General features: G+C 42.6%; 3 protein-coding genes across 4 annotated transcripts; 1 reads left to right on the forward strand and 2 right to left on the reverse strand.

Annotated features, from left to right (window-relative positions):
* Positions 1–12,410: 12,410 nt before the first annotated feature.
* LOC118841107 (60S ribosomal protein L12-like) lies at positions 12,411–25,338 on the reverse strand. Its single transcript, XM_036748521.1, has 2 exons — positions 25,280–25,338; positions 12,411–13,002 (listed from the first exon to the last, which is right to left on the reverse strand). The coding sequence occupies exons 1-2, from the start codon at positions 25,336–25,338 to the stop codon at positions 12,411–12,413; spliced, it is 651 nt and encodes a 216-aa protein (XP_036604416.1).
* Positions 25,339–31,898: 6,560 nt separating this feature from the next.
* LOC118831501 (60S ribosomal protein L17-like) lies at positions 31,899–32,428 on the forward strand. The gene has a single exon (XM_036738875.1). The coding sequence runs from the start codon at positions 31,947–31,949 to the stop codon at positions 32,409–32,411; it is 465 nt and encodes a 154-aa protein (XP_036594770.1). The 5' UTR covers positions 31,899–31,946; the 3' UTR covers positions 32,412–32,428.
* Positions 32,429–45,502: 13,074 nt separating this feature from the next.
* FUS (FUS RNA binding protein) lies at positions 45,503–55,491 on the reverse strand. 2 transcript variants are annotated; one of them, XM_036741056.1, is made up of 15 exons: positions 55,406–55,491; positions 53,294–53,318; positions 53,043–53,197; positions 52,263–52,404; positions 51,948–52,132; positions 51,480–51,744; positions 49,761–49,795; positions 48,260–48,292; positions 47,682–47,785; positions 47,431–47,560; positions 47,090–47,191; positions 46,719–46,842; positions 46,307–46,407; positions 46,036–46,183; positions 45,503–45,704 (listed from the first exon to the last, which is right to left on the reverse strand). In XM_036741056.1, exons 1-15 carry the CDS (start codon positions 55,416–55,418, stop codon positions 45,665–45,667), a joined length of 1,602 nt encoding a protein of 533 aa, XP_036596951.1. In that variant the 5' UTR covers positions 55,419–55,491; the 3' UTR covers positions 45,503–45,664. The 2 variants fall into 2 exon arrangements, with proteins under 2 accessions (XP_036596951.1, XP_036596950.1); XM_036741055.1 differs by having other exon boundaries at positions 52,263–52,407; positions 55,406–55,482.
* Between the last annotated feature and the right edge of the window lie 16,289 nt (positions 55,492–71,780).

A 71,780-nucleotide genomic window follows, 5' to 3' on the forward strand; every position in this document is an offset into this window, starting at 1 on the left:
TTAGGAGAGAAAAAAACCAACAAACCAAGTACATCACAGGTTAGAGTGGAGACCATTACTCTGTTTTCAGCACTCAAGACTGATGTCGTCACTCACTGTGTGTTTCCAGTATTGAATTGCTTTCTTGATCCCACCAAGACCAGATTTAATTTAAAGGACCATGTTAATTTTTTCAAAGGGAACAGGACAATTGTACATAATGTATACACACATGCAAAAAAAAAAAATCTCTGTAGACATATTATTCCAGCATAGCAGGACAAAACCAATCCAAAGTGTTGGACCGTCGGAGGTGAGTGTGTCTGTCTGTACTTCTTTGTGAATACTGACTGTGTGCAGTCTATTAGGTTTAAACCATGCAGTACATTCTCTGTCCTAACGATAGTAGTTCCTCCCATTAAAAAAAAAACCTGCAAATAACAAGACCCACAGAAGTGACTCTAGCTATCTAATTGTTCTGTTCTTTTATACAGCAGCAAAAACGAAACTGTCCATTTATCACGCGGCTGTGCTCCAATGGCATTTCCCAATGATGTTAGTGCACAAATGCTTTCAATTAGAATGGAACTGCCAGGATCCAGTGTAAATGAAGAATTTCTTGTATCCTTACTGCATGAGGTCGATTTTTAATAAATTGTTGCAAAATTTGTTTTTATGAATAAAATATTAAAATCAGACTCTCTTTCTTAGCCTCCAGCTCGCCTCCCTTTCCTCCCTGCACTCACACAGACCCACTAGATGACAGTGTGGTCTAATGTAAGAAGCCCAGACCAAAGAATCAGAAGACCTAGGTTGGAGAGTCCCTGTTTTGCCATTTTCTACCTGTCTGATAATGGGCGTGTCACTTAGTCATAATAATGGTTGCTGTTTAGTCGTGTCAGATTCTTCATGACCCCATTTGGGGTTTTCTTAACAAAGATACTGGAACAGTTTGCCATTTCATTCTCTAGCTCATTTTTACAGATGAGGAAACTGAGGCAAATGGGGCTAAGTAACTATCACCAGCTAGTAAGAGCCCAGATTTGAACTGAGTAAAATGTCTTCCCTGACTCCAGGCTCAGCCCTCTATCCACGGAGCCACCTAGCTACTCCCAGAAGCACACCATTAGTGTCCTGACTTGTGTCCTATTTTGGGTCCTGACTTGTGATTTCATTGGCGAAGTGAATTCTCAATGAGGAAATTCTCCCAACTACTGAAGATTTGCAACTGTCATGCACGCACCTTTGAGAGTATGGATTCTTTCATTGTACTTGTGTCCCCAGTGCCAAGGACAGTGCCTGAAAAATAGAAGCCTAAGCAGTGCTTGCTGGTTGATTGATTAAAGTTGCCTGGGCCATAAAGAAGTTAAGTAACTTGCCCAAAGTCACCCATCCAGTAAGTGTCAGAAACAGAACTCAAATCCAGGCCTTCTGGACTCCAAGAGTCTCTATTAATGTTGCCTCTGATGTGTCATTCATTTATTCAATAAGCATCTATTAAGTGCCTACTGTGTGGAGAGCAAGCAGCTGGGTGGCAAAGTAGATAGAGCGCTGGGCCTGAAGTCAGGAGGACTTACTTTCCTGAGTTCAAATCTATCCTCAGACTTACTTGCTATGTGACCCTGGGCAAGTCCCTTAACCCCATTTGCCTCAGTTTCCTCATCTGTAAAATGATCTGGAAAAGGAAATAGCAAACCTCGCCAGTCTCTTTGCCAAGAAAACCCCAAGTGGGATCACAAAGAGTTGGACACAGCTGAAAATATGCAGAGAATTGTCCTAGGTGCTGGGGGAACTATAAAACTTAGATAAGACATGATCTCTGCTCTGATACAGCTCATAGTCCAGTAGAAAAGTTGAGAATTAAATATATTTAATTAATTTAATTTAATTTATTTATTTAATATAATTAATTAATTGAATTAAATAAACAAATATATTCAATATATTGAGTAAGTTTCAGTGTTTACATCTTCTAAACATACAAATCCAATTTGAAATGAATTGGCTGATTCTGATCAGGTGCAGGCCCACAGCTGTGATCCTCAATAAATGTGGTTTTTTTTCACCCCAAAGGAAAGAAACCCTCCAATGACAAAGATCCACCGAAACCTCAATCCCATGCATGGATGGCGCTGATGCCCTCAGCAAAGACGTTACAGTTCTGTTGCTCGATTCCCAAACTCGGCATGAATTGGTGTCAATCCTGTGGAATGTCCCAAGAAGCCACTTTTCTATTGTTTGGGCTAAATCAAACGCTTACTGTTCCACTATTGCATTCAATACGATAATAGGTCACATTTATACAGTTCTTTCTTGTGTGTGAGGGCATTTTTCTCACAACAAGATAAGGAGGGGGTATCATTACACCCCTTTAACAATTAAAGGAACCAAGAGGGGTTAAGCAACTTCCTCGTGGTCACACAACTCATTAGTATTAGAATCAGAACTCAAAATTGAGGTCCTGTTACAGTTCTTTGAATCTTGTGTTCTTTCCACCAAGTGATGGCCACTAGGTGGTCCAGTGGTTAGAGCCCAGGGTCTGGAGTTCAAATTTGACCTCAGATATTTACTCACTACGTGACTCTAAGCAAGTCACTTCACTTCTTTTTGCCTCAGTTTTCTCATCTGCCAAATGGGGATAATCATAGCACCTACCTCCCAGAGCTGTTGTGAGGATCAAATGAGATGATAGTAAAGCACTTTAGCACAGTGCCTGGCACATAGTAGGTGTACATAAAGGTTGGCTGTTATTAGTATTTGCTACTCCATGCAGCCAATGAGACCAAAAACAGAAACAAAAATCAACCAGTCAGATCAATACTGCCAATCCCGTACGTGTATATGGCACTTTATAGCTTTCAAATCCCTTTCATGTGCGTTAGTCCATGTGGTCCTCCTAACAACGCTGTAAAGTGGGCAAGGCCAATATTATCCCCATTTTACAGGTGAAAAAGCTGATGTTCATGGGGGTGAATGTGATTTGCCTAATGTCACACAGCAGGTCTCCAAAGGTCTCCAACCTTTGTTTCTAAACTTCTAATCCAGTGCTCTTTTCATTAAAGTGTTGGCTAGAAATACTTCATAAGCACAGCCTGAGTGCCATTTGGGCTTTGTACACACTCATCTATCGGCTTACCGTACAGGTAGAGGACCCTGGGCTTAGAGTCTCATCTCAGGTCTCTGGTCTCTCTAGACAGCTCAGAATATGTGAAGGGGGAGGAGGGAGATGAGGGGCCAACTGTTCCAGGAAGGCTCCAATCCCAAGCAGTCAAACAAAATCATCCTCAAACACTGGTTACCCGTCCATTCAAAATGAGGCTCCAAGGACATACAGGAATGGATGTCTGCCAATCCTCTTAATGAATTAGTCAGTAGGCATCTCAACATGTACGTCAGCAGGCAGTCTGATAGGTATGTCAATGGGCATTCAAGCGCCACCCGCCTCCCTAAGCAAGATGCAGTCAAGGTCCTAAACACAAGCTCACTACCCTCTGTGCTCACAAACTGATGGGAGGAAAGGGAACAGGAGAAACCCCACACACACATACAAGTAATAAAGCCTGAAGATCTTTTTGTGTGAGGACCCCTTAAGCAGTCTGGTAAAGCCTTTGAACCCCTCTTCAGAATATTAAATGTTTAAAATAAACTACACAGGATTACAAAAGAAACCAATCCTACTAAAATATAGTTATCAAAATATTTTCACGAAACAAATTCAGACCCCAGGTTAAGAAACTCTAATCTAAAGCAACCTGTGGTGTGCCTACCTTCCCAGCCTCTCTTCACATTCTTCATGGAATCTACTTTCTGGCCAGACCAAGTTACTCAAACCCAACAAACCCTCTCCTGCTGTGATGCATTCTCAAGGATGAACTGCCATGTCTGGACTATTCTAGCTTGTCCTTTTCACCTTCCGAATTCCTCCTCTTCTTTCAAGGCTCATCTCAGGTGCCACTTTCTCTACCAATCAGCTTGTTGATACAGTAAAAGTCATTTTACTTCTGCATGCCTCAGTCTCCTCAACTATGAAATGGGGATAATAAAAGCACAGACTCCCAGGGGTGTTGTGAGGATCAAATAAGATAATATTTGTAAAGCGCTTAACATGGTGCCTGGCAATTAGGAACTTAATAAATGCTTGTTTCCTTCCTTCCTTCTCTTATTCTGTGAGCAGAAAGTGATCTTCCCCCCTCCGACATTCTTAGAGTACTCTCTCCAGATCTCTCCTTTGCCCTCAGAACTACCCAATTTGTATTATAGTTATCTGTGTATATACATCCTATGGGGCAGGCAGTGTGTCCTATAGTCTTTGTATTAGCTCTAAAGCTGCAAGGGACCTCAGAGGCCATCTAGTCCACCCCCTCATTTTACAGATGAAGAAACTGAGACACGGGGGGGGGGGTCTTAGTGACAGTGGCAAATATTAGGTGGGATTTGAACCCAGGTTCTTTCTAAAGAGGAAGTACTGTATTAAAATGCCTGCTATATCACCATCTGGCAAGGTGCTTTCAGTGATTTCCAATTCTCTATGACACCATTTGGGATTTTCTTGGCAGAGATACTGGAGTGGTTTACCATTTCCTTCTCCAGCTCATTTTATAGATGAGGAAACTGAGGCAAACAGGGTGAAGTGACTTGCCCAGGGTCACACAGCTAGTGAGTGCCTGAGGCTGGATTTGAACTCATGAACTCCTGGTTCCAAACCCAGGGCTCTATCCACTGCACCACCTGGCTGCCCCTCCTTGAGCATAGTAAGCACTTGATAGATGTCTCATGGAATTGAATTCAACCAACTATAAGATCAGGATTAACTCATAAGACATCAGCTCTGAAATTATCTCTTTCCACTGTGTTTTACACCTCCTCACCACACCCCTCACACCACAATCTTCTGCTATATTTCCCCATAGTGCGTAGTAGCAAACCTCAAAAGAAGGCTGCTCTCAGGGAGCAAGGGAGGGGAAATGTCCCCTCCTATGTCCAATCCAACTATCTGGGTGCAAAGTGAAGCCCCACTCCAAGAACATAGGTGGTAAGAGTGAGACATTCACAAAGCAAGTTCTGGAATTTACTGATCAAACACAAGAGTTATAGATCCCTGATAGCAGCCAATGATTCCTCCCTTCTCCTCCCTCCCCCCCAAAAAAGCCTAACCTAAGGTCAATAGAGATTTTGTCCAAACCTCCACACTATTCCTATATAAAAACTGATGATCAGATAAAACAGCCAGGTAGTAAATGTATACAGTCTTGGAGTTGAAGTGAAGAAGACCTGAGTTCAAATCCAGCCTCAGACACTCTCCAGCTATGTGACCTTGAACAAATCACTTAACCCCAATAGCCTAAAAAAAGAAGAGTCTATGTACCACCTCAGCACATACACTACCTTTGGACTGAGAGAGATACAGAGATAGCATAAGACACTTTCATGGAGCTTTCAGCCTAGGAGGGAGGTAAGATATGTGCATTAATAACTATAACACAATTAAGAATGTTTTAAGAACAGTGGAGAGACCCAAACACACTGGAATAAGAAATTTAAGGACAGTAGAATCTAGGGTTGTCCTGGTAAATTTTCAACCAGCTCTCCAAGAGAAAAAATAGGCCATATTGGTAATGAAGGAGGGTGGGATTCGTGCTGGACCCCTAAAAGGAAAAGATCATGTCTTTGGAAGCTGGGACCCCAAAGCCCCTGAACCCGAATCTCTGGTGTTTTCCTGAGGCACCTGGCTCCTTCCTTTTAACTGCCCTTTCATTGTGGGCCTCATTGTCTGCACCTGGCCCACCTGGCCCACTGGCCCAACCCAGGCTACTTGCCACTCCTTAATCCCATCCAGATCTTCCCACAGTCCTTCTGTATTAAAAAAAAAAAAAAGTATCCATCTTGCCCCCACTAAATTGCTCAGATTTTTAAAATACCTCCTCCCCTCCCCTACCCCACAAATGCACAGATTCTTAAAATCCAGCCTGCTTCTATTGGCAACACAATAAACCTTATGTCTTACTGAAAGAAGGCTTGAGTGATTGAATTCTTTCGAGGCAGACCCTCGCCCTCTGCCCTTGCATTTCAGAGTTCCCAAGCACCCCTAGGCCAAAACAATAAGACTGTCTCCACTGCTTTCATAAATCTAGACAATGAACAAAACAATAAATCAAGCCCTTATTTATAGCTTTTGTTGATTTCTAAGGTGTAAACAATCACAATGAAAATTTTACAATCTACTCTCTGAGCCAATACCAGCTGACTCCTGCATAGCCCTTAATGGAATCCCTTACACTTGAGGTAGAGGATGACAAGGTTGAGAGGCATAGGGGGATCAGAAAATAATGAGGACTTCAATTATGTTGGTATTTACTAAGGCAGGAAGATTTCCAACCAACAAGAAAAATTAAAATAAAAAACAATTTCTAGCCATGTAGTCCAACTCCCTCATTTGAGAGAGGAAAATGAAGCTCAAAGACCCAATAGAATGTAATCTCCTGGAGGCAGAGGCTATTTTAGTTTTGTCTTTTTGTACCCAGCACTTAATGCACCTCATGGCACATTGTGGTCCTACAATAAATGCTTGGTTGGTTGATTGACTGATTGGCTTACCCAACGTTATACATAGAGCTAGCATCAGACTTCTGACTCTCAGGCCAGTGTTCTTTCTACACCACCTGGTTAGCTTTTATTCTCTATAAACTAGAAAATTCAATTAACTAAAATACTGCCACACACCCTCCACCCCCTCACCCCAACAAGCATTCAGGTTATATTCAGTAAATCAATAATCCGTGAAAGGCTGAGATCCAGGATGAGCCCATCCCAGGCCTTGCATATATGTGAACGCCCAAAGGCAAGAGATGGAATGTCAAGTTCAAGGAACAGCTAGTCCTCCCATCCTGCTGGAACACAGAGTTCTTGAACAGGAGGAATGTGAAATAAGGCTAGGAAGGTCTATTGGAGTCTGGTTAAGTAGGATTTCTAGTTGACAAGAATTGGCCGATTCAAAGCCTCAAGTCAAATTTGCCCAGGTAATGGGCAGTGAACACCAAAACTCTGCCACACACATCTTAAGTTTACTTTATACTTGTACAAAAACGTCTGTGGGCACCTATGAAGAATCCTGTGAAACGTTGTTTCTTCCAAATACCAGAAAGTTGATAAGTAACAGCAAGATTTCCTGTGTATTCTGATACTATGTATTACACTCCTTGGGAAAATGAATTTTTCGTTTTTAACAGTTTCTTTTACAGTGTCTGGAATATAGCAGATCCTAAATAAAGAGATTGTGTTCCCTCTAAGAGAAATAATTTATCTGTAAAATTAACAAATCACAGCTAGGTTACAATACACACTAAGGGGACCTTCTGCTCTGGACTAAGGATTGCAGTGTGTACTGGGTTCAATCCTAGGGGAGCCGGGCCTCTAATGGGGGGAGAGGGGATTAGGTTCCCTTTTCTCACATTCTTTAACTTGTTGCACGCATGTGCACGCTCGCACACACACACAAGCACACACACACAACACACACACCAGGTGAAATTGCTTAAGTTTTAGATTTTTTGGTTCATGTCTAGCTTCTCCCAAAATAAAAAGAAGGGAGTAGAAAGAGAGTATACAATGTAAATCAGTCATGGAACGTGATGTCTTTACATCAGGCATTTATTTCCTATACACAAAAGAAATACCAAAGGACACAAAAGATTTATAGCACATATTAATAGAAAGACATAAAGCAGAATTAAGTAACAAATAAAAACTACTGTTCCATTGCAATCTTCTGGGATGCTAATAATAATGAGTTTGCATTTTGCCTTTCACCTCAGTTCTCCACTGTCTCTCTCAAACAAAGTCCCTGTCTTCTGACAAGTCTGCAATGCAGAAACTTCCTTTACAGCCAATGAGATCTACTAATTTGATCCAGGACCCCCTGACCTCTTGAACTCCCAAGGTCACCTCCAAGCTTAGACATGTCCACCTTAAGAACAATATTCAGTAATCTATTAAGGAAAGGAACCTCAAAACAGAAAAGATAGTCAAGGGCTCAGGTGTAAGTTGAACTAGATAAGTCCATCCTAGCTAAGCCCCATCCACACAGGAGTATCCTCAAGGGAGGTGGAAAGAACAATCCTCTTACAGGAAGACTAGAAACAGAGACCATTACTTGCCACATAAGAGAATTGAAGGAAGTTGTCTCTTCCTAACTGATGGAGCACTTCTCCCTCCTGCCTCTGTCACAGGGCAGGGAGATGACCAAGGGACCACCATATCACCAAGTTCTTTTAACACAGGGGTCTAGAAGCAGCGTGGGAGTACTTCATCTCCGATGTATCCAAACAATGAGTCACACGTGTTATTGGCCAAAAGCAGAAAATGCTCTCATTACGTATTAAAAAATGCAACTATTCTCATTGCTCATGCTGGCCCTGGGAGGTGATGAATCCACTGTATTCACCACTTTCAAAACTCCATCTGTCCTATTGTGTCTAGTCCTGGGCACTGCATTTGAGGAAAAACATGGATAAGCTACAGTACGTCCAAAGAAAAGCTGCCAGAGCTGCCAGCATGGCAAAGGGATTGGACAATGTGCCAGAGAGACATGGGCTCCAAGTATTTTAAGGTGAAAGAGAGATTACACTTGTTTTGCTTGGACTCAGAGGGTAGAGCTAGGAAAGACGAGCAGGAGTTGCAGAGAGGCTAATTTAGATTGTGCTGAAGGAAAAGCTTCCTGGCATTTGGAGCTATACCAAAGGGAACTAAACTACCTCAGAACTGGGTGTCAGCAGGTGCAAGCTGAATAAGCAATTGTTGAGAATGTTAGAGAAGGGATTCTTGCCTGGGCTATAGGTTGGTTGAGATTGTCTCTGAGACCCCTCTCAGATCTATAATTCTCTTGTCCAAATTCTTAGATTCCTTTACTATCAGAACCTAGTTTGATACCTACAGAATTGGTGACTTTTAACTAAACCTATAGAACTAGGAGAAAGGGTGGGTAGTGCATAGAGGGCTGCCTGGGAGTCTGCAAGACCTCGAGTAAAGTTCTGCTTCTTACATATACTAGGTGGGTGACCATGAGCAAAATCACTTAATTTATCTGTGTACCACAGGTGTCTCTCTAATATTACAAATTAGGGACCAGTTGCCCTTCTGCATGGGGAAGGAGTCTCTCTATTAGGAGTACCCCATACCAGTGAAGCCACAGGTCAGTTCATTAACTTCTCAAAGTGAAGAACTCTGGTTTACCGTCTGTGTGACCTTCACCTTCAGGACCCTAGTTATAGTGCTGCACCCATTCAACCCCTACACCATGCTCAACCAGGTCATATCCTAAAACTACCCCATGCCCATCTGAGAAGATGACAACAAACTGATATCCCCAAAACATATTTAATATGATTGCACATGTATAGCCTATATCAGATTGCTTACCGTCTTGGGGAGTTGGGAGGGGAGTGGGGAGGGACAAAGAAAATTTGGAACTCAAAATCTTACAAAAGTGAATGTTGAAAAATGAATAAATAAAAAGGAAAAAAAAAAGATATCTCCAGTTACCTGTTGTTGTTTTTGGTTGTGTTTGTCCTTCATTTTCGAAGAGGACCATGACATCAGGAAAATTATCACATGACTTGCAGTTGACTTTGATTTGAGTGAGGGAGGGTTGTGCAAAGTCATCAGCCTCACTTTCTGCTCCAGAGTCATCTGGGTCCAGTGGCCAGATATTCATCAGGATGACTGGAGATGACCCAGGATGCAATGGGAGACCTTGGCCCTTTTAGGCTAAGGCCTTTTCAGGTTCTCACTTTGAGTGAGGTAATGCCCATTCGGTGAATAGGCATCTTTAAGAAGTGAGTCAAGGGATGGCCCCTATAATTAGAAAAAAGAAAAAACATCAAACTGGGAGGGGAAGTCCCTCAGAGTTGCTACTGAAAAGAGTTACCACTGACATTCACTCTGAGCTAGGAGGGCCTAAAACATAGCCATTAAGTGCAGCTTGGGCAGGGACCTATTGTGGTCCAATCTATGAGCTTGCAGCAGCTGAGCTTCAGCCTTCAGGAGCTAATGAACATGTGAGGAAATAGTTCTTAAAAGAAGTTCAAACGATCTATGACCATCTTTTTAAAAAGTGCATCCGACCTCTATTAATCAGAGAAATGCAAATTAAAACCCCTCTGAAATATCCCTCCTAACCTATCCAAAATACGGAAAGATCCCTTATTGGTAGAGATGCAGGAAAATAGGCACGCTGATTGCTGGTAGAGTTGTGAATCAGTCCAACTGTCCTAGAAAACAATTCAGAATTGTGCAAGAAGAACTGCAATATTATTTATACCCTCTGCCCCAGAAATCTTGCCATTGTTTTTATATACCCCTAAGGAGGTTACAATGAGGTCAGCAAGAAAAATGGTCTGTCCTTGAAAAAATTGAGGGGTTTGTCTTTTTGGAGGAGGCAATTGGGTTTAAGTGACTTGCCTAGGGTCACACAGCCAATAAGTGTCTGAGGGTAGATTTGAATTCAGAAAGATGGGTCTTCCTGACTCCAGAACTCTATCCACTGGGCCACCTAGTAAATTTGAACTCAGATGATCCTGACTCCAAGGCGGGTGGTCTATCCACTGTACCATGTAGCTGCCTCCATGAGGATATTCATAGCATTATCTATCATAGAGGGCAAGTGGTAGCAGTGGATAGAAAACTGCCTTCTGAGCCAGGAAGATGGTACCTAGCTGCCCATCACATGGCGCTTAGGTATCTCTTTTCAGCTTTGTTTTTCTTAGGATAGCAGTCTGGCTGTTCTTTCCACATTTCTACTATGTTGCTAATTATCAGATCACCTGTAGGGTAAGGGGTGTAAGACCACACCTGCCAACCCTATTGATGTCCACCAAATAGGTCATATACCTGGTGGCAAATGCTTTCCCAGTTTCGGACTTTCAGAGTCAGTTAATAAACATGGATTAAGTGCCTATTCTGTGCCATGCCAGGCACTGTGCTAAGCACTGGAGATAGGCAAAATACAGTCCTTGTTGTCAAGGAGCTCATAGTCCAGTGGGGGTTCAGGCCCTGACCTTGAGGAAGCTTGCACGTGTTTCAAGGAGGCTTGCCATGGCAAGGCAAATAAGGATATCTCACCAACCTGGTAATGCTAGATTTCTAAATTATTTTAAGGAATGTTTGCTTTAGAATCCAAGCCCATGCTTACTATTCCTGTCATCATTAATGTATTGTATCGTGGGCCCCAAATTGGATGTAATAAAAATCAAAGGAACTTATATTCGGCATCTGAATGAAGTCACAGGACAATGCCAATTGTTCGGCGTCTCTAGGGCATCTGAGAATTTTAGACTGAACAGGTGAAGGTGGTGAAGGAGACTTTTGATAGGAAATGTCAGATTGGCTAGAAACAGGGACAGGTAAAAAATATAATTCTATTAATAATTCACATTTATATGTGCAGTGGATAGAGTGCTGGGTCTGGACTCAGGAAGACAACTTCAAATCCTGCCTCAGATACTTAGTAATTGTGTAACCCTAGACAAGTCACTTAACCCCATTTGCCTCAGTTTCCTCATCTGTACAAATGAGCTGGAGAAGGAAATGGCAAACCACTCCAGGATCTTTGCCAAGAAAACTCCAAATGGAATCACAAAGAGTCAAACACGACTGAAAAAATGACTGAAAAGCACCATGGAAACACAAAAACACCAAGAGAATTCAAAACAGTTGTACCTTGCACAGGCTCACTGGGAAGTCTCAGGAACACACAATGAGAATGCAGATAACTGGTATCTTTCTCCCCAAACCCATTTTCCTCTCAAGAGCACCACCACTCTTTCAGTAACCTAGATTTACAACCTAGGAGTCCTCCTTAATTCTTGGTTGAGGACCTATTAAACTATTCCTGCCAGAATTCATTTCATAATGTCTATTCTGTAGCCTTTCTGTATGATGTATATACGGATATGTTTAATTCTTAGGATGTTGCCATCCTTCCTCGGAGAGACGCAAATGGACTAACAGTGTTGGCTAGAGTTAAATACTTGGGTCTATTGAAGTTATGCTGATTCAGTGACCCTTTATTCCCAGCCCTGCTTGCTAATCAATGTTGGGAGAGGCGTCACCCAGTTCCCTGATATTCAGCATGTAGCCAAGTCAGCCCCCTACCTGTGACCTTTGTACCCCTCCCTGCAAATTGTCATGTTCTTGCTACGTCGAGGAGGAAATGAGATGAAAGAGTCCAACCTCTTTCGCTGATGTTGACCTATCTGAATTATTTTAAAATTACCCATAAAAGCTAGTCCCACGTTGAAGCTATTACTGATCTCCAGTGACTAGCCCTTCAACGTGTTACTCTCTTGATCTCTCTTGATGTACTTTTTTTGTTTGTTTGGTTTTTGGTTTTTGGTTATCAAATGTTAAATTTATTGCAATAGTCTCTTTTGTAGCTTTTAACTTGCTGGGCACTCAACAGCACCACTATTGACGTCATCAAAGACATCATGAGGGTGTTTGCCGTCAATGCTGCAGCACAAAGACTGGGCTGTTCCGAGTATCTCTTTAATGGTTCCACAGAGATCTCTTGACAAAGATCGGTGCCTCATCTGTTGAGCGATGCTGACAATCTCATCGAGACTGATGTTTCCACTGTGTTTAATATTTTTCTGCTTCTTCCTGTCCCAAGGAGCTTCCTTTAGGGCTTTGATGATCAAGGCTGAGGCAGAAAGCACAACCTCAATCTGGGCCTGTCTGTTCTGAATGGTAAATTTCACTGTGATCCTTAGCCCTTTCCAGTCACCAGTTGCCTTGGCAACGTCATCACCACCCTTCTTGGGAGACAAACCCAAGGGACCAATTTTGGGGGCCAGAGCTGATGTGGCACCAACTTCACCACCAGTACACCTTAAAAACACGACTTTAATTTCATTAGGGTCAAACTCGGGCAGGATGGCAGCCACAAAGGTGGAGGCTTGGCCTGGATGCTGCGGGGTGGCTGCCAGTTTCAGATGAACCCAGATTTGGGACGATCGATAGAAGTTGCACCTTCACCACCATGAGCTGGGAGCCAAAAAGCTTGATGTACTTATAATGAACTCCTTTTACTTCTCTTTGTCCTGAGTTTTGCCTCATTAATCAGGGTGAAAGCCCAAATGAGGAATTTTCCTTTCAACAACTAACACCCCAAATCAGCCAGGACTGGAGACCTCATTTGGAGAAATGTCTTGAATGAAAGGCGAGCATCTTGGGAATTATAGTTCCCCTCTTCTCTCCACCTCCACCCCTACCCCCTAAGCACTAAAAGAAGAAAAAGGAAGACCAGGATTCCAGAAGACTAAGGATAAAGCATTCCACACATCTCCTCACAAAGAGACGATATGCAGAATGAGACATCCAGGGGAGGGAGGAGGAGAGGAGGGGGAGAAAATTTGAAACTCAAAAACTTGAGAAACTGAATGTTGTAAACTAAAACTAAAAATAAATTCATTAATTAAAAAAAAAGAATGAGACATCTATTTTGAGAGGACGTGAGCAACATGGGAATTTATTTTGCTTAACTCTGCATCTTTGTTACAAGGGTTTTGTTTCTCTTTCTTTTCTTTTTCCACTGGGGAAGAAGAGAGGTTATAGTTAGGTTCCTCTCCATAAAAAAAGAAAAAAGAACAGAAGGAAGGCCAGAAGGGATGACAGACAAACTGGATGTCTTTGAAAGTTACATGTCAAATTTATTCTATATGCCAAATAAATAAAGCAAGCTGTACATAATAGAGATTTGCAGTTTCACATGCAACCCTCTTGTTCTGAGCTACAGATCAGAAACAGATGGGTATGTTCATTTTATCTGGTGTTTATTAGCATCAGAATAAAAACTAAAATGAAATGAAAGGGGGGAAAAGGCAGAGAAAATATTGTAGGGGATTGGAGATTGAGGAGAAGGAATATAATGCTAGTAGCCCATGGGGAGCCTGGGTGCTTTCCAGCCCAGTGAAGAGTCTCTCCCCTGCTTTCCATTCTCCAGGGACAGCTTCTCCTCCCTGCTCAAGCTCCTTCACAGATCTCATATCCCTTATCCCAAATCCTTGCAATGTTCCTCTGTTTTCTCCTGGGCTAAGGAGCAGGAAATGGGGGACAATCCCCAAGATGTCCTTCTGTCATTCCAAAATGTTCGTCCCAGTGAATGTATTACACATGCATACACACGTCTATGCATTATTAAGAACTGAGACCATGGGGGCAGCTAGGTGGCGCAGTGAGTAGAGCACCGGCCCTGGAGTCAGGAGGACCTGAGTTCAAATGCAGCCTCAGACACCTGACACACTTACTAGCTGTGTGACCTTGGGCAAGTCACTTAACCTCAATTGTCTTGCCTTCCCCCCTCCAAAAAAAAAAAAAAAAAGAAAGAAAAGAAAAAACCCAACACCATCTTCCTGGCAGTGGTCAGGCAGTTTATAAAGAGGCAGAACTCCCTGAGAAGTCTCATACAAATATAGATTGGCTATTAGCCTGTATACCCAGTCAATTTTAATTGCTTGTCTCTTTGTTTTGTTTTTAGCCCTAAACTCAGCTGAGGTCTCTCATCCCAATCATAACTCCATAGATAAGTGTTCACATGGGCCCCAACAGATCCATAGTCATGTTAGTAATGTCAGCTCCATTCTGCTTGTTAGCTGAACTCAAGAAGAAGGAAGAACATTAACAACCAGTTCTGTGACTCCCATCCCCTTAACCAATTATAGTATCCAAGGATACTGAAATGGACATTTGGAGGAGGTAGCAGATTAAAACTTATTCCCCATCAATCACTGATCTGGAACCAAGAAAAAGAGGGAGTATCCCTTTGTACGTCATAGTTGAGACTTTTCTGTACAAGAGGGATATGATGGGCAGTCATCCTGGAGCTGCTATACCATGAGTCCAATCTGGATACAGATCTTGAGGACTGCACTACCTCCTCCAATCTCCGGCCTTCCTGAGGTCTTAGTCAGCTGTATAGAATATCCCTTCACCAATATCTCTAGGTCAGGTAAGTAGTACATGGGTTTCCACTTTTTTTTCCTTTCCTTGTGCTGGTGCTCAGTTAGCACATAATCATTCATCAGGATAGGCCTTTGCCACCAAATTTGGGAATTGAAATGGATAGGAGAAAGTGAGCATCTCCTTTTCAAGCCAAAACTCATAGAAATCAAGCAGAGGGCCCACTTCAAATTGCTGAGATGAGTGACTTTCATTCAACTCTTCATTGTTCTTCAATCCCAACGTCCAATCAATTATCAAATCTTACCAATTCTACCTCTATAGCATCTCTCCTGTGAGTCCCTTTTTCACCATTCATGGGACCTATTTCAGGCCCTCAAGGCCCTCACTTGGCCTACTACAATAGTCCTCCAGTTAGTCTCCCTCCCTCAGGTCTCACCCCTCTCCAATTTCATATGCACAAAGTCCCTGAAGCACTGCTCCCAAGGCGTCATTCTCCTCCTCAAGAAACTCCAGTGGCTCCCTACTACCACCTCAAATATAAAATACAAACTAATTTGTTTGGCATTTAATACCCTTCACAATCCAGCCCCAATCTACCTTTCCAGATAGGTTACACATTACTCCTGGTCTCCTGTTGCATCCTGGGCCATCTCTGGTTGTCCTGATGAATATCTGGCCGCTGGACCCAGATGGCTCTGGAGGAGAAAGTGAGGCTGGCGACCTTGCACAGCCCTCCCTCACTCAAATCAAAGTCAACTACAAGTCATGACATCATTTCCCTGATGTCACGGTCCTCTTCGAGAACGAAGGACAAACACAATGTATTACTCCCCTTCAAATATTTCTGGTCTAGCCAAAATGGCCTTTTTTTTATTTCTCATACACGACATACCAACCCCCTGCTTTTATAAAAGGACCCCCATTCCTTGAATGCCCTTCCTCCTTACCTTTATGTCTCAGAAATCCTAGCTTCCTCCAAGGCTCACCTCAACTACCACCTGTTACATGAAGCTTTTCCTGACCCCTCCAAGTGTTAATGACTCTATTCTCCCCCCAAAAAATAATTACCTGAAATTTATTTTGCATATGTTTGTGTATTCTTATATGTGTACATGTCGTTTCTCCTCACAGAATGTAAGTTTCTTGAGGGCAAGGATTGCTTCATTTTTGTCTTTTTACCCCCGCCCCACCCCCTTCCCAGCACAGTGCCTGGCACATAATAGGTTCTTGAGAAATACTTGTTGGTCAATTGATGGATTCATTAGTATAAAAAAAATTGCTTCCAGAGAGTCTTGTTTTATTGCTAAGACCCCAGAGCTGAGCTTGCTCAAATGCCCTCAAATAACAAAAATCTTTGGTGGCTCTCTCTTGCCTGCTATCCAGTTGAGTGAGAACTCTCCTCCCTGACATTCAAGGCCCCCCACAGCCTGCCCCCACCCTAACTTTCCAGATTTCACTCGCACCACTCTCTTCCACGTGTCCTTTGCTCCAACCAAACTGAATATTCTGCCCCACAATGGGCCCTGGGATTTCCTGCTTCAGTACCACTGTTTACACTGTTTTGTCGAATACCTATCACTTATACAGTGCTTTTAGGCTTGCAAAGGGCTTTACAAATACAATCTCATTTTATCCTTGCAACAGCAATGGGAGGTAGATGCTACTATTATCCCATTTTATAAAGGAGGAAACTGAGGCAGACAGAAGTTAAGTGACTTAGCCAGGGTCACACAGCCAGATTATGAACTCATCTTCCTGAGTTCAGCCTGCTTTCCCCTCTTCCACTGTTGAATGCCTTCTCATCCTTTAAAAGCTAACCCAAATAGCAGGGAAGCAATCCCTGGTATCCCCAAGCAGTGATGACTTTTTCCTCCTTGCACCCAACATGCTCTGTGGATGTACCCCTGAGACGAATATGTCTGTTTTCTATGAGTTACCTCACCACGCAGGTGCACTGGACACAACGTAAGCCTGTTTGCTGAAAGGAACCAATCAGCACCCTGCAGAGAGCCAGAGTCTTGCTTACTCCCAGATGCCTTTGCTGGTGTTTGCTGGCTGAACTTGCTGAGCCATAGCCCCGCCTCCCACCCCCACACTGGCCCAAACCAGCCTTGCAGTCAACTGTTCCTGCAAAAAACATCCTGTTTCTGTGTCCACCTGTTCTGGGAAAGATCTTCCATTCTTTTTCTCCACCTCTCCCTGAACTAGCCTTTGTGGTTTTCAAGCATAAATCTCCCCTGCGTCTCTCAGGCTATAGACTCCTTTGTACCTTGTATTGGGGGTGCTGGCACTAGTGTCTGATTTTCCTCCTAAAAAAACTCCTGCTTTCAATTCAGCTTGGACTCCTCTGCATTTCGAGGGGTGGCCTTCACCAGGCTGACAACTCTCACTTCTCTGACTCATTTCTTCAATATTTCAGTGGACTATTAATGATCTGTTCAATACAAGTCCTCTCTCCAGTGGATCACAACCCACCTACACCTTCTCTTCCTAGCTGATCTTTAAATCCTCCACAGGGAGACTGCCATCATGCTGGGTGCCTTCTCCTAGATCTAGATAATGTGCTTAATCGTGGGCCCCAGCTCCGTGTTGAGGTACTTGATGAGTCAGTATCTGTTCAAAAATATAGCTCGTAAGTCCCATCCCAAAGTGGCCCATGGCTCAGAACCCTAGGCTCTGGGCTTACATATGGAGCAGTGCCCTCAAAGTTGGGGGGGGGGTAGTGGCAGAGAAAAGAACACATCCTACCTCCCCTACAGGAGAAGTTGCTGAGACTTGCATAGAATTCTGGGAACTTTGAGTTTTTGCTTATCTTTTGAGCCAAGGATATAATAGCACAGTTTTGAGATTGGAGAGGGACCTGGAGAGACAGAAAACTCCGATTCGGATCCTTATTCCACTATTTATCACCTGTGTGGCCTTAAGCAAGTTGCTTAACCTCTCTGGGCTTCAGTTTCATCCTCTGTAAAATGAGAAAGTTGGATTGGAAATTCACTAGTGTTAAACTCGAATAGAAACACATCCCTGCCGGCCACGTACTGACTTAGAAAACTGAACATTAACATCCTCTGTGTTGTATTTTTATTTGTTTTGTTAAACATTTCCCAATTACATTTTAATCTGCTTTGGGCCGCACTCCAGAGTTTTGGGGCTGCTTTGTGGCTGTGAGTTCGACACCCCTAAACTGGAAGATCACCAAGGTACTTTTCCTGCTTTAATTCTATGAAGAGCTAATGAGCAGAGGTGTAGGGGGAAAGATGCTGTTTCCTTTTGGACGTGTCGGCACTAGAGGGAGCTCATAAGCTAGACTCAAAATACCTGGATGAACTGCCAGGAATCCAAAATCGGTGTGTCTAAAACCCAATTTTTCACACCAAACCATTTCCCTCTCCAACTGCCCAACTTTTTTTGTTTGTATGGTTTGAGAGGCAGTCAGGGTTAAGTGACTTGCCCAGGATCACGCAGCCAGTAAGTGTCAAGTGTGTCAGGCTACATTTGAAGGTCCTCCTGACTCCAGAGCTGGTGCTCTAACCATTGCACCACCTAGCTGCCCCCGGCCAAATTTTAACGGACCACCTATTCTCCCAGTTACCAAGGCTTTGGACTCATCTTTGGCCACCATCACAGCCTCCCCCTCCCAAAAAAAACAAAGAAAGAAAGAAAATATCCAATTACTCAAATCTGGGTCCTTCTTTCCCAATCCGTCCTCTTTTCTCCAACTCACCCTGATCCAGACACTCATTACCACCCATCTCAACTATTATAGTAGCCTTCTAATTTATCTCCCTGACCTGAGTCTCTCCCCATCTAATTACTGCTGCCAGATTGTTTTCCTAAAATTCCCCGTTTTTGTCGTTTCCCATAAAATGTGATGATGTCTTCTATCTTTTTTACAACAGTCTCCTCCCCAATAAATCTTTTTTTTTAACAAAAACAAACAACCAGAAATATCTGATTTAATGACTATCTAGCAACATATACAGCATTCTACCCTAGTAGTTTCGCTCGTTTCCTGCTGTTGGAGAGAGGTACACTTCATTAACTGTTCTTTAGGTCTCCTTCCTGTCCCCAGTTCCACCCTAGTCTTACTCCACTGCCACATCTATTTGTCCACTGTCATAAACCATCTACCTTCCCCTCAATACTTTGAGATGTGAGGGAGAAACCTGTTGATCAAAAGTCAGGCTACATCAGTCACAGGGTCAAGGCAAGCTCCCTAGAGGGGAATGCTTGGGGATTTCCATCCCTCTGTGAGCCATCATCTCCAGCATCCCGTTACATGTATTTGACCTTCATTTCTAGCCTTGACTTCCCTAGGCTATATGCTCGGTGGATCAATGAGTCAAAGAATATGGATGGTTTCGTCACTTTTTTGCATAATTCTAAATGCCAAATGAATATCCAGACCAATTTCCAGCTCTACCAATGATATTTTCACATACTCATCATTCCACAGACTCTCCATCACTTACTACTGCCATTTTTGTCACCTTTGATAGTTCATAGGATATGAAACGAAACTTCAGATTGTTTTCATTTGCATTTTTCTGTCAGTGAGACGAAGCATGTTTTCATGTAGTCATTTATAATGGGCGATTCTTTTGAAGATTGTTAATATCCTTTGGCCCCAAGGATCTGCTAGGGAATGTGGTATCATTTTTGTATCACTTCCCTCCCTGTATGTCTTGAGTAGCAGATTTTTAATAGTGATATTTGATACAAATATTTTTCCACTCTGTTGTTTCTCTTCTTATTCTAGCTTCATTTATTTTATTCATGCAAAAGCTTTTAAAATTTTTATAATGAAAACCCACTTTAAATCTGTAGTCTGTGATCTCTTTATATCAGAAAGCTATTTATCATGTGTGTTTATACTTTCTCTTCATAACTAGATTTTGAGCTCCCTGAGGAGAAAAAACATATCTTATTTATCTCCATATCCTCCACTGCACCTAGAACAGCTCTAAGCACATAGTAAGAGATTAATAAATGTTTGTTGACTAGCCTTTTCGTACTTTTTTTCATTAAATTTTTTGTCTTGGGAAAATCACTCATCTCATAGGGTCAGTCATTCTCCAGCCTGATGTCACCCAAACTCCAGTCCAAAAAGTTGCCGGGGATGAATGAAATGAGCTTATAACAGATAGAGAAAAGGTAGAATTGTTCAGTTTCTATGCATTTCTGTTTGCTCATCCAAGGAGAATGATTTTCAGACAGGAAAAGACAGAGGGAAAATAGTCATCGGGAAATTGAAAACCAAAATAAGTGAGAATATAGCATTTATTATTATAGACTTGTTCTACTTGGTCTCAAATGACAGATCTAGGAGTAATGGGTAGAAACTTCAGAGAGACAATTTTCCTAACAAATAGAGCTACCAAATATACAATGGGTTTCCCCAAAAGGTAATGAGTACTCCATCACCAGAGGTGTTCAAGAAGAAACCAGATGATCACTTATTAGAGTTACAGTTATAGAAGGCACTCCTATTCAGGGTTGAACCTCTGAAGTTCTTTCCAATTCTGAGATTCTTTGAAATGCTCATCAGACATGTTAAGGTAGGGAGGATACCTTTGTCTGTCAACTTCAAAATCACCCAGGTAGGATTTTGTTAGTTTAGGGAATCCTGTAAGAACAGATCACTAGGAAATGTTTTGGTTTTCTTTTCACAGAGGGAAAACAATCAATAAAAAGCAACTTGAGGTGGCATTTTCTTCTTTCCTCATAGAGACAATATGTCTTATTTCAGCAAAGACCAGTTTCTTCATAGATGAGCAAAATCACTACCTCCTAACGTACTTGCTCCATTATTAGAAAACTCAAATTGTTAAGAAGTTTTCCCTTATATCAAACCTAAATCTTCCCCTTTGCTATTTCTACCCATTGATCCCAGTTCTTCAATCTGGAACCAAACAGGACAAAGCTAATACCTTGTCCAGGGCTTGGAGTAGGGAAGGCTTATCTTCCTTAGTTCAAATCTGGCCTCAGACACTTACTAGCTGGGTGACCCTGGGCAAGTCACTGAACCATGTTCCCCTCAGTTTCCTCATCTATAAAATAAATTGGAGAAGGAAATGGCAAACCACACCAGTAACTTTGCCAAGAAAACCCCAGAATGGGATCGTGGAGAGTTGGACATGACTGAAACGACTCAAAAACAATAAAAAATGCCTTTTATACATAACAACCCTCCTGATATTTGAAGACTGTTTTCATATCCCCCCTGTGCTTTCTCTTCTCCCAACTGAACCTTTCCAGTTCCTTCTCTAATCTTTCTACCATCCTGGTTCCTAGAAGTGTAAATACCTTTACCACATGCTTATCTGTATAGTAAAACCCTACAATATCACTTCCATTTCTAAAGCTCTTAATCTTTAAGATATCTTTAGAGTTAGGTGGTAAAGTGGTTGGAGCATAAGACTTGAGGTCAGGAAGCCCTGAGTTCAAATCCAATCTCATACACTTACTAGCTTTGTGACCCTGGGCAAGTCAATTAACTTCTATCTGCCTCAGTTTCCTCAATTGTAAAATGGGGATAATACTCTTACTTCCCAGGAGTGTTGTGAGGACCCAAAGAGATAATCATTGTAACATGCTTAGCACAGTGTCTGGCATGTTGTGAGATATAAATATTTATTCCTTTGCCTTCTTTAACCAAACTCTCTGCATTACACTACCCAATTTGGAATCTGATCTCTTCCCATGAGTAAAACAGTGGTACATTGGAAATACTCCCTCTTTTTTGCCTATTCTATTTCTTTAAAATAAGCTGTATTTCACAACCACATTATAGTCACAAATTCTACCCCATCAAGCCTCAGTGAAGAAAATTAGGGAGCCACACAGAGAAGCAAACAGAAAAGTAGGCAAAGTTGGGGATAGAAAAGAAGAGCAAATGAACTAGAGAGAGAAAAAAAAACATGGATTTAGAACTGTAAGGAAACTTAGAGTAGAGCAAGGATTCTTACCCTACCATGAATGAATTCATTGTTGTTGTTTTTAATGTTTTGACAACAGTATTTCAACAATAATAGGTTCCTCTGGAATCCTACGTATGTTCTTTTTGCATTAAAAAAACATATAAGTATTGTGCTATAAGAAATGATGAGCAGGCAGATTTCAGAAAAACCTGGAAAGACTTACATGAACTGATACAAATTGAAATAAGCAGAACCAGGAGAACACTGTACACAGTAACAGCAATCATGCGATGATCAACTGTGATTGACTTATCTCTTCTCAGCAAGACAGTTCCAAAGGACTCATGATGGAAAATGCTGTCCACCTCCAGACAAAGAGCTAACAGAGTCTGAAAGCAGATCAAAGCATACTATTTTCACTTTTTTGTGGGGTTTTTTTTCCCGTTTTTGGTCGGTTTTCTTCTTTCACAACATGACTAATATGGAAATATGTTTTACATGATTACACATATATAACCTGTATCAAATTGCTTACCATCTTAGGGAGGGGGATGGGAGGAAGGAAAGGAGGTAGAAAAATTTGGAACTCAAAAATTTTTTTAAATTAATGTTAAAAATTGTCTTTGTGTGTAATGGGAAAAAATAAAATACTATTCTCAAAAATATTTTTGATTAAAAATAAATAAAAATATTATTCAGAGAAGGGACTCATAAGGACTCACCAAACTGCCATAGGAATCCATGACACAAAAAGGGTTAAGAATCTTTGCCTTAGACTTATTTAATCCAACTCCCTCACTTTACAGAAGAGGAACCTGAAACCTAAAGAGATTAAACGACGTATCCAGATTTCACTCAAGTATTGAGTGGCAGAGGTGGGATTTGAACCTAGGTCCCAGACACCAACCTCAGCATGTTTCCCACTATACCTTGCCAGGAGCAGACCATTTGAATGAGAAACAGGGAGATGATTTAAAAAAAAAAAAAACTGAGAGAGACAGCAAGTGAGAAGAAACTAGGGAGGCTGGACTGGGAGAGGAGGGCAAGAACAAGCAGGAACAAAAGGGGGAGCACAGAAGAAAAGATAAAGACAGCAGTGAAGTGATGTCAAGCAGGCTCCATGTTCAGTGAGTTCATTATGAATTGCTCTAGTTTGTTCACCATTCCTAGGCTATGGGATATCAGAGTAAATGATTACCTGTTGTCACTGCCCTCTGAACTTTTGTATTTTTCTAAGCTTGGAGGCAGTTTGTCTTGTCTTTTCAAACTTCAAAATATAATTTTGAATAAAGGTTTGTCTTCCTCCCTGGAATTTTGGGCCTGGAGGGGCATTGTGTACTTTATGTTGAGCAAAAGTAATAAATCAGCAGTATATACTAATGAACTCATTCTTCCATGTTGAGGAGGCCTTGATTTGACAACTCTCTTCCCAAAAGGAAAGCCTGAAGACTTCCAGAGGCTTGGCTTGTGAGCACAAAAAGTGCAGGGCAGTGAGTGGCTGAGAGAGGTAGGTGCCATCCGGTTCACCGCATTCTTGACACAAGGGATGCCATTTTAGAATGTTTCTGCTTCAAGTGTGAATGGGCAGTCACTACATCTAACCCCTATGCTTGGCCTTCCTTTATCCAATGTCTTATGCAAGGCCAACCAAAATACAAACTAGCAAACTAAGAACAGACTAACAGATTAGATAGTTGCTGCATCCTCTACCCAGAAACACCCCCACACACACTTTCTTAAATGCTAAATAGTGCTTCTCTTTGCCTTTGGCTTGTAAATTATGCAAGAAATAAAGCCTTTTTCTCACTAGTATTCTAAATTGTAAATAGGAGGTTTTCTTGCCACAAGAGAGGAGTTCCAAATCTGGTGTCTTAGAGAGAAGCAGAGTAGAAACAAAAAACTCTGAGCTGGAATCTGTGAGCACTTTTACAGACGTTAAAGTGCCATAGTAGTCAGGCTTCTGACCTCATCATTCTACTAAATTCCCCCCTCCCAAAGGAGGAGTAATCTCTTCATTGTCAAACCTAATGACTTTTTTCAGTCTTCATCCTTCTTAACCTCTCTTAGCCTTGGACGCTGTCAGTCATCTTCTTGATACTCTCTTCTGACTCTCCTCCTAATCCAATCCAATCCTATCAACATTAAACTAGTTGGTTATTGTCCTTAGTTCTCCCAGGGGACCAAAATGACATCACTATGTTTGGATCAAGGTACAGTGTGTCCACCCGTGGCTGATCGGACCAATAAAAGCTCAGAAGACTCTACTACCGGGTCAGGCATAAATAGTCCACATGAACATTTGGAGTGGAGATGTCTCTAAATGTGTGCATCTCATGGTTCTATGGAGCTACTGCAATTCTGCTTTGCTCAAAGAACGTAGTGCCTTCTTTGATACAGGCATGCCATGTTGGGCGGTCCTGTGCCAATGTCTCCCATGTCTCACAATTGATTCCAAAGTTCTTCAGAAAGACCTTGAGAGTGTCCTTGTATCACTTCTTCTGGCTTCCATGTGCTGTGTGAGCCTTTGCCCTGTGTGAGTTCTCCATAAAATAGTCTTTTAGGCAAATGTACATCTGGCATTCAAACAATATGGCCAGGCCACTTGGAGCTGTGCTCTCAGCAGCAGAATTTGGATGATTAGCTGTTCAAATGAGAAAGGACCTCAGTGTCTGGCACCTCACCTTGCCTGGTGATCTTCAGAATCTTCCTAAGACGATTCGGATGGAATTGATTCTATTTCCTAGTTATAGCGCTGGTAGACTGTCCAGGTGTCACAGGCATAAAACAATGAGGTCAGTACAACAGCTCTGTAGACCTTCTAATACCTCTTCTCTCTCACACTTTCCTTCAGAAACTCCCAAGCACTGAGCTAGCTCTGGCAACAAATACCTCACCATCTATGTGTACATCCCTGGAAAGTATACCATCAAGGTAAGTGAACTTAATCAGAGCATTCAAGACTTTTCCATTTGCTGTAACTGATGGTTCCATGGATGGATGGTGCAGCACTAGCTGTTTTCTTGGTGTTAATTGTCAGGCCAAAATTAGCACAAGAGGCAAAGAATTGATCCATACTCTGTTGCACGTCAGCCTGAGAGGCTGCATTGAGTGCACAATCATCTGCAAACAAAAAGTCTCACACCAACTGTCCCTCCTCTTTAGTCTTGGCTTATAACCTTCTCAAGTTAAATAACTTACCCTCAGTGCAGTAGCTGATCTTGGTGCCATTCTCATCCTCGTTGAATGTGTCTGACAACATTGAAGAAAATATGCCGAAAAGCATGGGAGCAAGCACACAGCTGTTTTATTCCATTGGTGACTGAGAAAGTGTGAGAGGATCATCCATTTTCCAGAACCTGTGCACGCATGCCATCATGAAACTAGTATACAATACTAATGAACTTCTCTGGGCAGTCAAGTCTCACCATGATCTTCCACAAGCCCCCATGACAAGGCCCTCAAAGGCCTTGGTCTGATTGGACATGGACGGATGCCCCATCCAGAAGCATGTGCCAGATCCTTTCAGTTGTTTCAGCGCTGGGAATTTGGGAAAGTTTCAGGTACCTTCTGTATATTTTGTTTTCTTGTTTTATTTTTTTTGTCCCCCGACAATTACTCCTAACTTCTCCTTTACTAAGGAGGAAGGAATTTCCACAATGTCTGATGTTATGTGCAAGACCTCTGTTCTGTTCCTGGCATTTCTCTTGGAGTTGTCGGGCAGCAAACACCATATCGACTGTTCCTTGGCCCTTTCTTGAAGCCACACTGGCTCTTGGGTAGATGACCATCTCCCAGATGAAGGATCAGCCTATTAAAGAGGATTTTGGCAAGAGTCTTGTCAGTAATGACTAAGAGATGAGACCCACTCACCCCACCCCATGACTGTCACAGGAGCATCTATTTCCTTTCCTTTAGAGAGATGGACAATGGAGGCATCCTTGAAAATTCCTAGGGGAGTGCATCCCTGAGCTTGCTATATAACCCAGGAGGTTTTAGTCAATTTTTTTAGCCTTACAAATCTCAGTTGGCACGGAATCAGCACCAGGTGCTTTGCCATACAAAAGGAGTCTAATTGTATTTAAAAAAAAAAAAAACCTCTTCTTCAGTTGAAAGTTTGGCTAGAGAGGGATTGACTTCAACCTGAGGTATGTGGTCATGGGCTTCAGCATTGATTACTGATAGTCTGTTAAGAGTGCAATGGAAGTGTTCAGCCCATCTCTCCAGGATCACGTCCTTATCACTAATCAAAGTGATTCCAAACACCCTCAGTACTTGAGATGCACCATAGGTCTTTGGCCTATAAATAGCCTTCTGGGAGTCACAGAAGTGCTTGGGATTGTTACTACCAGCATAAAACTGAATCTGTTTAGGACTAGACAAACAGGCAAGAGAATCATCCTCATAGAGATAATTGAATCCTTGGGAGTTAATAAGATTATACAGAGAGAAAAAGGTGGGGGGAAGAGGGGAAGGAGAAGGGAAGGAGAAGGGAAGGAGAAGGGAGGAGAGGGCCCAGGAAAGAGGCTTGGGGGAAACCTACTCTTAGTGGGCCAGACCCAAATGAGGGTCCAGCAAAAAAGACCGTGAAGGAGTAGTCAGGCTGCATCTGCTGCTCTTCAGGGTTTCAACTCCACAGAACAAGACATCTCTCCCAGGTTAAGCTCATCACCCCTAATCGCAAGGCTGCTAATTCAAATCTTAATTGACACCACCTCCCTCAGCCTCCTCTCTCCTGTTTGGAGGCTGGAAGGTGGAGTACCAAACTTATCCCACATATAAAGTGACTGCCTTACTTTGTACAGGACAGAAATTAGGCTTTCAGGTCACTCACTCGTTTCTACATCTGCTGCCCTGCCTGGAGTTTCAAGTCCATGGAACAAATTCTTTCCCTCTCTTCCCCCGTACCAGTGATGAGGGCACAGTCTCTGGGAACCCCTTGAACCCTTGAACTCTCCTTGAATCTTGCCACTCGACCTGGCCTTGGCCTGAGGCTATAACCATTAAGCCCAAATGCCTACCTTGCCCAGTCCTCTATTGTCCAGCTGTTTCCCACCCTTAATCCTGTTTCCCATCCTTAATCTGATCAAAATATCTATACCCTAGCTCTGTTACCCTAGCCCTTTATGGTCTGTCATTTTCATATAGCCTTCAGCTATTTCCCCCACCCTGGAGTCTGACCTCATCCTTAAGTCCCTCCCTAGACCCCTCTTCTGGTCACCCCAGACCACCCCTCAATCCCTCCCACAACCTTTGTGTATATAATCTCCATCTTGCCTCCATGAAGGTGGTCAGATCCAATCTAGCTCAGATTGGTCTGCCCTGCTTTCCTTACAGGCGTCGCAAGGGGTGGGATCTCTTGGAGCAGGCCAATGTGGCTAACTCTTAATAAACTTTATCTTTTCCCTTGGCTGAGAAAGCTTGAGTCGAATTCTTTCGGCAGGACCTGGTGTGTCGGTACTTTGGGGTGTCGAGCACCTCTCACCCCAAACCCTCATCATTTATGGTTCCCTGACCAGGAAGCACTGCTAATCTCAAGTTCTTCTCCAGCCAAGACTGAAGGTATGTGAGCCTCCCCCTCTCCCAATCCCTCTCCTCGCTCTCCAAGCATTTTGGATGTGCTTCTCGGGCCTGACCTCAGCACCTCAGCAGGTCTCAGTGGGTTGGACAGCTCGGTCCAGTGGTCTCAGTGGGTCGGACAGCCATGCTGTCCTGTTTAACCTGACGCTATCAGGTGGTTCTCAGTCCAGTGGTCTCAGTGGGTCGGACAGCTTGGTCCAGTGGTCTCAGTGGGTCGGACAGCTTGGTCCAGTGGTCTCAGTGGGTCGGACAGCCAGGCTGTCGTGGTCAACCTGACGCTATCAGGTGGTTCTCGGTCCAGTGGTCATGTCGGAGGCCATGAACCTAAGTGGCTTCTGAGGCATGAAGGACATGGACACATGGATGGATGCCCCATCCGGAAGCATGTGCCAGATCCTTTCAGTTGTTTCAGCGCTGGGAATTTGGGAAAGTTTCAGGTACCTTCTGTATATTTTGTTTTCTTGTTTTATTTTTTTTGTCCCCTGACAATTACTCCTAACTTCTCCTTTACTAAGGAGGAAGGAATTTCCAGCCGAAGGGACCCCATGCCCTGCCTCTACTGCAGGCCCTGCAACATCTATCACCATGGGCCCTACCCCCAAGGCAATCCCTACTCAGGTTCCAGCCTCGGGCCCTGCCCCCACGGCAATATCTCCTCCCCTAGCCCCTCTCTGAGGTAGCACCCACTTGGGTCTCTGGGGTATCTTCCCCTCTGACCTCTACCCCTCCTCAGGTACCAGCTGATCTCCCTTGCCAGGCAGATGCCCTGGCCTTGCAGTCTAATCTACCTCAGCCCCAAGCTCCAGGTCCCACAGCACCTTCAAGGCTTTTTCCCCTGAGGGAAATGCCTGCCTCCCCTGCTGGGACAAGGAGATTGCATGTTCCATTCTCCATTTCAGATCTCATCCAAATTAAAGAAAAACTGGGGAGATACTCAGAAGATCCCACTAAGTTTACTGAGGATTTTAGGGATCTGTCCCTACAATTTGAACTTTCTTGGTGTGATTTGCATATCCTTTTCTCTACCTGTTGTACCACTGAGGAGAAGAGGAGAATATGGGAACACGCTCAAAAATTTGGGGACAGTTTGGCTAGCAATAACCCCGTAAACTATCCCCCAGGAACAGCTGCTGTTCCAACTAGTGACCCAGGATGGAATTATCAAAGGAGTGAGGCTAGAGAAAAGAGAGACCATATGGTAATTTGCCTGTTAGAAGGCCTAAGAACTGCATTTAAAAAGCAAATAAATTTTCAAAAAATTAGGGAGATTACTCAGGGAGAAAAAGAAAACCTTGCCCTTTTCCAAGCCCAGCTAGTAGAAGCTATTAAGAAGTATACAAATTTGGATCCTGATTCTATTGAAGGGGTGGCAATACTTAACATGTATTTCATTAATCAGTCTCCCCAGATATTAGGAGGAAACTGCAGAAATTGGCAATGGGACCCCAAACACCTCAGGTCCAATTGCTGGAGACGGCCTTTGGAGTCTTCAACAATAGAGACCTAGTTGCAGCAGAGGAAAGAAAACGCAGGGAAAGAGCTAGAGACAGAGAACATGCTCAATTCTTGGCTGTTGCCATGGCCAGGAAAAGACCCAAGGAGCACCCCTCCAGGGAACCCCCTTGGAAGCCCATTGGCTCGGGCAGTGGGGAAACCTGCTTTCGATGCCACAAGGAGGGTCACTGGTCTAAGGAGTGCCCCTCTAGGGCGCCCCCCTGGAAGAAGCCTCCAGGATCCAGGCCTCTAGGACCGTGCCCAGCATGTAACCAGGAGGGACATTGGAGGAAGGACTGTCCCCGACGTTGGAAAAGTGGTAGAGCCTCCTCCCAGTATCCTGTCCTCCAGTCTTCTCAAGACTCGGAAGGAGGGGAAAGCCTGGGGCTTGGCTGTGCTCCCACTTTCTCCACCTCTCTCACGGAGCCCTGGGCAAAATCGAGGCAGAAGGTAAGGTTACCCACTTTATCACGGCTATGTTCTCTTGTTTTAACTAGTTGCTCTGGCCCCACATGCCCCTCGACCCATCGGGTCATGGGCATCAAGGATCTGTTGTTTGAACACTCCTTCTCTGGCCCTGTCCCCTTCTTGGGAAGGGACCTGATGGTGAAATTGGGAAGCCAATTTTCTCTAGTTAAACCTCATAACTCCCCTTTCCCTCTGTTTCCCAGACCTCCCCATGTTCCCCCAGCGGCGTGGGAGAGGGTTGAGCCAATTGTTTGGGATCAGGGAATTCCTGGGCAAGCTACTTCTGCCACCCCAGCCATAGTTCCCCTCCATTGCCTTCAATATCCAATTAAGCCCAAGGCTTGGGAAGGACTGCAACCATTAATTGCCACTCAAGGCCCTGACTCACTCCCTCTAGAGTGGGGCCCCTACCCAGCACAAGCTTCTGGGACTTTGAAAACTAAACTGATCACCACTCCAGCATTAGCTTTACCTAATCTAGAAAAACCTTTCACTCACTCTGCTAATGGAAGGAGAGGATAGGCTTTGGGAATCCTAATCCAGTCCTTAGGATCTGACCCCTGTTTTCCAAAACAATTAGATTCTCTGGCTGCAACAGCCATTCCAATTGAGGAAGCTTCTAAGCCTCTAGCAGACCAGCCCCTAGAAGTTCTGACTTGCCAAAGCACCCTGGAAGCAGAGGGCCACCAGTGCCTGGCTAACTACAGGCTCACCAAACCTCAAACCTTGCTCTTAGATATCCCCGACCTAATTTGGATGTGCTACACACTCCTGAACCCCGAAGCAGTGTGGTACACAGAACAAGTGGTTAAGGGAGCTAGGTATGAAATAGTCATCTTTAATTCTTTCTGGGGAAATTGTCTTTTCTCAATACTCATATACTGCCTGTTTGCTGCTTGTTTGCTTAACCTCTTTGCCAAGTTCATCTCCTCCAGACTCCAAGCCATCAACCTGCAGATGACTGTTCAGACCAGGCCCATCCACGAAGGGACAAACTCTACTACACCCCTTGTCAGCAGGAAGGAATTCCAGAAGCTGAGACCTTCGTCCTTGACCCCAAAAGAATTTGGGTCCTATTTGTTTGAGGGGGGAATGATGAGGGCACAGTCTCTGGGAACCCCTTGAACCCTTGAACTCTCCTTGAATCTTGCCACTCGACCTGGCCTTGGCCTGAGGCTATAACCATTAAGCCCAAATGCCTACCTTGCCCAGTCCTCTATTGTCCAGCTGTTTCCCACCCTTAATCCTGTTTCCCATCCTTAATCTGATCAAAATATCTATACCCTAGCTCTGTTACCCTAGCCCTTTATGGTCTGTCATTTTCATATAGCCTTCAGCTATTTCCCCCACCCTGGAGTCTGACCTCATCCTTAAGTCCCTCCCTAGACCCCTCTTCTGGTCACCCCAGACCACCCCTCAATCCCTCCCACAGCCTTTGTGTATATAATCTCCATCTTGCCTCCATGAAGGTGGTCAGATCCAATCTAGCTCAGATTGGTCTGCCCTGCTTTCCTTACAGGCGTCGCAAGGGGTGGGATCTCTTGGGGCAGGCCAATGTGGCTAACTCTTAATAAACTTAAATAAATCTCTTCCCTTGGCTGAGAAAGCTTGAGTCGAATTCTTTCGGCAGGACCCGGTGTGTCGGTACTTTGGGGTGTCGAGCGCCTCTCACCCCAAACCCTCATCACCAGTACCTCCCGCTCTCTCCCTCCCCATTTCCCTTCTCCTTTTATCGTCTTCTCCAACCCCCATTAGAAGTCCTCGAAGGCAAGGACTATCTTTGTATAAAAGCTCAGCACCTGCTAACCTCATTGCTGTACGTCTGTGAAACTACTACCAAAAACTGAATTGCTTCCATTTGAATTGTCTTAGGAAGATCACCTGGCAAGATAAGGATGCACAGATGCACAAATTTAAAGACATCTCCACTCCAAATGTTCATATGGACTATTTGTTCCTGACCTGTGGTAGAATATCCAAATAGAATATTAGTTCTTTCAGGGCAGGGATATATTTTTGCCTTTCTTTGCATCCCCAACATTAGCACAGTGCCTGGCAAATACCAAGCACTTAATAAGAGCTTTTTGACTTGACCATAGAAATGTAAGTTAGCACTAGCTTTACTATTTACATAACCCTGGTTCCTGCCGATTATATCCCATCAACTCCTTTCAACTATCACATCTGAGATAAGATTAAACCCTTCAATAAGGTCAAGGTCACAGGGGATAGGAGAGGGTGAATTCCAAAATGACTGCACATTTGTAAATGCTCTTTCCATTCTTCTAATCTACAGAGTTCCAGATGCTTCATGCAAATCAGGCTGGGCCTGTAGGGAGGGGGGTTATTATTTGCTGCAAACTATTCCCTCTATCACCACATGGTGTCACTCTTTGCCATGTCCCATTCACTAGACTAGACCAACCATTCTCAAACTTTTCGGTTTCAGGACCCCTTCACACTCTTAAAAATTATAAGGAGGAGTTTTCATCAAGTCTCCCAAAAGCCTTTGCTCTTCCTCTTCCCTTGAGCCGTCCTAGGTAATCATTTAAAATGGTGAGGTACTCTCTTGATCCAGAGAACCCCACAAAATCATGCAAGTCAAGGGGTTCAAATCTCCGGGTCCACTTCAAGAACACCCGTGAAACAGCCCAAGCGATCAATGGCATGCATATCCGAAAAGCTACCAAGTATTTGAAAGATGTCACATTGAAGAAACAATGTGTTCCCTTCCGTCAATATAGTGGTGAGGTTGGCAGGTGTGTCCAGGCTAAGCATTGGGGTTGGACACAGGGTCGTTGGCCCAAAAAGAGTGCTGAATTCTTGCTGCATATGCTTAAAAATGCAGAGAGTAATGCAGAACTGAAAGGTTTGGATGTGGATTCTCTTGTCATTGAGCATATCCAGGTTAACAAGGCTCCCAAAATGCGACGGCGTACTTACAGGGCTCATGGTCAAATCAACCCATACATGAGTTCTCCTTGCCATATTGAGATGATACTCACTGAAAAGGAATAAATTGTTCCTAAATCAGAAGAGGAGGTTGCTCAAAAGAAAAAGATATCCCAGAAGAAACTGAAGAAACAAAAACTTATGGCACAGGAGTAAATATGACATTAGAGTGCAAATAAAAAGCGAAATGAAAACATTTGTTACAGTAAAAAAAAAATTATAAGGATCCCAAAGAGTGTTTGCTCATGTGGGTTACATCTACTGTTATTTAGCATGTTAAAAATCAAAACTGGCAAATTAAAAAAAAATTCATATAAAATAATAATAAATCATCTGGTTTTTAAACTCTATTTTCCAAGGCAAAAAAAAAAGTGAGAATGGCATTGTTTTACATATTTTTACAAATCTCTTTCATGTTTAACAATAGAAAACAGCTTCATTCTCATCTGTTGCATATCATATCTGTTCTGCATTCAGTTGCAACAAGTTGTTTTGGTTCAAGCATATGAAGAAAATCCAATCACACACAAATATGGAGTTGAAAAGAGAGAAGTATTTTAATAGGCAAAAAAAGTCTTAGTATTATTATGAAAATAATTATGACTTCGAAGACCCCCCTAAAAGAGACTCGTGTATCCCTAAGGGTCCTTGAACGACTATACTAGTAATATTGCCCACAGACAACCGGATGTTTCAATCAGTCACTAAGCATTTATTAAGTTCTAAGTCCCAACCAATGTGTTATAGGCTCTGGGGTTACAAGGAAGGGAAAAAGAAAGGGAAGAAAGAAAGAGAGGGAGGGAGGGAGAGAGAAAGTGAGAGAGAGAAAGAAAAAGAGAGAAAAAGAGAAAGAAAGAAAGAAAAAGAGAGAGAGAAAGAGAGAGAAAAAAAGGAAGAGAGAGAGAAAGAAAGAAAGAGAAAAAGAAAGAAAGAAAGAGAAAAAGAAAGAAAGAAAGAAAAGAAGGAAGGAAGGAAGGAAGGAAGGAAGGAAGGAAGGGAAAAAGAAAGAAAGAAAAGAAGAAAAGAAAGAAAGAAAAAAGAAAAGAGAGGGAGGGAGAGAGGGAGGAACCAATTCTTACTCTCAATGAACTTTCTCTCTACCCTCCTCCCTGGTGCACAGAAACTTCGTGATATAAGCTCATTGGCATATATCAGGGAACCCTGAGCCAGAATGGTGCCTGACAGAAAGAAACATTATTATTTACATTTAATGCCTCTTTGTATACTCCTAGAACTCAAAAGTGCCATCCATTTCCAGGACCATCCTAATCAAATAGCAATTAGGAGAACGAGGAGCAATAATTAATAATATTGTTTACAATTATTATCATTTGCTATTATAGGTCCCACTTATATAGCAAGATTTTTCAGAGCCCCATGACCCCAACATAGAGCTTAATAGAGAATTGGGCAAGGCTTGGAAAATATCAAGGATACACAGCTATTGTCGATCTTGTAAAACAGTGGCTTCATTGCACAAACTTTGTGTGTTTTCTGTGTATAAGACCTTGGGCAGTTTATTGCATAGTTCTGTACAGGAGACTAGCCTAAAGGCATACACAGCACCAGAAAATAAAAACAGGGAAAGTCAATTAGGTAGCCTTAACCCACCCGTTTCAAGTTAGACTGCTCTGCCAAGAAACCTCCCTGGACAGACTTGCTTTCCCTCCTTTCATTGCAGTCAGCAGTACAGACACAGTATAAAGGCAAATTTAGGAGCAATAGCTCAGAGCAGGTCTCCATACTTTTTTTTAATGTATCATTTGTATCCTTTAGTTTTCTATCACCTAAATATCCCCTTGCATCCCTCTCCATATCCCCTCCCAAACAGCCATCCCTTATAACAAAAAAAAAAAAAACCCAAACTTTTTTTGAAGAGGAAAAAAAAACCAACCCTGCCATTATATCCACTGATCCATATCCCTGAATCCCAGCCCCTCCAAAGAACTGGGAAAGCTGTGTTTCATATCTTTTCTTTGAGACCAAGCTTGTTCTTTATAATTTTGCAACATTCAGCTATTTTGGAATGGTTGTTCTTTCCATTTACATCATGTTCATTTTGTATATTACTTTCCTGACTCTGCTTCACTTTGTATGGGTTCATGTAAATCTTCCCATATCAATAACTTCTCTAGAGTAAATGCCTGTATGGGAATCCAGTTTCCCTGCTTTTAACTAATGCCAGTAGAAACCCTTAGAATGGGAGCAAGGTTGGTGTCCTATGAGGTTGGTGTTGACACCTTGTTCCTTCAACTGTCTACGCCCATAATTGTACTAATAAGCCTTGTGGCCCTTTCCTCACTGCAACCGCAAGGATATATCTTTATTACCATTTTATCAGTGAGGAAAATGGAGATTAGAAAGGTTGAGCAACTTGGCCAGTAGTGCACAGATAGTGTAAGAAGTCTTCCATGCTCCAGGTCCAGCACTCTATTGTGGCAAGTAAAATGCAAACACAGTAAAACAGAGGCACTTTTTGAGGGAGGGGCAAGATAGGTTTATTAACAGTGACACTTATAGCTGTTAATAAAGTGGATTAGACTGACCTCAGTTAGGTCAGTGACCCAAATGATACAGAAAAAAAAAAAAACATTTATATTGAGACACAGGAAAGGAAGGGGTGGGGTAGTTGTGAAGCTTTACAATTAGCCCCTGCTAGGGAAAGTGGGTTGGCCTTCAGATGGGGCTGATCTCTCCTCTGGGACAATTAAGGAATATTAATTGCTTTATAGGCCTCAACTGCCTCTAGTAATCTTTGCTAGAAAATTAAAACCACCCAATCAGGATTTCCCAGGTAGCTTTCCTTTTGGGGAGACCAAACAACCATTTTTTACAAGGAGAGACAAGTGCAGAGAATTGTCTTTTGGGGAGGTGCTCAGCCTAAACTGGTTTCTGTTTACAGGTAGATAAAACAGGAGTCCCAGGTAAAACTGGTTAGTAAGCAAATGGGGAGGGGGGAAGGGGAGGGTTGAAGTCATCATATAATTCAACCATGTCTTTAATTCTAACTGGGAGAGGTCACATTTTTGAGCTTAACTGAGAAATGAGGCTTGACAAAATTGGGAATAGGGTCCATCACAGAATAAAATCAATTCTTAAATGATACAGCATCACTTTAGTTTTTCTCACTATTCATTGCATCATGCTATCATTCTTGTTCATCTCCTATAACCTAAATTAATCCTACCCTTAATTCCTATCCCTTACAAGCCAACAGGATGCCTTTACCCTTTGCTTAAATGTGAACTATAGTTCGATGCTTGTGCAGGAGTCTCCCTTCTACCAGTTCACCTAATGTCATCTATCCTGAGCTTTCCAAGCTTCTAAAGCAGGAGTTGGGAACCTACAGCCTTAGCATCCTTATTTGTCCTTTGTTGGTCTTATCACACACAAAAGCTATCCGACAGTAGAGTAGTTCTTGTTACCCAAATGAAAGGGACTGCAAGGTGGGAGAGCTGCCTGTGGAGATTAGTTGGAGACATTGCGTCCAGTGGGGAATAATCACCCAAAGAAGAAAGCAGCTTTAAAGAGTTACACATCTTGCAATCAAGAGTAAAGCTGAGAAGGGTAGACCCTGAAAGCCCAACTGAGCAAAATTTCCAGCAGATACCATAGGCACCTAAAGGGAAATGGGTGTGGATTCTTCAAAGAAAGGAATTCCAAAGTCTGCAGTTCTGTGAACTGCCTTGGCCATACATATATTCTGCTAACACTTTGAACCTACTACTCTTCCTATGGATATTGTATGTAATTGTGTGAGAATGTGCACTAGGTATATGGAGGAAATCTTTATAACCAATGTTCTTATTTGTGCCATTTTAGTAAATGCCTAACAATAGCAACCATTATCAAAATAAAATTGACCACAAATAATTTTAGAAGAGCCAAGTCTATTGGCTGTTTTTAAGGTACTAAGCACACTGGTAAGGATTCATGAACTATATATAGTATTTAGAGTGCAGATACTCAAAGGCTATTGTGTTGGCACTCTTTCTCCTATCATAGGACATGAGATTGGCCCCTGCTACAGCTAATGCTTATTCAGGCTATACCATTGCAGTGCCAGTCAAGATTGTTACCTCACAACCTGATGAGGGTATCCATTTTACTTTGAAGGTCCAGGTTTGAACCACTATCAATCAATTTTCTCTCCATCCAAAAGTAACATTGCTTAATACTAGAATGGACTCTTGAAAAAAACAGCTTTGATATTATAGTCTTGATTATCAGGGTTAGGTACCCCATTTCTCAGCTGTCTAACCTTTGAAAGGAGAGGGCTCTCTGGTTTCACCTTTAAGACTTACCTGATAAAGATGCACTACTTTTAAACATCAACCATCCTCCCCACTCCAGTCCTTCCTTATTCCATCTCATGCATGAAATTACCAGGTCCTTTATCATCACCACTTCAGAATGTCCTGTACATCTCAGAGGACCCCCTTAATTGACTGGTCTTTTCCAGGTAATGATTTAGTCAGTTCTTTCCTAAAAAGGGGATGGGGGACCATGGGTAGAAATGCATTGCTTTCTAATATGGGAGAGGTAAAATTGTTTTTACAGTCACGGAAAATGTGAATTCAACTAAAAGGGAAACTCCTAGCTTATTTGATAACAAGTGAGTCCCTGGATAAAAGTGAAAGGGATTCTTCCTTTAGCTCCTGCAGAGGAAATGGGTACTCCTCAATAAGCTCTAAAGTGGCAAGAATTTGGAATAATCTATGTGACGGACTTCCCGAGGAGGTTTTGGCTGATGGATCAGGAACAATTCAAGCTTCAGGACAGGTCGGGTGCAAGTTTTATGAACTCAGCTATTTTGCAGCTGATGACCATGAACTACATTGGTGGTATTATCAGGTCCTGAAGTTCATCACTTGGCACCAGTGAATTGTCCCTGATTATTACCCCCACTCCCGCTGCATGTACTATTTCAGAGGTTTTTATGTTTTGCCTACTTCCATTAGGATCTCTAGTTCACTATGGTTGTTACCCACATTGAGAGCAGACCTCTGAGGTCTTGGGATCTATTTTTTCTTGAATTTTGCCTCCTGTGAGCTTCTGGGCATCTTAATTCCTATTCTGCACTGAAGCTACTCCCCATGGTATTTAGCTTAGCTAGATATAGTCTTTCCATTCTCCCTTTTTTCAGTTTAAAACCCCTTTGATATTTGCAAGTCTCTAGATTTTCCCCCACATTTCATAAATGGAATCAATTCCTGGCCAAGAGCCTGCATTTAAGCCCTTTATTTCAAGCCAGTCTTTCCAAAAAGCCAAGTCCCATTCTGAGGTAGCACTCTCTTAACCAGCTATTCCCTTCCTAAATCGTCCTTGCTTAGCACACTTCTAGCAATAACTATTCTGTTATCAATTTTGACAAATCTTAGGAAGCTCTCCATCCATCCTGAATACATATATGGAGAAGACAATAGTTTTCATTCTTACTACCCGGTTGACCCCTCAACAAGTTACCAATGACTAAACCTCTTCTTCCTCTTGTCCACTAGATGACCTGGCAAGTGTATTGTCACCATTCCTTGGAGAACAACAAACTATTACCTCTTCATTGGATCATTTCTTCCTCTTTGTGAACTATCATTTGACAATCCCAATTTGAGTGACCCCTCTTTCCTTTATCTTTTCTATCAAATACTTCAATCCTTAAGCCTGCTGCCACAGTTCACAACTCCTTATTAACTCTTCAGACCTTTTTTCCTTCCACTGAAGCCCTTCCATTTTCTCAAAAGAATTCTTTGGTAAGCCTGGAGAAGTATTTCTTCAGTCCCTATCTCCTCCTCTCTGAGGAATATAGTTTATATAGGTAAGTTTTACATAGATGACCTCAAAATTTTCCTTACTCTCCATCTTTGCTGCATCCTTAAGGGTTGTTCTGTATCATTCTTGCTAATAGCCATAGACATGCAGAGTATGTCCTGGATGCTCAGGCCACACTATGCTTTACAGAAATAACTTCTAAGGCCAAATACCCTGAAAAACAGGATTTTGAAAAGTGGAATTTCAATCTGTTAACTTATTTAACCTAAGGAACCATCTTCTAACTACTGGCAAATACCTTAATTTCCAAAGCATGCATTCAAAACTACTTGGGTTATTAAGCAGGGATATACATTCCCTGATGTAGCAGCTGTCATAAAATTCTGATACCAAATCAAGCCCCTTGGTACTTGAATTACGTTGGTTTTGTCTTGTCTTTGGTAGATGCTTGAAGAGCTCTTTGACATGGGAGCTCAACTATGACATTCCCCAGACTTTCCCTTTGGGGGAAACCTTTTCAAGATGATCAGTAGTCTATTCACTTTGTCCTCTGGTTCAGACAGCTTTCATCTGCCTTGTGTCCAGACTTAAGATACAGCATTCGGACGTTCCAATGATTCTCAATCTTTTGATTGTTCTAACATTTCTTGCTCTTTCATGAAATCATTGTCTTCAAGTTTTCAGAGTCCTTTACTTGGGTAAAGTTAACCACTTTTCTCAGCTATATATCCTCTTCCCATTGTTTCCTTAAGACCTTCTAAATTTTTCTTTCATTTCTGTGTATCATACAGTCCTCATGCAAAATCTTTTCTTAACCTGTCTCTGCTTATACTTATATTCTCTCAAACTTTTTATATTACCTTCCTAGATTTACTTCTCTCTCCACGTTCAATTCCTGAACTTAGGTTTCGTGCAAGAACCCCAGGCTCCACCCCTTGCTATGCTTTTGGGTGGAATGGTCTGCTCTGCTTGTTCTCACTTTGGGTCTCTGGTTCCTATATTGAACACCTCCCAGAGTAACGCCCTCATGATCTTCAAATTCAAAAGTGCTGAATTTTCAGGGCTCTATATCATAACTACAAAGTTAGGGAACAGGGGGATGCTAGGTGCCTCAGCTGTAAGTCTTAACACAGCAACATTATGATGTGTTAAAGTGTAAATAAGGTGTAAATAAAGTCTCCACCCTGAGGATTTCTGACAACCCAGATTTCTCAGGAAAAACATGCTCTCATGCCTCCAGATACAGAATCTTGCAAGCTTTATCTCTGGCCGACCGGCAAGGCTGCTCTATTCAATATTCTCCCTCTTATTACCCTTGGATTTCTGCCTCTTGTACAGTTCTGTCACTGTACTTTCTCACTGCATTTATTATTCAGTCTGGTACAAAATTCTAGGTTTTGCTGGAGTAGGTATGCAGCAGATGGGCAGTCCTCAGGTAGCTATCTTGGCCATAAATCCCACCCTCTACCTTCCTCTGGAGCAACATCTACCATCATAATCACCCAACTTCAATTGCCTGAATTTCTTTTTCTATCCCCGTCTCCCCTCTCAATTCAGATGTTGTCCCTTCAAGAAAAACCAGCCAGGATTCTGAGTATCCCCAGTTTTGAGTATCAAAAGGTGGTTGCATAATGGTCATAGTCCAACCCCCTTATTTCACAGGAAAGAAAACAAAAGTCCTAAGTTAGAGAAACAAGGAGTACTTCAGCATTCCCAAAGAACTAAGGGGGGGCGGGGAGAGAGAGAGAGGCTAGGGCCTACCTACAAACTCTGAAAATCTGAAAAGGAATGTGAAAAGCTGGCTGAAAAGGCACTGACTGCCAGGGAACAGATGCTTAAGATTCACAGATATAAGAACCTAATGAGGACCATGAAAACTTATTTGCCCTAGAGACTGAATGATCTAACATTAAACTGAAAAATGATTTAAGGGACAAAGGTCCCCACACTACACTAAGGCAAATATCAAAGAATACAGAAAGTCAAAGTTTCCAGTAATTCAAAAGAAAATGAGAAAGGAAAGCAGAAACAATGCTCATCCTTAGCTGTCAACAAAACCAAGGCAGAGTATAATAAAATTAACCAGGGATCTTAATGCAAAAAAAGTGCATTTAACAGGTACCATTGAGACTTGTGATGTGACTGGGGGCTGAACAAGACAAATGGTCCTCACAAGAAAACCTTTTTACTAGCAATTATTTTCCACAAATGTCTTTCCAAACCTTTCCTCAGGCTCTTACTGTGCCCAACTACCCTCATTTAGGTCCCTCATCTCTTGAATTCACCAATTTTTAGAGTTCAGAACGTATTACAGATGAAGAAATCACCTAATCGACTCTTACAGCCCCTGACCTCTTCTTACCTCAATTCTTCACACTACTTATGTACTACTCTTATCACACCATTCCTCTATTTTTAAAACTTTCATCAGCTTATTTTGTACACCTGATTCTATCAAGGCACTCCTCAATCTGGGTCTAAATTACCTTTTAAGTCTCAACATTTTAGATTACTCCACCTTCCCTTCTCACTCTACTTTATTCAGTCTTTTGCTCAGCTCCCCTATCTCAATTTAATATCCCTTTTCCCTACTTCCATCTATTTAAAATCCCCTTTTCCTTCCTTCAGTTCTCATTATATTTTGCCTAGACTACACTTCTTAAATTACTGCTCATCTTTACAGAACAGGTATTTATGTACATCTATATAAAAGTTATAAGCTCAGGGCAGCTAGGTGGCACACGGTACCGGCCCTGGGAGTCAGGAAGACCTTAATTCAAATCCTCAAATCCGGCCTCAGACACTTGACTCACTTATACTAGCTCTGTGACCTTGTGCAAGTCACTTAACACCAATTGCCTTGCCTTCCCCCCTCCAAAAAAAGAAAAAGAAATCTTTAAAAAAAGTTATAAGCTCACATATCCCCATCACCTACTGTAGTATCTTGCATTGTTAGATGGAAAGACATATTGTTGTGAAGCAGGTGGCTGAGTCACAACATGTGTTCAAGAGACATATAAGGGAATCAAGAAGTATAGTATGGTGAATAACTGAGAATGAAATAATTCAACATAATATAGTTCCAAGAATGAGCCAGGAATCTTAACCCAAAGTGGCAAATCTGACCTCACAGGTTGACAACTGTAACAGGACTAGTAACTACAACCAGCCAATTCTCCCTCACTGCTATACAAAGCAAACATATCCTCAAGCTCACTTTCTCCTCCTCATTACCACCTGCCTACCCACCCCTGCCCTTCCCCCCCCCCACCCCAGGCTTCACATATTTCAGGTTATACGGCCAGAAAGACTCATTACCAAGTATTATTAGTCAAGGTTACAAAGGTATTAAAATAGCAGGGGGCTATCCAGATTCTATAAAGGATGATATCAACTCAAAACCAGGAGAATAGGTAACCAACTCTCTGCAGAACTCTGCTAAAACTAGCAAAATACATTGATCTGCCATGTCAGGAATTCCACTTTTCAAAAAAGTAGCAGCAATGAGACACTACTCTGAACCTAATTCTCACCAATAAAAAATAAAGTGAAAAGGATGAGTTTTGGGGGAGAAAAACCTTTTTGTCATTTTACACCTTGAAACTTTCCAAGAGCAGATTTCAGAGTTGAGAAAAGCTGAGTATCTGGCTTATGATATATCCCTGAAGTTCCAAAGACAGTTTATTCAATAGGTATGAGAGGATCTTAAAATCAAAATTCTCATAAAAAGTCTCAAAATGATTCCAAGAAGTACCCAAACCTTTTTCTACATAAGATGCTTGCTGATGAACTTCAAAAATTTCTAAAGGAGGTAATTAGTGATATCTAAGAAATACAAAATGATACTGTATTAGTGCCAGTAAAGTTAACAAGCCCACAATAAGCAATTAAGTAGAGAAAGATCCTTTCAGCTTAAGATAGGACGATGAAAAGAGAAAGGAGCATTAATCCACTTCTATTTTGCTTCTATTCAACAAGGAAAATAGCTTTAGATTGAAGTGAACACAAAAATCTAGTTGAAAAGTTCTGCGAATTCTGTCACCAATATTTAGTATTCATGGGATGACGTGAGCACAGCAGAAGAGAAACTGTAGTTATCAAGACTATCAGACTATAACCAAGTATTATGGTTAAATTTTCCTATTTTATTAAAAAGGATGGCTTGCCAAGTAGGTGAAGGGAAAAAAGGATATACGTTGAAACAATGGTACAATAAGCATCAATGTTTTTAATAATAAAAACCAAGAGCAATGACCCCACGAGCCAGCATGGGCTCACTATGCCAACCCATCAAGTTCCACAATATGGGAAGAGACCATTGGAAATGAAAACTTATTTTCCAGAAGCAAGTTTTAACATATACTACAATATTCATTGCAGTACTTGATAACATAAGCAAAATGTGTCCCCATCAAATGGGAATACCTGAAAAATCTACTAGATGACTGTTGAATTATCATGGATGACAAAAGAATTCAGAGAAAACATCCTAAGATGCCTATGAAATGATGCAGAATCAAAAAGACTACTTAGCTGCGTAAATTTAAAAGATCCCTAAAAGTAAAAGATACTATAGATTAACTAATTCCTTCATAGTAGCCATGAAACTCCCTAGGACAATACCACACTGTCAAACAGGTTTGTACACAACTTGTTCGTTCCATGAAGATTCAATGTGGAGGCTGGCAGAATGGAGAATGACTGATATAAATTCTTTTTGATCAGCTCATTACTAGCCTACTAGATGTGGTAATGTCTTAGCCTATCTATATTCCAAGATGGTAGTCTTAGGATACCCAAATGACTGCAATTGGATACATTCAGAATCAACTGAACTCGAGTAGTAGTGATCAATGGTATCTTCATAGCCTATAGGAAAATCTCTAATAGTCCTACTACAAGCTACATTGCTCACATAAAGATGACCTGGGGGATTTGGTGGACTTCAAAACCCAACAGTTGAGGTGAATACAGCAGACAAAAAAGCTTAATTTCTTTTTAACTATCTGTGATTTGTAGACAACACCCTTTAGCAATACAGATCAACTGATCCCTACCAACAGCGACCTTCCATATAACTGACATGGCCAGCATCACACCTTGACAGGGGGGTTTACTCTCAAATCTCCTTTCTTAATCTTAAAATTCTTGAGATGAAGCAATGACTGATTAATTCCAAAGGACCAGGATATGACAAGATTTTGCAGGGAGGATATTAAGTTTTGTTCAACTACAACTACTCATTTTTTCCCAAGGGGGGAAAAAGATAGGAAAGGACCAGAAATTTTCAATTTAAAAAAAAATGTAGAAAAATGTTAAATTGCATTAATGTTCAAGCAGATAGGGATAATCAATTTCCCTTTGGACTCATCTGGAGCATTACGTGCCGTTTAATATACTTGAAACCACAGCAGGATTACTTTAAGTACCGGTTAATTTCTAGCCTGCAGTAAAAAAGTTAACCTTGGGGCAGCCAGGTGGCACAGTGATTAGAGTACCGGACATACCTACTAGCTTTGTGTCCTTGGGCAAGTCACTTAACCCCAATTGCCCTGCCTTCCCCCCTCAAGAAAGTTAACCTTAAAACACAGCTGGGGAACAAAAATTATAACTAGTAGTTTTCACATTACAAAGAGTAAAGGATTAGTATTAGTCCTTAGTTAGAGGCAGGATCTGACAGCCTTACAGAGATTTGTTTCTTTGCATGGGCTAGTAATACTTTTCCTCCCAAACTTAGAAAAAAAGCATTGTCACTGTTACTGTTAAATTACTGTCATCTCAGAGGAAGACATATTTCATGCTAATTAACTTCCTCTCACAGCTGTGCATTAATACAAGGTGTTCTGTTCCCCTTTAAGTCTTCCAAAAAAAGGGAAGATGACTTGGGATGCCATAGAGCATCAATAGTCTCAAAGCAAAATTAATAGAAACTAAGAACCTGACTTCTAGACCCACACACTATAAACTAAACTCTACACCCACCCCACCTTCGTCCATTCCAATATACTGGCTCCCAGATCTTTGTTCACTGTTAATTTTGGTTTAGGATATATGCCAACCAGAAATAGCTTCATTTTAAATAAGTACTTCAAAGTCCTAAGTATCTGGTTTGTTATCAGTCTCAATGGCTTACAACAGATGAAACTAGGAATATCTAAATAAATTTGATAAGAGTTAAGAGGGAAAGCTTCCACTAGCCAGATAACCTTTCATTCTCTTCCTTCCCTTCCTACCAGAGTGCACTTTTAAAACCTTTGCATTGAGTTTAATGCTACAGAATTTCATTCAGTGGTTATTTACTCCTTCCCTTTCCCTAGAACCACAACTTCCATTCACCTGTCATTCCCGACTTAAAATGATCCAACAGTTGTCCAATTATGAAACCCTTTCTTCACCCCATTAGGGTCCAGTTATTGCTTCCCAAAGGAATATGACAATATGCTAACAATATTTTTCACTTAGCTCTCTACTATAAAGAGCACAAATATTAACACTCAGACTGAAAGCTACCACTGAGAGAAATGGCTCAAGTTCAGGTACAATTGTGCAGAGACAACCACCGTTTGCTCCTGGTGGTCAGTTGTGCCTTTCTAAGCTTGGCTGAAACAGGATGCTCTGACAGAGCAAGGAAGCACAAGACACACTGCCTCCCAGGTTCTTGGGAGGACAACTTTCTCAGTCCAAAGGAGTGACAGATCAGTGGAGGGACATGGACACAAAGCCAGACAGAGCCCTCCAGGAGTTTATGGAGGGGAAGAGACAATTCTTCTATCCCAGATACCACTGCCCTTGCCTACCCTGGGACACGAAGAGGCAGGGAGCCTTGTTGCTTTTTTCCTACCTTATCTAATGCTCAAAAATAAAAAACTGACAAAAATGAGAAAAGGGAAAAACATAGAAATTCTTCAAATCCAATTAAGTAACCTGGGTTTCTCCTCCAACTCCTCCCTGCACACCCCAACACCACCATACAATATAGGCCAGGCCAAAACACAAGTCATGAGAAGTAAAGGAATATGTCTCATCTCAGTTATAAGAAATGCCTAGTCCTCACCAGATGGCCTAAAAAATTGTGTGCCTACTTGAGAGCTTGTGATTAAGCTGATATGCACACAAACCCCTAATTTAGAACCTTATAAAAAGCTTTTAGAGATCTGCAATTAGAGACTGGGAGATGATCGCTTCTAAGCAAATGCTTCTGAGATGAGGAATTACAGTTGTTATCAATCAAATCCGTTTTCCTCCTAAAGGGCAGTCGAGAATCTATGGTCCGGTATCTGTAATTTTCTGCCTCAGATACTTACCCAGCTCAGGTGGGTAGCTAAGAGACGGGGAAGAAATGGATAGGGAATGCCCCTACTCCTCTCTTCCAGGAGAGGAACAATAACTTGATAACTAAAACAATGGCATTTAATGGGAGCTGGGGGCATGGTTACAGTTACAAAGTCCGACACAAAACAAGGAGAGGGAACTGGGTAGGAAGGTTACAAAATAAAGGGACCAACAGCAGGGTCTGGAAGAAAAGATGGTCCAGAGATGCCTGAGCCAGGCTAATACGGCCTCTCCCGTCTGTCTTGTCTGTGTTCACCCCTGCAAAAAAAAAAAAAAAAACCAGAATCAGAAATGACCATCACTAAAGGGGTAGGGGTGATTATCACCTCCATTCCCATGCTACCCACAGTACCAACAGGACTATATGCTTAATTTAAGCCTTCCTTCCCCCCACCTTTACCCTCCCCCACACCAGGATACGGATCCAGATGAGTACGAGGAACGTTATGTGTCTGGCTTGCCTCATCTGGGAATAACTCTTTAGCTTTGTAACCTTACATTATAGGACATCACTGACGTCTGTTTCTTTCAATTACACCCCAATAATCAAAACTCCTTTTATATCTTAACAACTAGTTCAGTGACTCACCTTGAGTCCATCTTGCCAGGTCCAAAGCCACCTCTGTCCCCTCCACCCCGGCCCCCTCGGAATCCCCCACGGTCCCCGCCTCTGCCTCGGTACCCTCCACGGTCATAACCACCTCTGCCACCTCTCCGATCATCTCCGAAATTACCCCCTAGAAATAAAAAGTAAACAAGGAGATGAGCTTAGAATAGTCCTCCCATTCTCCAATCCTTCCCCTTCCCCTTCCCCTTCCTCCCAGACCATTTCATCTTCTTTTCCCTACTACAACCCTTACCCATATGAGAACCTCCAGGGCCCCCTCCAGGTCCATCAGGTTTAGGTGCCTTACACTGGTTACACTCGTTCCTCCAAGAAAAGTTCATATTCTCACATATGCTGAGGAAAAAAGTGCCAGACTGTATAAAGGGTCGAATCAGCATAAGGGAGTTAGAGAATATGGTGAATAAGAATTTAATGAAAGAAAAAGCATTTAAGTATTATGTACCAATCCTTGTGCTACTGTGATGGGAATAGGAATTTTAAAAGATAAACAGGATTCAGAGTTCCCTCCAGAAAGGGAGGGAAAAAGGCAAGAAAGGCAAAATAAAAGGCTATTTGAAAAGATTAGCATAGGAATAATAGACTTAGCCACATCAGAGTAAGAGATTCAGGAGAGAATCCTTAAATAAAAATTGAGTTTTACTCACGGATTAGGGCACTTCCAGTCACCAGCTCGCTGCTGGCCTCCACCACCACCCCCTCCACTAGGGAATCCTCCTCGGCTACCACCACCACTGCCACCACCTCCAAAGCCTCCACGGCCCATAGGTCCTACAAATAATTTAGGGGAGGACAGTCAGTTCTGCACTACCCTAGCTTCTGAGTACCTTTTACCACCAATGATCTATTATTTTCAAGAGCTTCCCATTTTAATTCTTGTTTGTAGCAGTCATTTACCAAAATAACCTTTGTCCCCTTCCCCTTTTTAGCACTTAAGCAGAAGCACAGTGCCTTGGCCCATGTTCCATGTCAAACCTCCCCTGTGAAGTATCCACCCTGTATTAAGTGTCAGCTTCACCTCCACGCCCACGGCCACCACGGCCATTGCCGCCGCCTCTGTTAAAGTCTGCTCTTCGTGTAGCAAAGGAGACTTTAATGGGGTTTCCAGAAAAATCTTTGCCTAAAAGAAGGAAAAATTTAAGTCTAAAAACCTTAAGCATAGGTCACATTTTCAAGACATTTACTAATAAAAGTAATGATTTCTATGTACCCGGAAATGAAACTATAGGGGAGCTAAAAGGAAGCCATAATTTCTACCCTTTTATATAATCAAGCCAAGAACCCCATAAAAAGAATAATCAACTTGACCATTAAGCATAATATTTAGATAGGAGATATGAATCAACTAATCCCACTGACCATCAAACCAATCAATGGCTGCCTTGGCAGAAGGGGGGTCATCAAATGATACTGTAGCCTCTCCTTTCAGCTTTCCTGTCTCTCTGTCTGTATACAAGTTGATCATAGGCTGCCCGGTCTTCTTATTAGTCTAAAAGAGTAAACACTCAAGTTAAAATTCTCCCAGGACTGATGCTTTTTACTTTCCCCAAAATTCAGCTTTCTCCCTCATACCCAGGTGTCTTTCTCCATTCCTGTGCTCCCTCTAGTACCTTAATAATGCCAATTTGCTTGAAGTAATCTGCCACCGACTCAATGGTAACATTCTCACCCAAGCCTTGGACGAAGATGGTGTTATTATCAGAATTATCCTGTTCTGCTAGGCAAACACATATACACAAAAAGAATTGGAGGAAAAAAATAGAAGACAAAAGGAAAGAAACGAAGAAAAATTAAACATTTAATAATTAATTCAATCCAACATGCATAAGAGGTTCCTACCCTCAGGCAATTTATGATACATTCTCAAGTACAGGAGGAAAAGGCTTAATTGAAAATGTTGATTTCATTCCAAGTGGTTTATAATGAACTTTCCCCAAACCATATCACAATACCATAAAGCTCTTTCCCCCTCTACTCAAAACTCCCATTTCTTACCCTATGCCCAGGAGTTACCTGGGGTTCCCTTCACTGGCCCTTTTATCCCCCTAACCTTGGGCTTAACCCCACAATTCTAGTTAACAACTATGTTCTCAGAAAAACTTTCCAATATGGAAAACCCAAACCATTAAGGACTTATGCTCTGTTTTGTCAACCTCCACCCCCTCTCCTCTTGTGGACTGAGGCTCACCAGAGTCATGGCGTGATCCTTGGTCCCTGGGCCCTTGAATGACATGAAAAAAAGGAAAACAAGATACCCATTAGTCAGAAGAGAGGAACAGAAATAGCGAAGTCAGACAAAAACAACAAATCCAAACACACTTGCAAACTGTAACCAGGTTATGTGCTCACAGCCTCACCCCCAAACCCTGTCCTGGGTTTGGTGCCCAGAGGAGAAAACCCTGAGCAGGGGTGGGGAGGAGACAAGCCCCTCCCTGTCTTTTTTAAGATCTGTAACCTGAGCCCCACAGGGGTAACTCCACACTCTAGAAAACAATGCCTCCCCAGCACAGGCTGGGAAATCTCAGCACAGGCTGGTTGAGTGGAAGGGGGAGGGAACCCCACTGTATTTACCAGACCAAATGCTATAAGCTTAGCCTCATTCTCTCAACCCTGAGAGATGAGGGCATTCACCACCGGCGCATGATGCGCATCCAACTTCTCCAAAACTTTTAAACCAACATATTTGCCCTCTTGAAACCATTTTCTATTGCTTCAGTTTTTAGAAACCATTTTCTTAAACCATTTAAGTTTTCCCAAGCCACATACATTCATATAATATCTGTGTGTATTTTTAAATTAGCATGTCCCAGGGAACAGACCAGAAAAATCTTGGATTTCCATGTTTACAGCCTCTATTTCTTTCCAGAGACCATTGTGACCAGTATTTATCTGAATTCACCATGTACAAAAAATCATATACACACACTGAATGCACACCTAATTCATAAACACATGAGCCTTTGGTTTTAAATGTTGAGTGACAGTTCAAGAAACCATGTGTCAACCAGACCAGAAAGTTTCCAGCTTAATGGGAGACTTTTTAAAATTTCCACTTTTTCATGAAGTCACATTACTATTTTTTAAAGACCTGGTTATTTCCCATGAGCCACACACACACTCAGTATTCCTGAAGTAGTCCACACCTTCCTTCCCAAACTAGCTGCTAGTCCCACCTGGGGAAAACTAGAGAACATATCTTACAAATAGGTAATACCATTCAGTACCTAATAAAATACACACAGTTATATTCTACCCAGGCCAGGCATTATTTCATAGCCCTCCCCCAGAAGTTAAGACATTTAGGTTGTTCTCCTAACCTCAGAAACACAGGTCAAAAGATCCTAAAGCCAGTTCGGCACCATGTTATCACATTCTCTCCAGAGGACCTCATAAGTTGTCCCTAAATGGGTGTTCTTATAACCCACCCTCCTTCCATGTCTATTAGACATCCTCAATCTTTGACAAGTCAGCCAGTCAGACCAATTTGGTACCAGGCAACTGTTTCACCCTCTCCAGAGGTTATAACACAATCTGGCAGTAGGTGGCATTCTATATCCCAACCCTGCTGGAGGTGATTCTGGACACTTCAAACCTCTTTTGACACTTAAAAAAACACGAAGACATCTGCAAATGAACAATCAGACAAAGCATTGCCGGGGTTGGGAATTTTGGAAACTCTGTTCACTTACCACCAAATTTATTGAAGCCACCACGGTCACTTCCGCTGGAGAAGACAAGTTAGAAGAAAGGACATGAAGCTTCCAACGGCTACAACAAGGTGTTTGGGCTTTTTTGTTTTTGTTTTTTGTACACTCTCCCCAGTATGGATATTTGTTTTGGGAGAAGAAACAAGTGGCTACTAAGATACATTCCTTCCTGACCACCCCTCAATCTGACCTTTGAGCATGTCACACACATGTGTGTGCAGTTTCTCAGACACAGTTTAAGGTTTGTTTTCGGTTTTTTTTAAATGTTTTATGTATAAATATCTCCATTTCCTCTGGAAAAAATGACCCGTTTTCCTTTGTCGTTCTTCCGATGTGGCAGCTGTTTTTTTTTCCTCTTGTAGTAAGTGGTTTCCACAAACCGAGAAGTTGGTTTAAAAACCCTGTCCCCAATTTACCCAGGGGACACTTCACACCGGGCTGGGGTAGCCCTGAACACAAGTGATTTTTGTGGTTTTGCTTTGAAAGCAGCAAGCAAACCCAACCCCCATCCATGAAGTCAAAACCAAAGGCGATTTCCCATTAAAGCGAGACAAACTCTTAGCTAAGCCCTGTCCTAACTACTGAGCTGTTTTTGGTCTTTCCCCCCCAGGGGTCACCCCTTCTACACTGTGAGAAGAGCGGAGTATTTGCAATGTCACCTTTCATACCTGTGGCACATAAAATGCAGAGCAAGTTAACAGTCACATTAACAGTTGCTTTTTTTTTTAAGTTTTTGCATCAAACACACACAGATTTCCTGACTTTTTTTGAACCTTTTTTTTAATTGCCCCCGCCCACCCATGAAAAATACTTACCTGGTGCAAGTACAACTCATAAAAAGTTTGTTTTTGTTTGTTTGTTTGTTTTTAAAGACAAAAACACACTGACAATCCTTTCCCCGTTTCAAAGGATAGACATTGATACAGTAAGGTCACTGGGACCACATTATCACCAGGTCTAACAAATGTTTTTAATGTCAAGTCTATGGTTTTTCTTTAAAGAAACTATGTGGGGAAAAAGGGAAGAAGGGAAATCCAGCCTGACACACTGATCATATTCAAGAAAGAAGGCAGCCAAGGGAGAAGGGGAAAAGTGGTGAATAGGACCGGAGACCACTGTGTCAAGAGCATTTGCTCTAAGGCCTGCAACTCAGTGAACACAGCTAATTTCAGTTACTAGGTCACATACATAGTGATCAGTCAGTTGTGGGGGCAGCTAAATTCTTATCAACCAACTCACAGAAAAGAAAGGCCATGTGGGATGATGGGTATAACGGAAGAGTCCCCACCCACCTCATTTCCTGGCAGAGGAAGAAGATACCATCCCTCTCTAAAGTTTCTGCCAAGGGCTGGATAAGTCCTTTACAATAAGAGCATACATAGTAACTACAATCCAGACCATTTAAACCCATTTTTTCCCCTGGAGATGAAACTAAGTTTCCTCTCGCCCTTTGTGCAGTAGGGTCATGGGAAGGTAAGAAAGGCGTAAGTGTCTAACCCCTAAGTCCCCCAAACAAATCAAACTATCACAGTGGGGTAAAATGAGAAGACAGTCACTCCCCCCAAACCAAACAACCCCCCAAATCCCTGAAAATTAACCCATGCATCCCTGAGGACTAGATTTGAGGAAAGGGAGATAGATCCATGCAACCCTTACCACCCATTCAGAAGTATTCCCTAAGCTCCCCAAAAAGACACCTACCCCATGCCACCTCTGCCTCCACGGCCACCTCCACGACCTCTGGGCTCATAGCCACCACTGCTACGGTTGTAGCCACCACCACCGCCGCCGCCGCCGCCACCACTGCTGCTGCCGCCGCCGCTGCCGCCACTGCCGCCACCCCGTCCTCTTCCCCCTCGGTCCTGCTGGCCACCCCCATAGCTGCTGCTGCTACCACCTCCACTCTGGTCCTGACTGCCATAGCCACCACTTCCACTCATAGATGACTGATCTTGGCCATAGCCACCTGTTATGGAAGAAAAGGATATCCAGATTCTAGGCATGAGAAATTCAAAAGCCTAATAAAGATGAACTTAGGGATCGTAATGTAAACTGACAAAAACTAGGAAATCACTAGAATCAACAGAAATACAAGGTAGAAAATATAAGACCTTTAGAGAAAAGCGTGTTGACAAGGGCTAGAGGCAAGAGAAAGAGAGAGGGTCTTACCTCCACCACCCCCTCCGCTGCCCCCACTGCTGCTGTTATACTGGCTCTGACCATATCCCTGAGGGGGATTGTAGGAGCTTTGTTGCTGTCCATAGGAGCTTTGTTGTCCACCATAGCCAGACTGCTGCCCATAGCCCCCACCCTGGGGCTGCCCATAGCCACCGCTCTGGGAGCTGCTACCATAGCTAAGGAAGAGAGAAAATAAGTTAAAGCCTAGATCACCTTTATCTCCATTTCTGTTTTTCTATCTTCTACCCAGTATTATCTTAAACGCAATAAACTATCCTCAATCTTTTCTGCTTTCTCCAAACTCACCTCCCTGAAGCGCTGCTAGGGGCTGGCTGCTGGCTGTAGCCAGGATAGGATGATTGCTGACCATAAGAAGGCTGGGAACCCTGGCCGCTGCCATAGCCACTGGTTGAACCATATCCTTGAGGAGCTGACTGAGTACCGTAGCCTGCTCAAAGGAAAAAAAACACAAGTTATTCAAGGATCGGAAAGCCATGCTGAGCCCAGGAAAGAAGTGAGTCAAGTAGATCATAAGAAATGTTTACTAAAGGTTTCCTCCAAATTTTTTGGTAGCCAAGGTTTTATAATTCCCTTTCAACATTAAGGTTACTCCAAAGCTATAATATATCCGTACCCCTATTCTGACTTTATATAAGTAATCCCTAGTCCTTACATTTTAATATTCCCTGAGCTCCTTATTTCAACCTAGTTCCTACTCCTTACCTACTAGAAGTATCTCCTAACCAAAATGTCAAAGTTACATTTCATATCAGATTAAGTACTGCCTAAGTTAAAAGTTCCTTTGAAGTGAAATCTCTTACTCTCAAGCAGTTATCAAATCAAATTAAAGGAAATTAATCTCTACCCATTTGGGTAAACAGGGACCTAATTACATTTTGGAGTTTAAGGAGAGATCAAGACAAAATAAAAGCTTTATTAAAAAAATGAAGACATGCAAAAAAAGATTTGGAGATTTTATAAGTCTTAATGTATGTTTATTAAACTGAATTCCTTTGAAATCTAAAATCCTGATTCTAAATGTAGTTTTCAGCAAGGTGGCCAGAGTAAGATTATAAAAATACTTACTGTTCTGGGTTTGTCCATAGGAGGAGCCATAGCTGCTCTGACCATAGCCTGAGGTATCAGCTGATTGGCCATAACCACTGTAGCTCTGTTGGCCATAGGGCTGACTGCTCTGTTGGGAATAGCCTTGTCCAGGCTGGGTAGGGTAAGCCCCATAGCTAAAGAAAAAAAAAAAAGTACATACTTATTTTTGCAAAAATGAAAATTGGACAGACAACCTGCCACCAGGGTATTCCCCTTGATGTCATACTCACCTTTGTGTAGCCTGCTGAGTGTACTCTGTAAGGGAGGAAAAAAAGGCAAAATATATTACTCTTCTTATATACATACGTGCTTCAAAAAGTAAAAAGTTTAATCTCAAAAAAGCAAAATATTTAAAAAAAGGAGTTAAGAGGGAGCAGTCTCACAAAATTCTAACATAGAAGTGGATTCTCTGAAAAAAAATGTTCATTGTAAGACTAAAGAAAAAGAACAAAATTCAAGGGATAAATAATCAACATAGCCCAAAGAAATTAAAAAAAAAAATACACTATATACACCAATGTCTATACAGTCACATACTTAGAAACATCCCAAAGTCATTCACATGTGTATATTTATATATATGCATATATGAAAATATACAAAAATGGGCTAGAAAATGAAGAATATAAGGAATTCTGAGAAGCAGATTCATATGAACTGATGAAGAAATGAGGTCAGCACATCAGGAAACAATACCAACCTATGCCTCCCAAAACATGAGTACTAAGATTTTCTTTGTAGAGGTTTATATGGCTGTGGATATCCGTAGTAGGAAAATTACTATTTGAAAAGGGATGGGGGGAGGGAAGAGAGGCAAGAGGGGTTTGTTGATCGTCTTTGCCAACTTGCCTTTTGCACCCATTTTTATACTTTGTTTCAAGGAATGGTTTGGGGTATAGAAATGGGGACAGCATAAGATTTAGAAATTAAAGAGATGAGAAAACAAAAAAAAAGTCAATGAAAAATTTCTTAGAATGAATTTCCAATGTTTTGACTAAAAAAAAATAGGAAGAAATATTAGCAAAAGACAGAGAAAGGAAAAGCAGCTTTTCATGCTTCCTCCCCCCAAAAAGAATTTACAGGAAATGGAGCAGAGAAATATTCCAGAAGTCTCATTGTATTCAACTCCTCAGATAAACATTCTCCCTGAAATCTCACCCCTTTAATACATTCAAGGGATTGAGGCTCTTTTAGAGAATGATATTAAAACCAGACAACCAAAGTAGATACATAGATGGTTCTGCCACTTTCTCAGACCTGGGCGTAGGTAATTTAACTTGCCTGCATCTCATCTTAATCATTTGTAATATGATTACCTGCCCTACTTTTCACAGGGCTGCAGCGAGGCTCAAATTACAACATCCGGGGAAGCTAAAGGGCCATCCACATCAGAAGCAGAATTATCACCCTGGTTACCAAAGGACAGCTGAGCTGAGAACACGAATTCCGTTCTTTCAGAACAAGAAAAAACCCGTTGCATTCATTAAGGGGAATTTAAGGAGGTAAAATTAATCCCAACCCTTCCTTCATAGTGCTAGAGAGAACACTGTGTGAGAACCTCAGGAAAGGAGTTCGTGCAAGACAAAGGTTGGTTTGAATCCCAACGCATCAACAAGGTACTTCCTGGGGCCGTTAGTTAACGGGGGATCTGTGCTTTGCAAATCTCCTCTCTCCGGCCCACAGCGTGGCTGCATACCCTGGGGGGCAAAATCTCGGCCATAAAGTGGAGAAAGAATGAGAAAAAGGGGACGAGGGGGCAGGAGGAAGCCTGGCTCGAACAGAGAATGCGGGGGTGACCATGGAAAAGCCAAGAAGAATCCAGGATGGTGAGAACTGGCCGGGACGGAGGGAGGCGCGCACCCAGACTAGGCCTCCGCTCCCAGGCAGGGCGTGGATCCAACGCGCGTGCGCGCCACAGTCGCCCGGATGCAGCACTGCGACAAAGCGGGAAGGAGCTAGTAGCGGGAGATGGCAATGAACGCTATTTCCCTCTGCTGTTTTATGCGCCCAGCACCTCAGCCGCCAGTGTCTCCGCTCTCAAAAAAGGGGAGACCACAAAAAAAGATTCTACCAGTCAGCTCTATACACTAACGCGCCAGAACCACGGGACAAAATGGCGGCAGCGGCCTCCCTTCTCCCCGCCTACCGCCCGCCGCTTACTTCCCGCCTAGACCGCGCGAGAATGAGACCCTTCCTCCCAGATCCGGCCACAACCCATCCAACCATAGTACCTCCCCTCCCGACTCCAGGTCCCAAAAAAGGGCTCCAGGCCGCTCCGAATGCTAACCCAACCTTCGCGCGAGGCGATCACGGATCGGCTCACCTCCCCCACGAGCTCTTACCGTTGGAGGCCATGTCCGCGCACGCGCACAACGGCTACGGAGCAACAGAAAACAGAAGGCAGCCGACCGCCGACGCCTCGAGGACTGAAAAGCCCCACCCCCTGCGCTGAAGCTTATGTACTCCTCCCCCTCCTCCTACGCACCGCAGAGGGCTGTACCAAGTCTAGAACCTGGGGACGGGCAGGGATGTAACAGGACGAACGCAAACTTCCGGAATTTTGGGAGATGATCTCCACAAAGAGATGAAAAATACAGACTATAGGAAAATCTTTGTCCGCACATTTTGTCTATACTGGGCATAAAGAGGTAATATTGTTTCATTCTGATCAGAAAACCTATAGGTTCCCCCTATGGATAGAAAAATGGTACGCTCAGAAGCGAAGGCAGGAAAAGAAAGGAAGGGGAGGTGAAGGGAAAGGGGTGACTGCTGTGCGAGAAGGAACCATTGGTGGGGATAGAGGGGGAGGAAGGCAGGCTCAGTTCCGGAGCTGGGCGGCAGGGGCGGGGTAGGTGGCCAGTCACCCCACCCCCACCCCAAATCCCTCCTCCCATCCGGGGGCAGGAGGCGGGGAGCCGCTGCGCTGTGTGCTTGAGAAGAGGACTTGCTGGTTACAATGGACGCAGGGTGCTGCGCGTCGCTGAGCCTCTCCGGGGCAGGGCTTTCCTCTAACACACGACTCGTACAAAGTATCCCCCATAATACAGCATTGTAACCCCTCCATACGGTTACTGCCGTAACGCTCCCCCACGATCTCCTACACACGAACGCCTCTCCGCCCACACACCGTGCTCCCCGTGCCCACCTCACCCCCCCCCCCATGACATCTCCTCACTCATACTCTGGGGCTCCACCTAAGTTCCACGCCCACCTCCTAGGAGCCCCCTACCCAGGCAGGGATACCCTGGAGCCAGCTCCAAGCAGCTCCAATTGTTCCATTTTCAGTGTGAGCGTTTGCACCTCGGCATTTGGCAAACGCTACAAACAGGCTATCACGCTTGATTTATTGTGTTGTTCATTATTTAGACTTAAGAAAATAATGAAGAAAATGTTAATGCGGGTTAATTTAGAGAGCCAGTTGTCACCTTTTACCAGCACATTCTTGAAAACAATCCTCCCTCCCCCATACCCTGGAACTCTAATACATAATTTCCCCCCACCCCCTACACACGGTGTGACGACTGTATACACACAGTTCTCCGAATAATACACCCCCTGTGGCTGAAGGGCGAGTTTTCTTTGCGTATACTGAGCTAGTTGAGATATTTTTTGTGTTCTGTACCTTTTCACCGTTTTGTATCTTAAGCATTTTCTGTGGTGGAAGAAATAAATGATTGTCCTTTAATAATCTCTGTACATTGATTACCTTTTAGAAGGTAGCTTGTTATCTACATTTGGGAAAAACGCTCAATGCGAGCCTTGTTTTAGAGATTTCCCTGGAGTTTTACCACGAGGTGGAGGCAGAACTGATCCCCCATAAGTCAAGACCTCTAAAATGAATCTGAGTCCATGTCACCTCCCTTGTGGGAGAGGGCTGTGAGCCATGGATTTCACGTTTATTTTACGTAACTGATTTGGACAATTTATGCAAAAACAAAAGATTTTTTAAATTTATTAGTTGCAGACCCCTGAACTAGATGATCTCTGCGTTCTGACATCACAAGACCCAATAACCGATTCTATGAATTATACACTTGCCTAACCTGCTCCTTCACTTTGTCTGCTTGAATGCATAACACCCACAGACAGGGTAACCTGTAACTGAAAATGGGAAATGAAAGTCCACTTCACAAAATAATTTGAGAGGAACAGTTTGCTAAAGTCTGGTTCATAAACCAGCCTTCATAAACCAAAGATAGCCTTAATTTTATTCACAACAGATACAGTCCTCAAAAAAAATTAATAGAAATAAGAGGAATAAGTTAAAACTGTGAGATTTCACATCATAGTTGTTAGATTAGCAAAAATGATGAAAAAGAAAACTAGTAAATGGTGAAGGGGCTATGAAAAGGCAAATGTGATAATGTACTGTGCACCCATGAATTGGTCCAACTATTTAGCAAAACAATTAGAGATTATGCCCCCAAAAGTCACTAAAGTATATACCCTTTGACACAAATATTACCTCTAGAATATACCCCCAAGGAGATCAAAACCAGAAGGAAAGGTCCCATATATTTATATGACAGAAAGAGAAAGAGAGAATGTTTTATTAGAGAACCTGCCAGAAACAAATTGAGTGGCTACCAGTTTTGGAAGTGGCTGAAGGAAGTGTGGTATTTAAATATAATGAAATTATTATACCATCAAAAATGATGACTATGAAGAATTCAAAGAAATTTGAGAATATTTGTTTGAACTTATGCAGAGCAAAATAAGAATTCTGTAAAGCAGAATCAGGAGACCAATTTATACAATGCCCAAAATAACAAAGTAAATGACATTTAAAGACTTCAGAACTCTCTCATCGGCAAAACAATCTTGACTTCTGAAGGCTAATGGCGAATAAATTGAAGATAAAGTTTAACACTTAACACATACCAAGCACTGTGCCAGGCCTTGAGAATAAAAATATAAGCCCCAAAATGGCAGTCCCTACCCTAAAGGGGGAAGATAACATATAAAAGGGAGATGGAAATAAGGGAAGGGGGCACCGAGGAGATACATACCTACATGAGGGCAAGGTGGAAAAGTCTGGAGAGTCGGGAGCTGAGCCAAGATAGAATTGATGTGATTATGGATGGCCTGGAATATTCCTAGTCTTGAGAAGGGAATCATGAATAGAAGATGAGCTACAGAGGAAGAGGCAGCTTCTGAGTGAGAAGGTTGCTATTCCAGAGGTGTAAGGGGCCAGAAAGTCAGGAGCAGAGCCTAGTAAAAAGTGATCATGAATGGCCTGGGCTCCATATGAAACAGTGGTTCTAAGAAAAAACTCAACAATCAGATGAAGAGTCAGAAGGATAAAGGTGTTTTCAGGGTAAGAAGGCTGTTGACCAGAATGTGGAAGAGGCCAGAGTTGAGCAGAGCTAGGACAGAAGAGAGGTGCATTATAGGTATAGAATGAGGTTTTTAGACAAAACCAATGTAGTGATTTACTTGCTTATACTTAGGTGTAAGAGGGTTTTCTATTGGAGCAGGGAAAGTCAGTAAAAAAGTAACCATGATAGGCAAAAAAAGCATCAAAAATATTTAAAAAGAAGGAATATCAATGGAGCCTGATTAGATCAGATGGATATTGCTTTTGCCTTGGAGGAACTTGAAAATCTAGTGGGGAGATAAAACAAGCAGAGGTTCCAGGTTAATCTGTTACACATATAATTATATGTCCACAAAAGTGTCTGACCAAAGACTAGAGTTGTAACTAGAGTTATATAAGGATGAGAGGCAGCATACTATTGTATAAAGAACACTCTTAGAGTCAGTTCAAGTTCAAGGCCCATCTTGGATGCTTTACTCTCTGTGAGACCATGGGCAAATCAGACTTTATTTCTGTTTCCTCAGCTATGCAATGGAGCTAATATACTACCTAACTCATAATATCTTGTAAAGAAAATGCTTTGTAAAACCTTTAAGTACTGAAGAATTGTTTATTATCATTATAATTTAATCAGGTGTAACAAGGATTTTGAGTATGCCCAATTTCCCTAGGGGAGTCCTTGGCTATCTGCATCTTTAAAATTGGTGACATTGAGCTGGTCACTCTCTTCTCTTCCATCTTTAGCTCCACAGGACCAGTACTTCCAGCCATGGAGATCTTGGAGTGAGGATTACAAGCAGGCTAGTATAGCCAGGCAAGCTAGCATGAAACCCTGAGAAACCAGGGTGCCTGGGACTCCAGCCTGGGAGGAGTTGTGGACTTAAAACAGAAACTGGGTTCTTTAGGAACCCATGAACTTAAACCTCTTTCCTCCCCTAGAGACTGAAGTAGTATAAAAAGGAGAGAAGGATTATGTTTCCATGCGATGGGGGAACATTTTTGTATATTTGTGATTATACTTTCTGAAGTAAATATTCCTTTGTAGAAGAGTCTGTATTACAAATTATATCTGTAATTAGGATGAGACTTTTTTTACTGTTTTCTCTTTGAGAATGCTAAAGTAATCAAGTGCCTTTGGTTAAGTTGTACTAGGTGCTAAGCCCCAGGCCCACACACTTTTGCTGATTAGATGTGAACCCTTCAGGCCCTATACAAACTCAGAGGCTAGTGTTTTGTTTGGGGCTCTCACTCATTGGAAGAGTGTTGGTGTGGAGACTCCGGGTAGCCACTGGAGCCCTCTGGCTTTGAAGAAAACCCAAATATTAGTGTTTCTCTTTTTGGTAACTTTGTATGTGATGTCTTGATCAGACAAAGCCTGTCTGTTAAATTGTGTTATTTGCTCTGTTGATATTTTCTGTTTGTAATTTCTGTTTGTATTTGCTCTGAAATTCAGAGTGCTGGCTTTTCCCTCTGAACTAAGTGAATGATATATGTATGTTTGATTAAAGTGAGATTGTTAGCCCCTTAAAGTTGCTTTCCTTAGAAAAGCAGATCAAAGAACCTATGCTGACAGCTCTTGTTGCTGGTCTTGTTGGGTCTTACACCCCTACAGCAGTTGCTAGCCACATTGTTGTTACACAAGTAGAAATCCTCTTTTAAGAGATGAGTATTGATCTGTACCCTAAAGAATGGGAAATATACAACTTTGCCGCATCTGAATGTGGTACACAGTCTCTGAATGGTCTGAGCCTAGTCCCTAGAACATATGGGAATTGCAGGAAGATGGGAGAGTAGGAAGGGCCAATAATGTACAAAGGCAGTGGAAGTATGATTTGAAAGAAACAAAGGCCTATCTATTCCCAAATATCTCTTCCTATTGGAAATTCTTAGGATTAGTGTTATTTCTTTAGGCTAAGATATTCTATCTTGAGGAGGTGTTGGACCTAAAATAAATATTCCTATATCAGATCAGCCAGAACCGGAGAAGGGTCCCAAAGGGCAAGAAAACAGATCTCATCAATTCCTATGAAGTATAAGAAAAGATGTGAACATGGAATAGGCTCAGGTGAAGCTCAACCATCAGACAGTGAGGGCCTGGGCAATATGGAAATATGGAACAAGGAATAGTCTAAAAGTAATAAGTCCTGGAAGAGAGAAGCATTTGACAAAATCTATAATGACTCTGATATAGACAAGACTGAGAGATGTGGAAAGATGTGAACAGGATGATGGTAGTTTGGTGAATTCAAAGCTGGAAGTCGATAGCTGAATGCCACAGAACTCTGCCCTGGTTCCTGTTCTGTTCAACATTTTTATGTATGACTTGGAAAGTGGCAAAGTATCATATTCCTTATATATGCAGAAAACACCCTAGATGATAGAATTGGGATCCAAAAATATTTCAAAAGTCTAGAATGACGGACTGAATCTAATAAGCTCAAGTTGGAGTACTTAGATTTGTGATTGACCAGGATAAGAACTTCTTCCACAGCTGCTGACCAAGCTAAGGCAGCAAGATGGCAACATAGTGCACACAATGCTGGGCCTGGTGGAGTTGGGAAGACCTGAGTTCAAAGCCTGCCTCAGGCACAAGCTGCGTGACCCTGGTCAAGTCATTTATCCCTTTTCAATCTCAGTTTCCTCTATAAAATAAGGATGCTAGGCACCTACCTCACAGAGGTTTTTGTGAGAATCAAATGAAATAATATGTGTACAGCACATTTCAAATCTTAAAAGTACTATATAAAGGCTAGCTTCCATTATCAAAATCTCTTCATACCATCCCAGCTTGTGCTTCTTTCTGTAAAGTACTATATAAAAGACCTCACCCAATATACTAGTTACCTTCCTCTGGTGATCTTAATAGTTCACAAAGATCAATGCTCTGGCTTCTTTTCTAGTTACACAAGTCCACACCCATGACTCCTAATCAATACTTAAATGAATGAATGAAAAGCATTTATTAAGTGCTAACTATGTGTCAAGACCTCAGGACACAAAACCAAAGCAAGACAGTCCTCTCAAGGAATTTACATTCTAAGTGGAGGAAACAACATTTATATGGGAGTGGAAATAGAGGATTTTCAAGCATTCCTAATGAGATGGTCAGAACTGAGTAGATACTATGAAATGGAAATGCAGGAGAGGGGAAAACAGGGAAAGCTACACACGCATTGGATCAACTGGAAGAGACTATGTGAAGATGAATTGTTTACAAGTAAAAAGAGGAAAAGACTAGCTTCCCCCCTCCAAAAAAAAAAAAAAAAAAGAGGAAAAGAACCCTCTTAGAGGAGTCCTCTAAGAGCCCTGATGTCGTCAAAGGTAAAATTAAATAAGATAGGGGGCCTAGGTGTGGTTTTGACCTATTTTGGTGGTCTTGGGAGGAGGAAAAAGGAAGAAAGAGAGAGAACTGATTATCCCACATATTAGAGATATAATTCACAAAAACAATAGAAAATTTCATCAAAGGAAATGACTATGAGATAACATACCACAATTTATAGGATGGGGCTAAACCAGTCCTCAGGAAGAAATTCATATCTATAAATGGTTTCATCAACAAAAGAAACAAAGAATTGGACATACAACTAAAGAAACTAGAAAGGCAACAAGTCAAAAGCTTTCATCTTAAAACCAAAATAGAAATCCTGAAAGTCAAAGAAGATATTAAGAAAACTGAAAGCCAGAAAAAAAAGGCACCAAATGGGTGAATAAAAGTTTTAAAAAAAAAACTAATAAAGTTAGCTAGTTGATTTAAAAAGAGAGGAAAACCAAATTGCTTGTATCAAAAATGAAAAAGGAGAATTCACAGTAAATGAAGACAAAAAGAAGAAATGATTTTGCTCAATTATATTTCAGTGAAACTGATAACTTTAGATGAAATGGATATTTACAAAAATGTAAAATTCCCAGAATAAAAAAAGAAATTGATACTTAACCCAGTATCAGAGAAAAAGAATGAGCCTTAAATGAACTCACAAAGGAAAAATCTATAGGATTAGATATATTTACAAATGTATCAAATATTAAAAGAACAATTAATTCCAATATCACATAAACTGTTTACAAAAATAGGAAAAGAAAGGACCCTTCCAAGCCTTTTCTCTGATATAAATATTTTTTGATACCTAAACCAAGGAGAGACAAAGTAAACTATAGACCAATGTCCCTAATGAACAACAAAGAAATAGGAGTTAAAGTGAAAGGTTGGAGATTATCTATTAGACTTCAAGTGAACTCAACAAAGGCAAAAATATTAAATATTAGCAAATAGGCTACAACAATATATTTAAAAGATTATACATTATGACCACTTTGGATTTATACCACAAATGAGGAGTTAGTTCAATATAAGGACAACTATTAACAAAATCAAACATGTTAAAACAAAAATAATAGAAATTGCATTATTATATCAATAGCTGGTAAGAGGGATTTTATCAAAATCCAATACCTGTTTCTATTAAAAAAAAACACTTGAAAACATAGGATAAATGGACTTTTCCTTAAAATGGTAACTAATACCTAAAACTATCTAAAACCAAGAGCAAACATTCTATGTAATAGAGAATGGTTGGGGAACTCTCCAATGAGATCAGAATAAAGCAAGGATACCCATTATCACCACTACTATTTAATATTGTACTAGAAATGCTACTGATGCAGTTTAAGGGGTTCAGGGGACCCCCCAAAAACCAGAGTACTAGACAGGGTCATCTGGAATGAATTCCACAGATTCAAGCAGTTTTTAAGACAAGGTGGCAAAGGTTTATTGCAAGGCCAATGTGGTGGGCACAGCTCCCTAAGAAGCTTGCCTCTCAACAGGAATGATGCTAAAGCTTATATAGGAAAAGTAGTGGATTATCTGGCAGATATGGTAATTAGGTGATAACTTACAACCTTAGTCACAGGCATCATTCACTACTGGAAACGAGGGGAAGGGGTTTCTCAGGGGTGTATTTTCAGTCTGTTACATCTGTAGCAATAGCTTTGAGAGTTGATGTCTATAGCTTGATCTCTGGATTGAATATGATAACTTTGGGAATCAATACATGATAATTCTGTGGCTACAAGATAGTCCTGTTTGTACAAGAGATCAGCTTGTTCTTGTGATGGGGAAAGATTGTTTTACTGAGGGCCCACTCATGAGTAACTGTGGGTAGTTTGTCTTAACTGGGGGGCCTACTCAAGAGTTACTGCTAGGATAGTGTCCTTGGACTGGGGAGAAAACTGTTGGGCATAGTGTTTTGAAGCTAAGGAGAAATGTGATCTTGGGATTGGGGTCCAAGCACAAGCACCCAAGTGATGAGGTTAAAGAAAAATGATGATGGTAGGGAACCAGAGGTTCCTAGGGGTGCTCAAGACCCCAAAATACTGACAGGCCGGGTCCTGCCTAAAGAATTCAACCCAAGCCTTCTCAGCCAAGTTAAAAGACAAAGTTTATTAAGGATTAGCCATAATGGGTTTTCTTAAGAAATCCCACCATTTGTGAGGCCTGTTTTCACAAGCAGGCCAGATTCAATCTGAGCTGAGCTAGACTGAATCTGAGCACCTTTGTGGAGGCAAGATGAAACTTATATACACAAAGATTGTAGGAGGGATCTAGGGTGGTCCTGGGGTGATGGCAGGAGGGGTTTAGGGAGGGTGTTGAGGAGGAGTCTAAGGAGGAGCTTGATGGGACTGGGGATGAGGTCAGACTCCAGGAACCAAGAAAATGGGATTAAGGGTGGGAAGTAGCTGAAGGCATGGATATTGATAGTATCAAGGGTGGGAAGTAGCTGGACAATAAAGAGCTAGGCTAGGTAGAGATTTGGGCATAATGATAATGAAAGGCCTCAGCCCAAGGCCCGATCAAATGGGAAGATTCAAGGGGAGTTCAAGGGGGCTCCCAAAGACTGTATTTCAGATTCAAGGGGGTTCCCAGAGACTGTACCTTCATTGTTCCCCCCTTAAACAAATGGGACCCAAATTCTTTTGGGGTCCAAGGGGGTTCCTACAGTCTAAACCCCATCACAAGCACCCACCCCATCACTACCTTAAGATGAAAAAAAAGAAATCAGGGAAATAACTTAGGCAAAGAGAAAACAAAACACTTGATTTTTGCAGATGATACAATAGTCTATATAGAAAACCCTAGAGTCAGCTAAAAATTTAATTGAACCAAAAACTTCAGCAAATTTGCAGAATATAAATATAATCCACATGAATCTTCAGAATTTCTGTATATTACCAATAAAACCCAGCAGGAAGAGATAAAGAGAAATTGCATTTAAAAATAACTACAGAGTGCATACCTTTCTAGACACACACAGAAAGTATATGAAAACAACTACAAAGCTTTATTGAAATGGAGACACAGTTATTGCAGAGTCAGGACTACCCAATTCACAATTCTGAGCTCTTTCTACCAACTTAAGAATGCCTTCCCATGAGATGTATTTACTGCTAGAAATAAAAGAGAAACATCAAATCCAGGAGACCTCTTCAAATCTAACCCCCACTGCTCCCCTACACAAATCTACACCCCAGCCTAGACAGTAAATGCCAAAGCGGCTAAGGGGACTGACTAGTGGATCAATGAGGGCTTCACAGGCTTCATGGAATCTAATCTAGGCAGAATTTGGTTAAGCAGAGTAGGAGGCAGAAGAACAGATTGGGCAAAGGCCAAGGGTATATTTTGAGGGGGCAAAAACACAAAGAATAGATCACTTTAGTTCGAGTGGGGATGATTATAACACAAGATGGAAATAGGGAGCCTACACGTTCACTCTCCCCAAACGTTTCTGCTGCCTTCGTTCATGCTATTCAGAGCTACGGAATTTTGTTGTTCTGTCATTTCAATGGGTGTCTGATTCCTTGGGATCCCACTTGGGGTTGTCAGCTTGAAGAGAAGGCAGCCAATACAGAAAATATTGCAATCTTTAGCCAGGGTAAGGAAGTTGCAATTGGGGTATCAGAAGAGCAAGGACTGGGGAACCCAAAAAGAGTTCTTTGGGTGTGGGGTTCTTATAAAGTAGTAGGGCAAAGGAGGAGGAGGGGTTGCAGGTCCCTGGCAGTTGGGACGTTCCTTGGTTTCAGCAAGGTGAGTTGTTTTGCATAATAACCTGAAAGCCCATAAAGTAAGCTTGGGAATATGGGAGGCAGAGTTTGGGATGTTTACAAAATATTGTCCAAGGCTGGAAATGATAATGTCTGGTCAACCTCAGGCAATTCTTGGGTCTGGGAACCCGGGACAAGGTTGGCTTCAGTCAGCTTATAGTCTGTCTGCTGCATTTGACAGGGTTTTCTTGGCAAAGATACTGGAGTGGCTTGCCATTTCCTTCTCCAGCTCATTTTACAGATGAGAAAACTGAGTCAAGCAGGGTTAAGTACCTTGCCCAGGATCACGCAGCTAGTAATCGTCTGAGGCCAAATTTGAACTCAGAAAGATGAGTTTTCTAGATTGCAGGCCAGCACTCTAGTTGCCCTAGGTATGGAATATCTTCCTCCTAAGCACCCCTCTTCCCTAATTTCCACCTATCAAAACCCAGACATCCTTCAAGGCCTAGCATCAATTCCTCTCTCTGTGAGTAACCCACACAGATAAATGTCTGAGGATATATTCGAACTCAGGTCTTCCTGACTCTACATCCAGAGCACAACATAACTGCCTTCTTCTGGAGACTTGTACAAATTTGGAAGACACAACCACGGCCACTGGTTTGGAAAAAATCAGTTTATGTCCTAATCCTAAAGAAGGACAATGCCAAGGAAAATCCAAATTACTGAAAAATTTGGCTCATTTCCCAAGCCAGCCAAGTTATGCTTAAGATCCTGCAAGCTAGGCTTCACGTGAATGGAGAATTACCAGAAGAGCAGGCTGGTTTTCAAAGAGGCAGAGGAACTAGACACCGCATTATTGACCTTTGCTGGATTACGGAGAAAACAAGGGAGTTCCACTAAAGCCTTTGACTGTGTGGATCACAACAAAATGTGGCAAATCCTCAAAGAGAGGGGAGTACCAGATCATCTCATGTGACTCCTGAGGAACCTGTGTGAGGGCCAAGAAGCAACGGTTAGAACCAAACATGGAACAACTAATTGGTTTAAGGTTAGGAAAGGAATATGACAAGGCTGTGTCTTGTCAACTTATTCATTTAACTTATATTCATAGTACATTATGTGAAATGCCAAGCTGGATGAATGGAAAGCTGGAATTAAGGTTGCCAGGAGAATTAACAACAATGTCAGATATGAAGATGATACTACTCTGATTGCAGGAAGTAAAGAAGTAAAGAGAAGCCTCTTGATGAGGGTGAAAAAAAGAGAGTATAAAAGCTGGCTTGAAGCTTAACATAAAAAACAAAACAAAACACCCCTAAGATCTTGGCAACTAGTCCCATCATATCCTGGCAAATAGAGAGAGAAGGAATGGAAGCAGTGTCAGATTTTATGTTCTTGGGCTCAAAGATCACTGCAGATGGAAACTACAGCCATGAAGTTAAAAGACCCTTGCTCCTTGGAAGGAAAGCTCTGGCAACTGGACAGCATGCTAAATAGCAAAGACATTACCTTGCCAACAAAGGTCCATAGGATCAAAGCTATGGTTTTTCCAGTAGCAACGTATGGCTGTGAGAGTTGGACTATGAAGAACAGTGAGTGCCACAGAATTGACACTTTCTTGTTATGGGGATGGATAGGGAGGAGACGAAATCAGTGAGTACTTAAAGAAATTAATTCAGGTTATTCACTGGAAGGATAGATAATGAAGCTGAAGATTAAATACTTTAGCCACGTAAGGAAAAGATGGAACTCATTGGAAAAGATCCTGATGTTGGGAAAGACTGAAGGCAAAAGGAGAAGGAGATAGTAAAGAATAAGATGAATAGTGTCATGGAACTAATTGATGTGAACTTGGACAGACCAGAAGATACTATAGGATAGAAGGGCATAGCATGCTATGATCCATGGGGTCGCAAAGAGTCGGACATGAGTGAAGGACCGACCGAGTAACAATACCTGCAAAGCACTATGTTGAATCTGGAAATACAATAGAAAGGTCGGACAATTCCTGCCCTCAGGGAACTCCCATTCTAATGAGGGAGACAATTCATATGGAACTTTTCAGTGGCAAGTTCAGACGGAAAAGTCATGAGGTCCTTAGGATTTAAAGATAATGTACTGTTTTTTGGTGGGTAATTTAAGGAATTTTCAAAACTAATTTTGAATCTATGGATTTTCCCTTTACCTGATTACCTAACATTTTGTAAAGGAGATCTCCACTATTTTCAAGTACAGAGAGTGCACCATGGCTTTACTCTCCAAGTGAGGTTGACTACATTTCTCTCTCAGGGTTCTGAGAGGGTTGGAGTATCTCTCCTTTAATGCCTCCTCTAAAACTACTCAAACCCCACTGGTTGTGATGAGGGTTTGGGGTGAGAGGTGCTCGACACCCCAAAGTACCGACACGCCGGGTCCTGCTGAAAGAATTCGACTCAAGCCTTCTCAGCCAAGGGAAAGGACAAAGTTTATTAAGAGTTAGCCAAATAAGCCTGCCCCGAGAGATCCCACCCCTTGCGACGCCTGTAAGGAAAAAGGGCCAGACCCATCTGAGCTAGATTGGTTCTGACCACTTTCATGGAGGCAAGGTGGAGATTATATACACAAAGGTTGTGGGAGGGATTGAGGGGTGGTCTGGGGTGACCAGAAGAGGGGTCTAGGGAGGGACTTAAGGATGAGATCAGACTCCGGGGTGGGGGAAATAGCTGAAGGCTATATGGAAATGACAACCCATCAAGGGCTGGGGTAGCAGAGCTAGGGTATAGATATTTTGATCAGGATTAAGGATGGGAAACAGGATTAAGGGTGGGAAACAGCTGGACAATAGAGGACTGGGCAAGGTAGGCATTTGGGCTTAATGGTTATAGCCTCAGGCCAAGGCCAGGTGGAGTGGCAAGATTCAAGGAGAGTTCAAGGGTTCAAGGGGTTCCTAGAGACTGTGCCCTCATCATTCCCCCCTCAAACAAATGGGACCCAAATTCTTTTGGGGTCAGGGACGAAGGTCTCAGCTTCTGGAATTGCTTCCTGCTGACAAGGGGCGTAGAGCTGGCTTGATGGGTCCAGTTCAAGGGGTGCACAGTCATCTGGAGGTTGATGGCTTGGAGACTGGAGGAGACAAACCTGGCAAGGAAGTTAAGCAAACAACAAAACAGACAGTACAGGAGTACAGAGAAAGGACAATATCCCTGGTGGGAATTAAAGATGACTATTTCATACCTAGCTCCCCTAACCACTTGTTCTGCTTCGGGGTTCAGGAGTGTGTAGCACATCCAAATTAGGTCGGGGATATCTAAGAGCAAGGTTTGATGTTTGGTGAGCCTGTGGTTAGCCAGGCACTGGTGGCCCTCTGCTTCCAGGGTGCTCTGGCAAGGCAGAGCTTCTAGGGGCTGGTCTGCTAGAGGCTTAGAAGCTTCCTCAATTGGAATGGCTGTAGCAGCCAGAGAATCTAATTGTTTTGGAAAACAGGGGTCAGATCCTAAGGACTGGATTAGAATTTCCAAAGCCTGTCCTCTCCTTCCTTCAGCAGAGTGAGTGAAAGGTTTTTCTAAATTAGGTAAAGCTAATGCTGGAGTGGTGGTCAGTTTAGTTTTCAAAGTCCCAAAAGCTTGTGCTGGGTAGGGGCCCCACTCTAGAGGGAGTGAGTCAGGGCCTTGAGTGCCAATTAATGGTTGCAGCCCCTCCCAAGCCTTGGGCTTAATTGGATAATGAAGGCAATGGAGGGGAACTATGGCTGGGGTGGCAGAAGTAGCTTGCCCAGGAATTCCCTGATCCCAAACAATTGGCTCAACCCTCTCCCAAGCCTCTGGGGGAACATGGGGAGGTCTGGGAAACAGAGGGAAAAGGGAGTTATGAGGTTTAACTATAGAAAATTGGCTTCCCAATTTCACCATCAGGTCCCTTCCCCAAAAGGGGGCAGGGCCAGAGAAGGAGTGTTCAGACAACAGATCCTTGATGCCCATGACCTGATAGGTCGAGGGGCATGTGGGGCCAAAGCCACTAGTTAAAGCAAGAGAACATAGCCGTGATAAAGTGGGTAACCTTACCTTCTGCCTCGATTTTGCCCAAGGCTCCGCGAGAGAGGTGGAGAAAGTGGGAGCACAGCCAAGCCCCAGGCTTTCCCCTCCTCCCGAGTACTGGAGGACAGGGTGCTGGGAGGAGGCTCTACCACTTTTCCAGCCTCGGGGACATGCTGGGCATGGTCCTGGAGGCGTGGATCCTAGAGGCTTCTTCCAGGGGGGCGCCCTAGAGGGGCACTCCTTAGACCAGTGACCCTCCTTGTGACATCGAAAGCAGGTTTCCCCTTTGCCAAAGTTGCCAGAAGCACCCTCCGGCAATCTCCTGGCCATGGCAGCCGCCAAGAATTGGGCATGTTCTCTGTCTCTGGCTTTTTCCTCTGCCTGGACTAAGTCTCTATCATTGAACACTCCGAATGCTGTCTCCAGTAATTGGGCCTGAGGTGTTTGGGGTCCCATTGCCAATTTCTGCAGTTTCCTCCTAATATCTGGGGCAGACTGATTAATGAAATACATGTTAAGTATTGCCGCCCCTTCAATAGAATCAGGATCCAAATTTGAATACTTCTTAATAGCTTCTACTAGCCGGGCTTGGAAAAGGACAAGGTTTTCTTTTTCTCCCTGAGTAATCTCCCTAATTTTTTGAAAATTTATTTGCTTTTGAAATGCAGTTCTTAGGCCTTCTAACAGGCAAATTTCCATATGGTCTCTCTTTTCTCTATCCTCACTCCTTTGATAATTCCATCCTGGGTCACTAGTGGGAACAGCAGCTGTTCCTGGGGGATATTTTATGGGGTTATTGCTAGCCAAACTGTCCCCAAATTTTTGAGCGTGTTCCCATATTCTCCTCTTCTCCTCAGTGGTACAACAGGTAGAGAAAAGGATATGCAAATCACACCAAGAAAGTTCAAATTGTAGGGACAGATCCCTAAAACCCTCAGTAAACTTAGTGGGATCTTCTGAGTATCTCCCCAGTTTTTCTTTAATTTGGATGAGATCTGAAATGGAGAATGGAACATGCAATCTCCTTGTCCCAGCAGGGGAGGCAGGCATTTCCCTCAGGGGAAAAAGCCTTGAAGGCGCTGTGGGACCTGGAGCTTGGGGCTGAGGTAGATTAGACTGCAAGGCCAGGGCATCTGCCTGGCAAGGGAGATCAGCTAGTACCTGAGGAGGGGTAGAGGTCAGAGGGGAAGATACCCCAGAGACCCAAGTGGGTGCTACCTCAGAGAGAGAGGCTAGGGGAGGAGATATTGCCGTGGGGGCAGGGCCCATGGTGATAGATGTTGCAGGGCCTGCAGTAGAGGCAGGGCATGGGGTCCCTTCGGCTGGAAATTCCTTCCTCCTTAGTAAAGGAGAAGTTAGGAGTAATTGTCGGGAGACAAACAAAATAAAACAAGAAAACAAAATATACAGAAGGTACCTGAAACTTTCCCAAATTCCCAGCGCCGAAACAATTGAAAGGATCTGGCACATGCTTCCGGATGGGGCATCCGTCCATGTCCTTCGACATGACCACTGGACCGAGAACCACCTGATAGCGTCAGGTTGAGTTGACCACGACAGCCTGGCTGTCTGACTCACTGAGACCACTGGACCGAGCTGTCCGAGTGGACCGAGAACCACCTGATAGCGTCAGGTTGAGTTGACCACGACAGCCTGGCTGTCTGACTCACTGAGACCACTGGACCGAGCTGTCCGAGTGGACCGAGAACCACCAGAGAGCGTCAGGTTGACCAGGACAGTGTGACTGTCCGACTCACTGAGACCACTGGACCAAGCTGTCCGACCCACCAAGAACCACCAGAGAGCGTCAGGTTGACCAGGACAGTGTGACTGTCCGACTCACTGAGACCACTGGACCAAGCTGTCCAACCCACTGGGACCTGCTGAGGTCAGGCCCGAGAAGCACATCCAAAATGTTTGGAGAGCGAGGAGGGAGATTGAGAGAGGGGTAGGCTCACATACCTTGAGTCTTGGCTGGAGAAGAACTTGAGATTAGCAGTGCTTCCCGGTTCAGGGAACCATAAATGATGAGGGTTTGGGGTGAGAGGTGCTCGACACCCCAAAGTACCGACACGCCGGGTCCTGCCGAAAGAATTCGACTCAAGCTTTCTCAGCTAAGGGAAAGGACAAAGTTTATTAAGAGTTAGCCAAATAAGCCTGCCCCGAGAGATCCCACCCCTTGCGACGCCTGTAAGGAAAAAGGGCCAGACCCATCTGAGCTAGATTGGTTCTGACCACCTTCATGGAGGCAAGATGGAGATTATATACACAAAGGTTGTGGGAGGGATTGAGGGGTGGTCTGGGGTGACCAGAAGAGGGGTCTAGGGAGGGACTTAAGGACGAGGT

Source organism: Trichosurus vulpecula, chromosome 1 (genome assembly GCF_011100635.1).
Source record: "Trichosurus vulpecula isolate mTriVul1 chromosome 1, mTriVul1.pri, whole genome shotgun sequence".
NCBI classification, from domain to species: domain Eukaryota; kingdom Metazoa; phylum Chordata; class Mammalia; order Diprotodontia; family Phalangeridae; genus Trichosurus; species Trichosurus vulpecula.

Bases quoted from the DNA above. Each gene is read 5' to 3' on its own strand.
- LOC118841107 (XM_036748521.1), bottom strand. From the start codon at position 25,338: ATGTCCAATCAGACCAAGGCCTTTGAGGGCCTTGTCATGGGGGCTTGT. The intron at 13,003-25,279 runs GTGAGACTTGAC...ATGGTGGTGAAG, and splicing joins GGGGCTTGTGGAAGATCATG to GTGCAACTTCTATCGATCGT.
- FUS (XM_036741055.1), bottom strand. The intron at 53,198-53,293 runs GTGAGTATGACA...TTTTTTCTTTAG, and splicing joins ACTCAGCAGGCTACACAAAG to CTATGGGGCTTACCCTACCC. The intron at 45,705-46,035 runs GTGAGTCACTGA...TTTTTTTTGCAG, and splicing joins CCTGGCAAGATGGACTCAAG to GGGTGAACACAGACAAGACA.
- LOC118831501 (XM_036738875.1), top strand. From the start codon at position 31,947: ATGGTGAGGTACTCTCTTGATCCAGAGAACCCCACAAAATCATGCAAG.